Source organism: Cryptomeria japonica, chromosome 10, assembly GCF_030272615.1.
Source record: "Cryptomeria japonica chromosome 10, Sugi_1.0, whole genome shotgun sequence".
In the NCBI taxonomy this organism is placed as follows: domain Eukaryota; kingdom Viridiplantae; phylum Streptophyta; class Pinopsida; order Cupressales; family Cupressaceae; genus Cryptomeria; species Cryptomeria japonica.
The window spans coordinates 384,990,376-385,062,464 of NC_081414.1; positions in this window are offsets into that span (position 1 = coordinate 384,990,376).

Genomic DNA, 72,089 nt, shown 5'->3' on the forward strand with positions numbered 1-72,089 from the left:
CTGGTATGTTGTATAGTGAAAACAAATCTTTGATGATGGATACCATTTTGATAGTTTTTGTTGATTCTGTGTCAGATTCGCCTTCTACTTTCTGTATTTGTTCATAGACTATGCCTCTTTGGGGAGAAATAAAGGTATCCAGAGATGATTTTATTGGTTCTTGAAATAGTGGATTCTGAACATGAGCTACTGCTGCAGATATGGCCTTCTTGTGGCTTAGAAGTTTTTCCTGATATAACTTCTGGTCTTGACGTTCCCATGCCTTGCGGATTGTTTCTGCTGATTCAAAGAGTGCTTCCTGCCAGGATTCTTCTTTGTACTTCTTCTTTACTTTCCATTGAGCTTTTGTAGTTATGCTAGGCGGCCTTTTTAATAGGAAAGTGAGCTCACAACCCAATCCTGCTTTGTTTCTACTGGGTTGTGAAGGAATATCTATGGGTTTAGTGACTCATTCTTTGCATTTCCCAATAGGTCCTTTACCATCATATCCCATTTGCTGCATGATTAAGTATCCTTTTCCATATAGGTGTGTTGGTAGAACAAAGTCCAGAGCAGCTGCTCTATTATCTTCTTCCCCATCTTTGTATAACCAGCTAAGAATATCCTTGTCTTCTGATTCATGTGCTAGAGTGCCCAATTGGATGAAGGTACCATCAAATTTGGTGATGGGTTGAGTTACCAGATGCATTGATGTAGTAGGCAATCCATGAGATCTAGGTGATGTTGGCAGTTTGGCCAAACATAAGGGCTCCAAAGAGTATTCTCCAATGCCTCGATCTTTGATTTGCATTTTCTATTAGAAATCTCCAAATAAAGAGTTGGGCTTTGCTGTTTGGAGATCTGATGTTGAAGATCGTTGCTTTTCTCTATTATGAGGAACCAAACTGTCTTGGGCTGCCCCCATTGCATTGCAATGTTGAAATGGATTGTGATCAGTAGATATGGAGACTTCTTGTCCATCATAAGGAAATTTGACACACTGGTGATACGTAGAAGGTACTGCTTGCATTTCATGTATCCAGGGTCACCCTAACAAAATATTGTAGGTGAGATCTATGTCTAAGACCTAACACATAGTATCTGTTTGCACTGGTCCTACTTGAATGGGTAACATCACAGTTCCTTTAGAGGATCTTTCCTCATCATCATATGCCTTTATGGTAATCTTCTTACAAGGATCAATAGACTCTTCTGAAAAGCCTAATGCACGGATAAGCTTTAAAGTACATATATTAAGTCCAGCTCCTCCATCTATTAAGACTCGTTTTACTTGGTGTTTGCAAACAATGACTTCGATATGGAGAGAATTATTATGCGGATGGCTCAAGGAAGTATTGTCATGCTCTGAGAAGGTGAGGTTATGAGGTCCTGTCATATGGGTGACCATGGCTTGAAATCTGTCTGTATCCAGATTTTGAGGTACATTGGTTTCCAATAGTGCTTGTTCCAATATGTCTTTGTGCTTCGGTGATAGTTTCAGCAATTCTAGTATAGATATCTGAGCTGGAGTTTTGTGTAGTTGGCTAACCAAGTCATATTGGATTTTTGGTGTAGTAGTTGTAGGTGACGTATGTCCTTTTAAGACATATTTCTGAGTTCGGGTTGTTACATTGACAGATTCATGATTACGTTGATCTCGGATGGTGATGACATTTACTTGATGATCTTCAGCTGATATGTGATTTATGGTGTTGTTGTAGATATGGTTGATACGAGCTCCGCATGTATCATCCGAGGTTGAAGCTCCATCTTTGTTATAATTTGGAAGGGGATTTTTAAAGGCTCCATGATCACCATTTGTTTTGAGACCATCTACCATTAAGTCACCTCGATCAATCATATCTTGCACCACGTGTTTCAATCTCATGCAATCGTTCATCCGATGGCCCTTGTTACGATGGTAATCACAATAGTGTGAATCATTCCACCAAGGTGGTTTGATTTGGGGTTCATAGTTGCTGATTGGAGGCAAAGAAAGAATCTTGTTTGCCAAAAGTTCTCTGAATGTTGATTCTAGTGATTGTCCTAGTGGTGTGAAGATACGCTTTTGGAAATTGTTCGTGTTGTCTCGGGAACTGTTGTTAGGTCCTGGATTCATGTTTTTTCTTTGAGTATCATTGGTGTTGTTTGTGTTGAGTTTTCCTTGATCAGTGTTTGGTGCATATGTGTTTGCATTTGGATTAGTACTTTTAGGATTTTTCGTAGCCTGAGAATTTCCGAATAATGCGAGCACTGGTTGCTTAGATTTTGGATCATGCGTTTCATTGTTGCCTTCGTTTTTGTTTCGAGTCCAAAACTGAGACTTGTCCAAGTTGTTGTTGTTCTGGTTATTGTAGTTTGATGAGTTTGTTCCTTCCTTGTAGAATTTGAGTGTTCCCTTTTTGACACATGCTTCCTCTACTTGAATGCCATTTTCAGTCAATTTAGCGAAAGATGGTATGCATTGAAGTTTTAGCCTGTAACTCATTTCACCATTCAAGTTGTCGATGAAGATTTCCATTTTTTCCTTTTTGGGAATATCTCGAGGATATCGTGATACCATACGTCGCCAGCGTTGAAGGAATATCATAAATGTTTCATTGTTTTTTTGTTTGTTGTTGCAGACATCTAGCATGGTTATGGTGTGTTGGATGTTATAGGAATATTGGGTTATGAATTTGTTAACCAATTCATCAAATGATCTAACAGGTGGTGTAATTTTGGATAACCATTCCATTGTTTGCCCTCCCAGGCTTCTTGGGAATAACCTAATCAGATAGGTGTCATCATGAGAAAATTCAAGGCTCATTGTGCAAAATTATCGAACATGATCTCAGGGATCACTTTTCCCATCATATTTATCAAATTTGGGAACATCTAAGTTTGGAGGAAAAGGCACCATGTTCAATCTTCTGTCAACTGGATAAGGACAGATTTCGTTTAAAGAGTACCGCACTGTTGTCCCTTGTTGCATGTCATGTATTTGTCGTTGTAACATCTGCATTTGTTGAGTAAGAGCAGCCAAAGGTATATTGTCTTGTCGAGGGAAGAGTTCTTCCCTTGTATTAGTTCTCAGCTGAAAAGGTGTGTTAAATGGTATATTTTGCTCTAGAGTTTCTAGCTCAGGTATACGCATTTCTGGTATGCGTTGTTCTGGAATGTGTTGCTCAGGTATGTGTTGTTCAAGGTTACGAGTTTCTTCTTCTCTTTGTTGTTCTTGATATGCATATTGTCAAGATCCGGTTCTAAAGATGTTTGTGTCTAAATTTTCAGGAAGTTTAACGCCTTTACTTGTGAGCATGAGCAGATACTTTTCTTTGTCATTTTCCATAAGCCTTTCTACAAGCTTTTGGAATGAAGGGTTTTCCTGACATTTCTAAAGAAGCGCTTCAGAAATTTCAGTCTCTTCTAAGTGTGGAACTTCAAAAGGATTTGACAATCTTTGATTCATACTAGACTTTGCGTGTGTCTCGCTTTGTTGGTTTCTTTGAGAGCGAGTAACAGGCATTTTAGTAAAAACTTTCTATGACAAAGGGGACAAAATCCTCGTTGATATGTTGCTCGGGGGTGGGTGGTTCAAATCGGAGTGTGTTGAAAGTGATACACTCGTCGGGCAAGAATACCGGATTGATTTTTCCTCCATGGTTTATGATTTGATTAAAAGCATATTTTTGACAGTAGGCTCTTGTTTTTAAGGGCTCTTTGTCAAATTTGTTGGATTTGTTTTGGATATAACGTTTGACGTGATGAAGGAATACCCAATGAGATTTGAAGAGTTGACGATTGATGTATAAAAACTTGTTTCTTTTGATAAATTTGGAAAAACTAGGTTGTTGTTTCTTCAATGTGATGTTACGATAAAGGTTCTTTCTTCTCAGAATATGGGGATTAGTCATGCATGAGTGATCAATGGTTTCCTTTGATTTGTTTGGATTCAGTTGATCTTGTTTGGAAAATTTCAAATCTTATTCTATCAAAGTGAAGGTTTAGATGCCCCTTCACGACAAAGCGTGTCAAATGATATGGATAAAAGCCTCCCGATATGAAGACTTGATTTGACAACTTGAAAATTTTAAACAAGTGTTTTTGAGATGAAATTCGTAAGATGGTAAAGGATTCTATTGATGCTGATGATGAGGTTTCCGGATTATGATAAGATAGATATGTTTTATCGTGTGATCAGTTTAGGATTTTTACAACGTTTGTTTTGACACAAATTTAGCTCAAGAAATAGTTTTAACGGTTTGTTTTCGCTACTCCGTTTTGGTGAAAAATGTTGTTTGATAATGAGAGACTTTTGAAAATGTTTTCAAAAATTTTAAAATTCCTCACTGTTTTTCCCTCTGTCTATATGTTTTTTATCATGCGCTAAAACAGGGACTATATGCGCTATCGAAATTACTCCACGCTCTAAAATAATGACCACATGCGCTAGGCTACCCCCAGACATGCGCTAAAGTTTTGACTGTTCAAAAATTGCTTTCTATCTGTTTAAAAAGTCATGCGCTACCCTGAGCCTGTAAAGCGCTAACTTTTGAACCTGATGCGCTAATGTTTGGTTTCCACGCGCTAAGTTGATGCTTCCACGCGCTAGACTGTTTCTCTTATGCGCTAAATGTTTCAACACTGGTTTGATTTTGGGATAAAGCACTACTGTTTGGAACCGACGTGCTAACTTGATGGTTGGATGCGCTAATAAAAGTACCTCACGCGCTAAGAAGTTGCTCTTATGCGCTAAACTGCCCTGATTTTTCCTTTGGCTAGTTTTTTTGTAAATTTTGGATTTTTGTTGTGAATTTTTCAAGTTTGATGGATGATTTTCTGAAGAAGTAAATGCAAGCACGGCACAAAAAGTACAACCATTTTGCCTAATCTAACAAAAAGTGTATGTTCTATGAGGATGTGTTCAAATCCCCAATGTTTTAACAGGTTTGGATACGAATAATACACTTCAGAAAGACTCTTTATTCAAAGGTCATAAATAACATCATAGCCCACTAGTCTCGATACTCTGTTAGCTCAAATAGTCGTGTCACCCCGTAGAGGGCACCCATTTTTTGTTTTTTGCTAGAAATTAACTCAAAGTGAATCGCATCACAGTTGAGTAGTTATCTTGGGAGATATATGGTGAGTAATCTTAGGGGCGGATTCTTCCCCACCTTTGCACTATGATGTTATAAATGTCTGGTTACTGACTCAGTTCAAAGCTTCTTTTTCTATGGTTCGTAATCAGGCTTCCCGTTTGGCTGTCAGTGATAAACTCCCTGAGGAGGCTTCCCAACCTTTAGAACAAAGGCTTTACGTATCTTGAGGATACTAGGGGAAGGCTAATCATTGCGCGCAACCGTTGAAAAGAACTTTTGTCACTTTCCCCGTTTGATTATAGTGGGTTGGAATTCTTAGCGTCAAAGTCGTTCCCCACTTAGGTCATTCCCTTCACACCGGCCATAAACGGATTTAAGAGTTGATTTCAACTCCTCGAGAAGGCAGGCCTGCTAAAGGATGTAAAATGCTTTGAAGGAAAGAAAGCTTTCTAAGAGAAGTCTGGTTTTTTGAATCACCCAGTTAAGGGGAGAGCATATACCTTCCTCTTTCGATTCAAGGCAATCACAAATTCTTTTTAAACTTTCAATTCATTGATTTTCTAACCTCTACTGGAAGATGTTGCTCCAAGAAAAATCATGGTGTTAATTTTACTTCCTCAAAGCAATGATTATTTAATCTAAGGAAATAACCACGTCAACAAAGCAAAAGGTTCGATTTGGTCAACAAATAAATATCGATAAACAAAAGGGGAATCACTTCCCTCTTTAACTGTAATAAAACTTTTGAGGTGAGGGTTTTTCCTTTGCAAAATAAAAGTGGATCCTTTTATGCACCAAAGGATGGTGAGGTTCTTTTTAAGCTCTATTTTTGCGGAAAAGAAAATTTTGTGTTGTTCTTTTTAGAGCCCAAATTGAGAAATTTTCTCATAGGAAAGCAAGAAAAAATTTTGATTTGTTGTTCGTTTTACTTGCCCAAAATAAAAGTGAGTTCAATTTTATTTAAACAAGAAAAAAAAGAAATTTGAACTTTTGCCTAACTTAGAAAAGCTAGTAAAAATTTAAACTACTTTAGCTCTAGCCTAAATAAAATGGATCCAGAACCTGCAATCAATGGTTAGTAACCTGCAGAAGACCAGTCAATTTGTTAGCAAAAAGGCGAATTATGTGGACTTCCACAAGTCTAAATTTTAGTTTCTGTTACAAATTAGTTTTTTTCTTTTCTGTGTATGATGCACTACAGAACAAACTGTACGCGCTACAATATAACCGTGATGCGCTAAAATAAGGTTTCAAAGTGCTACACTATTTTTGGGATGCGCTACTCTGTGCGCCGAAAGCGCTGCTCTATTTTTCTCCCACGCTGAGACCTACAGGAAAAGATTAGTGGAATTCATGCGCTAATATATGGACTTCACGCGCTAGATGATGGACTCCATGCGCTGAACAGTGAACCAAATGCGCTAAGCTGTTAACCGGATGCGCTAAACAGTTAACTTAACATGCTAATTCATTTTTCCCGCATGCCTGCAAAAGTGGATATATTTTAAAATCGATTAGATATATGGGGTTGGGCCCCACGGTGGGCGCCAGAAATGTATGCGGGAAAAGCGGGTCGATAGAACTCAATATATGAAAAATAGAGCTCTATGGAGCTTTGCTCACACACCCATAGGACTTCTTGGTGCAAGCTATGGAGTCATGAAGTATAACTCAGCTTCCCAAGGTTGGTCCCATGGTTCTCTATCTTGCACGGTCCCTCAAACCAATTTTTTTGCTCTCAGATCACTGAGCAAAATGGTTTAGGGATGGCAAATGAAAGAACGAGGGATGTTTTTTGTTGATTTAATATGAGATGCATCCTAAGCTATGCATAGTTCTAGAAATGAAATAAACTAACTATAAGATGACAAGGTTAGTATGAATACTATTCTAACATGATATATTAGTCTATGATTAAGCTAAATGATAAAGAAAGTATTCTAAACATGCATATTTAGACTAATTCCTAGTTAAAGAGAGGCTAAAATGATGAGCATAAAAATGGTATGAAAGCTTGAATGTATTTGAACATAAGTATGATACTACAAACTTGGATGATCAAAATAGAGGAATGAGAGCTCTATTTATAGCAAAAATAGGGCAATGGATGGCTAGGATTGAAAGATTCAATCAAAGGTTGAGTTTGAAAGTTGGGAATCCATGTTTGCAATTGGCACCAATGAAATGGTGACAAATGTCAACATAAGGTTGGGTTGAGAGAAGGGGTTGGAGGCATTAAATGCATGAGAAGACCTCATGGTCATCTAGAGATAAGGGTTAAACTTAAGTTAGGCTTACCCATTGGATTAAGAGTTAATCCAAGGATAAACTCTTGTGCAAATGATTAAGAGATAATTATTGTCAAAGCATTAAAGGCTTGATGAGACCCTTGGATTGGATGAAGGTTAAGTTAGGCAAAAAGTCTCTAACCATGTAAGAGGGTTGAATTAACCATTAATGGTTTGGGAGACTTTGGAAAATTAAGTGGTTGAAGACTTGAAGCCTTTAATGGTTATCAAAGTCTTTAAGGGTTTGAGAAGTGACTTCCCCTTGTTTAGGGATGTGACAAAGTTTAGAAGATGGGTTAGGTTAATTTAGAAGTGATTAGAAGGGTCTAGAAGAAATTAGGAAGGGGTTTAGGAAGCAAGTGGGAGATGTAGGAAAATGCAAGTGGATGGAAGGATAATAGGATTTAATTGAAATAAAGTTAATTTAATTCAATTTGGTTGCAATTTGGGGAAATTAAATAAATTAGATTTATTCAATTTAGGATAACTATTTAATTAAATTTGAATTTAATTAAAAGCGGATAGGGGGGATTTAATTGAATAAAATGATTTATTCATTAAATGGGTATAGTGAATTTAATTAAGTAATTTACTTAATTAAATAGAGGAATGTGGATAATTTAATTAAATAGAGAAATGAACATAAAATATTCATTTAGGAATATGGTTATTTTTATACGTCTACATGTATATATATATACATAATATCAAATGATTACAAAAATTCATGAAGTAAAGTAATTTCATTTTCATGATAATTAGATATATACATTATAATTATATACATATATACATGTATATGATTGAATCGATATTTGAACTCACACACACATACACACACACACACACATACACACACACACACACATATACTATTATCAAAATACAAAAGTGAACACATAAGTACAATATTTCATCCAATTACACATATATATACACAAAGAACGTACATCTCTACGATCAATATCTATAGTTAATCTTCTTTTAACAATTTCAGAATAAATCATACTTTTAGAATAAAGAAATATCATTTAATATTAGTCATATGAAATTCATCATTCAAATTTGAACAAACACCCAATTAAAGTTATATAAATCTTCAATCTTTGCAAAATGAAAATACGCATTCTAAAGTGGTGTGTGAGATTCTCATCTATTCTAGCGAAGTCCAAGAGCTAAAACAACTCTACCTGAACCATGTTCTCACCTTCATATGCATTCACCTATTCCTACATTCACTTGCACTCAATTGCTCATTAGCGATGACGATACCAATTTTATAATAAAAATAATATTGATCATTCAATTGCATGTAAATCATTTCATTGCATTTGATCTCCTATCTTATTTCACTAACAATTCTATTTCCATTTCATTTCAATTTCATAAATGAAAAAATAAACATTATTTTCCTAATAAAATAATTATAGATAAATATGGTTCATGACATTTAATTCACATAATTTGTTAACAACTGATTATGTAAATTCACATAATCTGTTAACAATTGATTCACCCCTCCCCCCTATCAATTGTTCTCCAATTATCCTAACAATTGGTATCAGAGCTTGGTCCTCTTTTTGCAGAAGCTTAACCGCTTGAGGAAGATCTTATGGCAACTAATAGTTCAACTCATGTTTTCTAGAAGGACGGTCCTAGGCTTGATGGAACAAACTATGGAGTATGGAAGATTCAGATGGAGACTCATTTAAGATGCATTGGAAAGGAAATTTGGGAAATAACTTAGAATGGTTACACTCCTCATAATCTGGCATCTAGCATTCCTGCACCAGCGGACGTAGATAAAAACATTGACAATGACTACAAAGCTAGAGAAGCCCTCTTAAGCGCCTTATCAGATTAGCAAATCATGGGACTATCAGACAAACCATCGGCAAAAGATATATGGGACAAGTTGGAGACTCTAAATGAAGGTGATCCAACTGTTAAAATTGCAAAACTTGAATGTTATTGGGTAAGATATGAAAGCTTGAAGATGGAGAAAGATGAAAGAATTTCTACATTCATGGAAATGGTTAATGAAATTGTATTGGGAATTCAGTGTTGTGGTGGATCTCTGAGTGAGGAAGAGATTGTTTCAAAAGTGTTAAGGGTTTTTCCATCAGCATATAAGATGAAGGTAACTGCAATTAATGAGCTAAGAACCATGCCTAATTCTTATGTCAATAGAGATACTCTTGTTGGGAAAATATCTTTTTTGAGCTTGAAGAATTTGGTCCTCCTAGAGCTACAAAGATTGATACTGCATTTAAGGCATCTACATCAATAATCGGCAAGTAAGATTGGAAATTTTTTTATGCAAAGGAATTGCAAGAGATTAGGAAAGAAGATGAAGAGCTTGAGTAACTTGAAGCCCTATTTTCTAGAAGGATACCTAGAGGTCCATCCAGAAGTAAGTATGAAGGAAAATCTCCTTTCAAATGTTTTGCATGTAATAAGATAGGTCATTTTGCATCAAGATGTCTTGAAAGGAATTCAAAATTGGAAGAAAGAACAAGAAGATCTTTTAAGCCTAACCCTAAATATCAAATCAAGAATAAGTACAGGAAATACAAAAACAAATCATGCTACTATGTTGATGAGGAAGGCCTAACTGATGACTTAGAAGAAGAACTGACAGGAGATTCAACTAGTGGATCTGGCAATGGAAAAGACTGCATATTTTATGCTATGAAGGAAGATGATCCAAAACCAGTTATCAAGAATGAGGAAAAAGCCCTTGCAGCAAAAGTTGAAGACACAGATGAATGGGTAATAGATAGTGGATGTTCTCATCATATGACAGGTGATAAAGGGAAGTTTCTAACCCTGCAAGAATTTGATGGTGGTCAAGTCAGATTTGGTAATAACAAGGCATGCATGATCAAAGGAAGGGGAACTATTTCATTGGATGGTAAGCATAACACTGATAATGTCTATTATGTTGAAGGTCTAAAGCATAATCTTTTGAGTGTAGGACAGTTGATAGATAGAGGATTTCAATTACAATTCAAGGATGGAAAGTGCAAAATCAATAGCAAGTTAGGATTGGAGATTGCAACCGGTACATAGATAAAAAGATAACATCTTTCATTTTAACTCTTGTGAAAAGACATGTTTGATTGCACATATTGATGAAATTTCACTATGGCATAAAATTTTGTGACATGTAAATTTTGATTGCATTGTAAAGATCAGTTCAACTAAGGCAGTTAGAGATTTACCTAAGATTGAGAAGCCTCAGAATCTGGTATATAAAGAATGTCAAATGGGTAAGCAAATCAGAACTTTTAAGAGCATACCTGATAAATCTAATGATATTCTTGATTTGATTCATACTGACCTATGTGGTCCTACTAATACAAGAAGCTTTCAAGGAGATAGATATTTCATGTTAATCCTTGATGACTATTCTAGAATGATGTGGGTTGCTTTTCTAAGTGAGAAATCTGAAGCCTTTGAGAAATTCAAGATCTTTAAAGCTATGGTTGAGACAGCGATAGGAATGAAAATCAAGTGTCTGAGATCAAATCAAGGTGGTGAATTCATATCTAGTGAGTTCAACGGCTATTGAGAGAAAAATGACATTAGGAGATAGATATCTGCACCCCAGACACCTCAATAGAATGGCATTGTGGAAAGAAAGAATAGAACCATTTTGGATGCAGCCAGAAGCATGATGATGGAAGATAATTTGCCTCATATCTACTAGAGAGAAGTAGTAAGTACAATATTTTATACATTCAATAGAGTTCATATCAAAGGAGATACTGGTAAGACACCTTATCAATTATGGTTGGTCATTTTCCTACTCTTAAATATTTCAAAATCTTTGGAAGTAAGTATTATATCAAAAGAGATGATTCCATTGGAAAGTTTGACCCTAGATGTGATGAAGGATTATTTCTTGGTTATTCAACTAAAAGCAAAGCATATAGATGTTATAACAAAAGATTGCAGAGAATTGTGAAGAGTGCTAATGTAAAAGTGGATGAGTAGTACAAAGACCAAGCTAAATCCTATGACAATGAACCGGCAATGGAAATGATCATAACTGAACTAGTAGCACCTGTACCAGAACAAAATACTGAACTAGTTACCCCGGCATCATCAGAAAACTCATCTATAACTAAAGAACAACACAGAGAACTTGAAAATCAGAAAACACCAAGGTATGTAAGGCTAAATCATTAATCAGATCATTGGAGACAAAAACATGGGAGTTATGACAAAGAGAAGATTGGAAAATCAAGAGGTATGTTTCATTTCTCATATTGAACCGGCATCAATAATTGAAGCTTGTAAAGATGAATGTTGGATGAAAGCTATGGAAGATGAATTAGATCAAATAGAAAATAATAATACTTGGACTTTAGTTCCCCAACCTAAAAATAAGAATGTTATTGGAACTAAATAGGTTTTTAGAAACAAACTGAATGAGGATGGACAGGTTGTAAGAAACAAGGCTAGATTGGTCTACAAAGAATATTCTCAAAAGGAAGGAATTGATTATAGTGAAACTTTTGCACCGGTAGCCAGAATTGAAGTTGTTACACTATTTCTTACTTATGTGGCCTATAAGAACTACAAGGTCTATCAAATGGATGTTAAGTGTGCATTTCTGAATGGAGAACTTGAAGAGGAAGTCTTTATTAAGCAACCGGATGGATTTTTACTAATAGATGACAAAAATATGGTTTGCAAATTAAGGAAAACCCTATATGGACTAAAACAGGCTCCTAGAGCTTGGTATGCAAGGTTGGATAAGTATCTTTTGAAGCTTGATTTTATAAAAGGTAATCCTGATAGTAACCTATATTATAAGATCACTAAAGATGATATTCTAATTATTGAAGTATTTGTTGATGATATCATTTTTGGAGGTGAAGAAAAATTGTGCATGGAATTTTCTGATAATATGCAGAGTGAATTTGAAATGTCTATGACTGGAGAAATAAGATTTTTTCTAGGTTTGCAGATTACTCAAACTAACAAAGGCATATTTATCTATCAAACTAAATATCTAAGGGAATTGTTGAAGAAATTTGGTATGGAAAATTCTAAACCAATTAGTACTCCTATGGTTACAAGTGAAAATTTGTCAATTAAGGATGTATCCCCTTCAGTAAATTTTATAAGATATAAATCTATGATTGGTGGTTTTCTATATTTAACTCAGACTAGATCGGATATAATGAAAGCAGTCAATATTGTATCAAGATTTCAAAGTAATCCAAGAGAAAATCATGAAAGTGCAATAAAAAAGGATATTTCGGTATTTGCAAGGAACAACTGAATATGGTTTATGGTACCCTAAAGATGATGACTTTACTTAATGTGCATATATAGATACTGATTGGGTAGGTGATGTTGATGACCATAAGAGCACATCTGGTGGAGCATTCTTCCTTTGGAAGAAGTTGGTTTCATGGATCGGCAAGAAGCAGTCATGCGTTTCTTTATCTATTGTTGAAGCTAAATATGTTGCAGCCGCAACCAATTGTACTCAAGTTCTATGGATGAAGCAGACGTTGAAGGATATACAAGTGAGTTGAAATGATGTGGTCGTTATCCATTGTGATAACTCTGAAGCTATTGACATATCAAAGAATCTGGTATTTCACTCGAAGACTAAGCACATATCAATCAAGTATAACTTTTTGAAGGAAAAGGTGGAAGCAAAAGAAGTCAGATTGGTTTATGTGAACACTAAAGAGAAGATAGCAGACATCTTCACTAAACCTTTGTCTCGGGAATCATTTGAGTATTTGAGAGATAGATTGGGGGTTTCTACCCCTCTAGTAGAGACTTAAATGATGCATATGTGCAGCAGTCTAGTATGCATTATCAAAAGCTATCTTTTGCTTTGAATTGATGAATTTATGCTACTACTCAGGGGGAGTAGTCACCCTTGAGATTTAGAGTTTTCATATTATGTTCGATTCTTTAGCATTATTGTCAAAGGGGGAGGAATATATGTGAAAAACCATTGTTATTGATTGATTGCACTCCTTAGGGGGATTTTGGCGGTATTTGGTCTTTTATTTCATATTTGGTTCAGAGCTTCATTGCTATATCATTTCATGGGATATTGTTGGTGGTCTTCCATTGGGGGAGACTTGTTTGGCATTCTCTTGGCACTTGGATATTTTTCACATCTAGTGTTTCCATCAGTGCCAAAGGGGAAGATTGTTGGCCATATGATGGAATTGATTATGTGTTGTATCGATGTTTTGTCATTGATGTCAACACTTGTTGTTATGGTTGTTTACCGGCTTCCGGTAGATGGATTGGATTGGGAAGACTATTAGTTGATTGACACCGGTATGATCCAGTTGATGGAATGAGTTTGTATGGATGGTTCATATGCTGTATGTTTCAATTAGTTGGTATTGACTTGATGATCTGATATTGTCATATGTTCTAGTAAGCTTGCTTTATTGATCCGGTAAGGGTTTCACTGGCAAATCTTTATTGAAGATCTTTGATGTAATGCATAAGTGGTGTTGGTGCAACTTCTAGAAGGGTTTCAGGATGCTGATGGTGATTGTTTTCGTGCCTTGACTGATTGATGGCATTGTCTTGGCTTGTGTGAATCTAATTTAGGTTTGGTGCTATCTAGGTTATGGACCAGTTTGCATGAAACGTGTTGGTGGATTCTCTGATGGGCTTACATGATGTTTTATTGATTGGATGATATTTGTTTGGCCTTAGGCCAACATGTGTTATGATTTTATTTTAGGATTATGTAATGGATCGATAGGTTGTGTCCAATATGACAATCATGATGTCTAGTTTCAGGAGTGAAGCACCCTGTTTAAGACAGACACTGTCTAGTTTTGAGTATCCTTCACCCTTCATAAGACAAATGATAATTGGAAAAGGATTGATAATGTTGATTAATTGATATGACAAGTTTGATATGTCTGTTTGTTGACATGATTAGATAGTCTATTTGTTATTGCGTGATTTGTTAAGTGCAATGTTTTTGTGTGTTTCTAGTTTGTGTTTTCTCAAATATATATTTTTGCAAGGTATAGTATATTGATGAAATGCAATGACTGATTATTTTTTGGTGTTTTTATTGTTTTTCAATTTTTAGGGGTTTTGGGGTTATTTGATATTTTGTGCCTTTTTTAGGAATTTTATGAGTGTTTTTAGAAAAAAATTTAGGACATTTTTTTTTAAAATAGGATTTTTTTAGGACTTTATTTGATTTTTTTAAAAAGATTTTTTTAGGACATTATGCAATTTTTAGGTTTTTTCAAGACTTTATGCAATTTTTTGGGTTTTTTTTAGGACTTTATTTGAATTGAAATGATTTGACTAAATTAAATTTTAAGTGTTTTTTTTTTTCCATTTTTGAGATTTTGATTTTTCGGATTACAAAAAAATGTATTTGTTTTCCCCCAATGTCTAGCAAGGCGAATAATATTATGAATGGATGAATGAACTGCTAAGATGGAGATAGATAGGAGAAAGATGGAGGTAGCTTATTATGGAATCAAAGTTGAGTTGGTTTCCAAAGACTATCTCATAATGGGATAACATGTTTATCTAAGCTAAGGGATTTGACAATGTAAGGCAATGGCATGGTGCATTGAATGCTATGTGGTCCACATAAAGGGACATGTCAAGAGGTCTTTAAAACCATTTTTTATTTTTTGCATTTTCCTTTTTGTCCTTAGTTTTGATCAAGATCGAGGATGGAAAAGAGAGTATGGATGGCGACAGGATACAGATAAGACAGGCAAGATCAAAGGTGATAATGGATGATAGAAGCAAGAAATGAATAAGATGAGGGATATGAACTGAAATGAGTGGATAATTTAAAGCTAATAGGATGCATGATACTTATGAAGATCCCTAGATTTTTCAAGATCAAAGATGGAAAGAGGGAAATATGGATGTATGCAAGATAAAAGATAGTGGAGGATGAAAGATAATGGAGGATGCTATAGGTAAGACCATAGGATAAAACTTGCCCCTAAGTGTAGAGCATAAAAGGATAATAGATTACACAAGACACATGTTTTTCAGGTTTTCATCATGGTACTTTCCTAAGGAACTTTTTTGTCAGGTTTACACCAATGGATGAATTATTTCTCTACTTTTTTTTGGTCACACAAGATTCATGTTTGCCAAGCTTTCATCAAGGTGATGATTTTTTGCTTTTTTTTTTTTTTTTTAACCTTTTAGAAGATAACAAATGTATAAGTGATAGAGGAAGGACTCAAGCATCTTATGCTTTGCACGGTACCCTTAAAATATATGTTGCAATGGACCATGGCTATGAAATTATTCTCAAAGACATTAGTAGGATAATGAGATGCGTATTTTTATGGAATTAGGGTAAAGACTTATGCAAAGGACTGAATAGGAGGGATGGAAAAATAAAAAAGAGGTGTTGGACAATGGATTGGATGTTGGACAACTTTTACATGAGTGGATGGGAATGTTGGAAAGATCAACAATGGTACACACCTTGAGAGATGGTGGAGTGATGAAAGAAAAGAAAATTTTGGATTTTTAGATTTTAATGGAGGAATAGCTAATGATTTTAAGACATAAGGACATAAAATGGATAAAGAAGGTGAGGAAGGGATAGATTTGAAAACTAGGAGATGTTTGGATAGAGGAATATTAATTTTGGATGCCAATCTTGATTTTTCTTTAGGATACTTTTCTTTGAGGAGTCGCTTGGGAATCCACATGATTTTTTACTTTTCTTTCTTTTGCAATTTCTTGGAACACATTGCTTTTACAAGTGACTTAGGAACCCATATAGATTTTTATTTTTCTTTTTTCTCAAAGGGCCTTTGTGGCCTTTTGGATTTTTCTTTTTCTTTTTGGATCATATTTTTCTTTTTTTTTGCATGTCGATTAGATGTGACATGTTGATCCTTGAATGTATGTGGATTGTCAGACTTATGGATTTTATGCTTGGAAGAGGAATGTGACTCATTGATGGATAGGAATGATATGAAGTTCTTTTGGATTGGTGGAACATTCTCAAATATGTGTGCCTTTTCTGATATTGATTTATGATAGGATAAGTGTATTGTGAGCTAGTGGATGGAGGGATATACAGACCTAAGATGGACGGAAGGGACAAGGGAGAAGGTGTATATTTAGACTTAGATTTTATAGGGATACCATCTTGAGAGTAAGGTACGTAACCAGAGTCATGACAATCAGGATTTTCTTTGATATGGAAGAATTCTAATGTACCTTGTTCATGGAGGCCTAACCATTTGCCTTGATAAATCTTTTGACAAATGGGATACTTGTTTCTTTTGGAAGAAGACGTGAGTCCATTTTGAGGTGGATATGGTATGGAAGAAATGATAGGATCGCGAAGTATACTGGACCAAATGGAAATGGAAGAACCCATTTGACATGTAAGAGGTTCATGAATAATTTGTGCAGAGGTGTTGGGATCATGAGGGGGACAAGGAGGATTAATGGGATCTTTAGGGTGGAATAGGAGGAATTATAGGTTCATCTAGGGAGATGGAATCTTGTGGGGGACATGGAGGATTAAGACATGGAAATGAAGCGATCAAGGGACCTTTATGGGGATCTAGAGGGATCTTGATGGGGATCTAGAGGGATGATGAGATCTTTAGGTAGATATTAAGGTGAAGGGATACTTTGATTTTGACTTGGAAGGGGATCATTGGACTCCATTTTAAGGGTATTTTGCTCTTGATTTTGGGTGGAATCATTAAGAAGGATGGAAATGATTTCATGATATTTCTTAGGAAGTGGAGTGCCAATAGGACTTGAAGGGACGCTTTATTCTTGAGACAAGAAAGGATCACCTTGGATAGGATGGACAGGGATGGTGGAATCATCATGAGATTTTGAGAAGATGGGATCTTGGTCAACATTTGGATGGGATTGGTCATGCTTGGTATCTTGATCTTATTTTATGTTAAGACTCATTTCTTTGTGCTTAGAATCATCCTCTTGACATGGGGTATGATTTTGAATGTGTGGGGGATTTTGGGAAGGATTCAATGTTTTAACATGAGGGAGATAGAATTTGCATGGGACTCTTTGGAATGGGAGCATATGGTGGCATTGGGTCTTTCATTCCTGAAGCATGGAAGGAACTTGGATCATAAATTGGATTAGCTTGGAAATTTATTGTTGATAGCGCTTGGGAGGTTGCATCATTGGATGTATCATTTGATGGAGATGGTGTAGATTTCTCTTGTGAAACTTTAGGCTATGAATAAATTGTGAGAGATATGGAGGCTACTTATGAATCAGTTTCTTGATGGAAGGTGGGTGCATCATTGGTGTGATTAATTTGAAATGTCTAGCATCCATTGCTAGACATTGGTATATGATCATGTTTGGAAATATTCTTCTATGTATAACCTAATTTTCTCTATGAATTTTATGTTGTTTGGTGTTCTTATTTGTGATATATCTTCAACATTGGTGTATTGCAAGGTATTTGTTGATTGATCTTGTTGCATGATGGGTGACACATTGACTATGTTTAGTTGATGTCTAAAGGGTGGTATGTTTGTAACTACACTTGTGTTTGTTTGTAATACCCTTCATGGTGCATTTGAGGACATAAAAGGATGTTCACTAAAATGTGATGCAATCAAAGGCAAAGTCAGTTGTATTATATGTGATCTTGATAAGGGTTGACTTTTTTACGCAATTAATTGTGGTACTAGGGGTTGTATGGTTGCTTGAGGAACACCTAGTTGCATTGGAAGAAAAATTGGTTCAAGTTTTGGTGGTGGCCCTAGTTGAATTAAACCAAACTCTGGTTGCATGATATTACCCTCTAGTTGTGTCAGGTTGAACTCTGGTTGTGTTGGTTCGAATAAGTTTTGATTGAACAAATTTTGATCAAATGAGGTTTGATCTGAGAGTTAGTGGAATGAGGTTTGACTTAGGACTTGGTTGAAGTTTATGATTGTTGTTTGAAATTGGTTTTTCATGTCTATTTCTAAAATGAGAGTTGGTATGTTTGATTGTGAGATAAGAGCTTGTATGTCAACTTTCTTGAAGTTTGAATTTGGGTCTTTAAATTTTTTAAACAGTTTGGTCATTAGGGATCCACTTTTTTCACTATTTTCACTTTTTGTTCTAAGATCTCTATTTATCGAGCTAGTTTTACGTCTAGTGATGGAGAAATAGGGATGATATTTGTTTGGACATGATAAGTTTGGTCCAAGTTTTAGGACATTTATAAGTTGGATTGACATGATTGATTGTTTGATTGTGACAACATGGTCCCATGAGAGTTAGAAGGTTGATATGGGGATGATGTTCTTTCAATTGGAGGGTCTCCTTCTTACGACACCAGTAACGACAAGTCATCATGTTTATTTTGCACTAAGATCAAGGATGCTTGGTGATGAAATTGGGCCAATGCTTTGATTTATTTTTTAATCATTTCTTAGAATTGTTTAGATTTTGGATGAAATCAAATGCAACTAAGGATGACAAATGCAACCCTTTTTTTTTGGGGGGGGGGGGGAATTTGAAAATGGACAAATGCACTTAAGGATGTTTTGGCATTTTTGAGATTTTGAAAACCTTAGGAATGCAAATCTAGAGACGTAGCCCTAAGAGATTGAAATGATGTAAATATCTTAAAGGACCAAAGGTACAAAATGATGTACAAATGACAAAGTTGTACTCGTCACTAGACTGATGAGCTAGGGTTTTCACTTGATAATGGTGATAAAGAGAAAGTTTTTGCAAGGTCTAAACTCCTTAACAGTGACTTAGGATTTGATCTTAAGACTCGATTTTTTGGGATCTCCAAAATCTGATTTTGGGAATCTAAATGCAAGCTATGCACTAAGGAAATGCAATAAAAGACTTTGAAATTTGGAGTAAGAAATGACCTAGATTTTAGACAATGTAATAACTAACTTAAGACCTATAAAAATTATGGTTGAATGGCAATGCAATATTGAAATAAAGTTCTCAATTTTTTTGATGTTTTGATCGCAAATATTTTGTTTTTGTGTTGGACAAAGTTTTGAAATTGGTTTGTTGTGACAATCCTATTTAGGTATTTGTTTGAGACATGAGTGAGTTGTGTTTGATTGGAAAATTTGTTTTGACACTCACATAAGACATTTCAAGTATAATGGTCATTTGACTTTGAAAATTCAGAGTAAGATCTAAGGGGCCTAGATTAGCCCATTTTTTAAATTACTAGTCTTGACGATTTGAAGGTAGTTGAAAATATTCACAACCTAGGCTAGAAATAGTTGATATTTATTGAGGCCCTCATGATAGAATACCAAAAATGTTGCAAATAGATAGAGATTAAGTGGCACTTGCTCCCCCAACATGGCACTGATGCACCTTCTCTCTTACGTCGAAGGTTTGAAAAACTTGTGGATCGAGGAGTCTCTTGTTTCACAATGAAGGGTATCTTTGAGATTTGATGTACACTTCCTAAATCAAAAAATATGGTATTTGGTCCACTAAAATAATTGGTTTATAGTGGAGGAACTTTGGGGGCTTGAAATTTATACATGCGACAGTGACTCACTTAAGAACCTATCTCAGCCCTTATAAAAGGGGTTTGATATACCTCACAAGAGTGTGGGTACTTGGGAATTGTTGGTCCACCGAGTAGCTTTGGCTTTAGCCTAGGGAATTTATCTGATGGACCTAAGGAAAGTACCACTTATAATTGTCCCTTCGGGTGAGTACTTTTTCCCACCAAGGCAGACTCTTTTCTACAAAATAAAAGGTCGAGCATCATTGACACTTTTCTCTTACACCCAACAAAGGGGAGAGAACACTCAATGCAATAGTAGGTCCACCCTACACAATGCAAGTGTATAAGACAATTTCAAACACACATTTTATCATTAACTATTTGTAAAGTAAGTGTGTTCTAAACTATAAAACATACATGCAATGTTTGAAATCACAAGTCTTCATCATGCGCCCTACATCAAACTCATTAGTAGTTTTTTATAGGATCTTCATCTCATGATTTCCACAAGACCAAAGAGAACATCAGTAACATCAAAACCTTTTCATACTAACAAAATATAAAACTTGCAAATTTGAATGCTAAATCAAAATAGAAAACCACTTTTTACCAAGCAACTATGTAATTTTAGGGCTCAAATGTTCAAGATCATAGGTCAAATGTGTAGTATCAAGGCATAATTGCATAGGTATCTCTCAAAAATGCACAGTAATTACTCATAATTGTGTAGCATAAGGCCCCAACGGTGCAATAGAAAGATATCATTGCTCAAAACATGCAAATGATTGATTAAAACTTTAAATCGGACATTTAGATACTGCAATTGAATAGAAATAAATAAATACAATTGTAAATTATCTAATTTACACCCCTATTTAATATAAATGATAATTTTAGGGTTCCTTTTAACCAATTTGGAAATAAAATGAGAATTTGTTGTTAATTTGATCCCCTAATTAGGCTAGATGATGTTCATTTTATCCAATCAATGAAATGAGATGAGAAATTGGCACCAATTTGAAACCCTAATTATGCTAAATGATGTTCATTTTATCTATTTAGCAAAATTAAATGAGAAATTATTTTCAAATTGATCCCCTGATTGGGATATGTGAAAATTGTAGTCAATTGAAATACCCTAATTAGGATAGATGCAATTTGTGTTCACTCAACCCCTAATCCAACTAGATGTGAATTGTAGGGTTTCTTTTGACCAATAAAATTAGTAGATCTGATAATTTATCATAAACATTCATAATAAAAATCCTAATGACAAAAACTAGATCATCAAACCCCTACATGTAAACAAGAATCTACAAGTTAAGCCAAGTCAACAACTACACAACAAACATAGTCAACGACATAGAAAAAGGGCACAATTGTTTAGTAATCATATACAAATGTGCAATATCTAGGTCAAATGCACAAAATAGAGAATCAATTGTACATTTCTAAAGGCTACATGCATAGATTTGAGTCACTTGTGCAAATTTGTCTCCTAGATGCATAAAAGATGGAAATCTATTACCTAACATCTACATGCAAACACAATCTCACCAAATCATCAAATATTGATGTGATTCATGTTGGGTTCACCAAAATATCAACTATGAAAATGGTTAGAAACAAGCATTATATCATAAGTTACCACAAAAGTAAAATATCATGAAAACTATTCCTAATCAATCCAATAGAGCTATTAAGACAAAATGCAAAATGAAACAAATAACATTGAATTCAAACTAAAATCAAACCATTGCATTCCCTTGATGTCACTTCATAATTTTTTATTTCTCCTCAAATATGATGTAGCTCTCAAATAGGTGAGTGCACATATGCAGCAAGCAAGGACGAATTCAACAACATGATCGTGAGGGTATTCGAAGGATTGCGGTTTTGAAGATGAGAAATGAGACCTCAATTTAAAGATTTTTAAGATCTAACGAATGAACATGATTGTTTTCAATCAATAGACAAGATTGAATCTAAGGATAAGTTAAGCGAAGACAAATGAGAAAGGTGTCATTTCTAAGTGGATAGGGAAATGGAAGGTTAGTGAAGTTAAGTGGAGCAAATTGGGAAAGTGGAAGAGTGAGTGAAGTTAGAAGTGGAGCTCAAATTGGAGGTAAAATTAATAAATATTCATTAATTGATTCACTCCAAATTTAATAATTAGCTTATTAAATATTCATTTAATTGTGACAAAATCAATAGGGATAAATAAGTAATGAATTTATCTATCTAAAGAGGGACATGTTAGCATAAAGGGGGTTAAATAATTAAATGGTCATTTAATCCTAGGGAAGGAATTGATAGTCTTTTCACCCTAGCAATGAATTAGTTCAAATTGATGCCAAAGAGATAGAAATTGAGAAATCAATAAAATCATTTAATCAGATGGACAAGAAGAGCAATTTGGGTCAAAATGAGAGGAAAATGAAATAAAATGATCGAATTAAAAAGGGAGAGCCAGTCGTTGACCAATTTTTAGTGTCTACACCTTCAATTGATGAAGCAATGTCTTTAGGATAATTCTTCCATGTGTCAATTCAATAACATGATAAATCACATAAAATCCATCACGAAATCATTATTGAAATGTAAATGAAGATTACTTGATGTAGTTTGTTGCTCATTGAATTGGATCTACTCTTGAAGTGTTGCTCTTGAATTGGAATGATAGCATAACGAGGAGGTAAGAATAAGATATTTAAACCAAGAGAGGGATGCCTCATAGAGGGATTTCATAATAAAATCACCTTTAGGTTGACTTAGAATTATCATATTTTCACAGGGAGCTAGATTTTGAATAGGGTAGGATCATCTTATTATGATCCAAACATTCAGGGCATAAAGCATGAGACCATGTGGCATTTAGCGACCTAGTCCTGACACTTTTAGCCCAAATTTTTAGGAATGTGAGATAATAAGAATCTAGTGCCAAATTTAATTTTGTGCGACAATTTTTAATGTTTAGATAAGAAAAAAAAAATGTCTTGAGATTTTAAATAGGACGGGATCTATGATAAATCGAGATAATAAAAGATAAATTTCACACCTAGAAATAAGGGCCCAAATAAGAGTGTAATAATGTATTAAAGTGGAACAAGACTCATAATATTAAATTAAATAAATAAATATCCTATAATGCATAGAGGAATGGAAATACTAAAATAAGTGCTAGGAGAGTATGAAATTGGACACCCTAATTAAGGGTGTACAATTTATGACACTACAAGGAGCTATAATAAAATAATTCTAGCGACATCAGTTGTTATTAACTACTCTAGCAAAAATAACTATATTAGAAAAAATTGATTTCAAAAACTACTACAAATAATTTTAAAGTAAAGAAATTACTTTGTAACTTTACCAATCCAAACCAAATGTATTGCTTAACCAACTATTTAAACAATCCACAACACATAAAAACTTACCTCACATGCTTATATAGAAAACAACACAAATGAATATAATCATTTAGTGGTTGAAGAGTGAACCTTGCCTCCTAGCCAGCTAATAAATAAAATAGTTAGAAATTCTTTTAAAACAATGTAGAATACAATATTTTTCATATGACAATGGTAATTATCTATTGCTTAATTGTTTGTTACATATGATGGCTTATATAGATTTGGTTTATCAATAGATAATTTTTAAAATATAAGTTTTATATTTTATGGTTTAAAAGATGAGATACATTGATTGGTTAATAAAGTGTTTTGTGGTCTAAGACCACTCTTTCTTAAGATACCAGATTAGTTACTATAACAATATACTAAATTATGCTTGATTGGAAATGAAACAAAAATATTCATAGTGATATTCATAGAGAATATTCATCGCCCTCCTCCACAACTAGATAGGAGATCTATTTTATTACACACAACCGCTTTGCATTCGTAATTATAAAATGTTACTCTCTAAAACATATCATATTCTTTTAATTCATATTAATCATCTTAATTTCATAAAATCGATATGGAAAGTAAGGAGGAAAGGTTAAATTATAAGCTAAAATCAATAGTAGGTTTGGACAAACTTTTAACTCGTCAATAATCACAAAGACATTATTTTTGTTAGCATTACATTATATTTTGTCATTGATGTCAAATCATGTGGTCCAGATTAGGTTCGATTGTGGTATGTTGAGTAGCAGTGTTTGTATGAGATGTTGTTGGGTGTTTGGAGATTTCATATATGTCTTGGATTTTCAGAAGATGCATTTTGTGATTTCCCATATGTCTTGGCTTTTCAGATTATGTGTTGTTGATACTACTCAATGCTATTTTTGGTCTAAATTGATCTGAAAGTCGAGGTTCTTGGTCCAGACGTTGAAGTTGTGTAATGACTGTTATATAGCATGTGGATAATGTTTTGGGTCCGGCTTTGGTGATGTACGTAACATGTTGATGTGTTCGATGAGGAACCTTGTGATTTGATCCACTTCTCATTCCTTCCCACCATCGGAATATTTACTAGTGACCTATTTTAGATCTTTGTCTTGGCCAAATTAGAGGATTATGTTTTTTTGGAGACAGTATATGTAGGAGTATGATTTGGATGAGTTGGTATGGATTTTTGAGTTGAAGACATGTGATATTGAAAGAATCTAGTTGATGTGTAAGTGTTGTGTTGTAGATTATTATAGAAGCAATTCTAGCAGTGTAGACTTTGTTTTAGTGGTGGATTGTCTTTTATCTTTCTCTTTTTGACAATGAGCCTTTTTCTGGGCAGTGAGCCATCATTTATAAAAATCACCTTAACTGGTGTCACCTTAATCGATGTTTCTATATTGAAAATTATCATTCTTCATGGTTTTTCCCTCCTTGTGTTTTCCACGTAGATTCTAGTGTTCTGTGTCTGATCTGGTATGTGCATATGCTTTCATGCTTTATTTGTTTTGATTAAGTATGTTAATTGTTTTGGATATGTGAATGAAATTTGAAGAAAAAAATTATTTTTAACTAATTCACCCCCCCCTCTCAGTTGTCTGAATATTCAACAATTGGTATCAGAGTTGTCGTTCCTTGATATAGATCTTAACCGCTTGAGGTAGATCCTGATCCAATGGCACACAAATTATCTATTCTTATCTTTGAAGGATCTTATTATAGTTTATGGAACGTAAAGATGAGAGGTTATATGGTTTCTCTAGGTTACAACACTTGGAAGGTTGTGGAGACTAAGTATGTTCAACTGGAAAATGGTCTTACTAATCTGAAAGAGATTCAAGCCTATGAAGAAAATGAAATGGCAAGGTATGTTATATTTAGTGCATTATCAAAAACTGAATTGACAAAAGTTATCTCTTTGAATAATGCTAATGAGGTTTGGCATAAGCTAAAAGACATTTATGAAGGAAATGTTCAGTTGAAAAAGAGGCTAACAGCCAAGCAAAGGTATGAAAACCAAAGGATGGAAGAAAGAGAAGACAGAGTAAGCTACTTTGAGATGGTTGATAGCGTAGTTAATGAAATCAGAGAACTCAGAGGCACCTTTATGATGAATATGTGATTGACAAAATCTTGATGACTTTATCAGTGAGTTACAATGATAAATTCTAAGCTACTAGAGAGAAGCTATTTTGTACTCTAATTGCATTTGAAGTGAGAAAGTTTGGAAAGGACAAAGACAAATCAGAGACTCCATTCAAAGTATCTGAAGATGGTCTGGATGGTATTGAGAGCTCGGATGGGATGAAAGAAAACTTTGTGAGTAAAATGAATGGGGCACCGACAAGTACAAAGGTGTGTTACCCTTAAAATGTTTTAGATATGGAAAGATTGGTCATATAGCTACTAGAAGTCTAGAAGAGGGAACAAGACAAAATTTTAAGGAAAACAAGGGAAAGTTAAATAACAAATCCTATTATTTGAGGATGATGTTGGTATTTCAAATGATGAATCAGACTATGAGGAAGGTGATTGTTTGTTTATGGTAGAAAGGGATGTTCCTAGGTTTGATATTTCTAAGACTATTTCTAATGCATTTCATGCTAGATGAGAGGGGAATGAATGGTTGATTGATGGTGGATGCTCAAATTATATGACTAGTGATAAAAGTAAGTTCATAAAGCTTGAAAAGTATGGTGGAGATTCTGTTAGGTTCAGAGATGATAAACAACACAAATTGTTAGGATTGGTTCAACTACTTTTGATGGAAAATATAACACTGACAATGTTTATTATGTGAAGGGTTTGCATCACAATATTTTGAGTGTTGGATAGATGTGCGAAAATGGATATAATGTTGTTTTTCGGGATAATAGATGTGAGATCCAAAAGGAGTCTAGAATGGTTATTGCAGCTACAAGGAGGACAAATGGGAATATGTATCAGTTGGAAGGAGCTGCAAGACACTATTTATTAACACAACTTGATGATAGTTGGCTATGGCACCAAAGGATGCGTCATATCAACTTTGACAACTTGGTGCAAATTAATTCAAGGAGTGCAGTGAGAGATTTACCAAAACTAACTAAACTAAAGAATAACATCTGCAGGGAATGTCGAGTAGGAAAGTAGACAAAAAGCACATTCAAAGGAAAAGAGAAATCGTCTACCAAATTACTGAATTTGGTTTGCATAGATATATGTGGTCTGAATAGAACAAGGAGATTTCAAGGTGAGAGGTATTTCATGTTACTAATTGATGATTATTCTAGGATGACGGGTTGCATTTTTAAGAGAAAAGTCTGAGACATTAGATAAGTTCAAGATTTTCAAGGAAAAAGATGACAATGAGGTTGATAGGAAAATCAAGTCTTTAAGATTTGATAGAGGTGGACAATTTATTTCTGATGAGTTCAATATTTACGTGAGAAAATGGCATTAGAAGACAGTTATCTGTCCCCCGGACACCACAGCAAAAAGGTGTAGTGGAAAGAATGAATAGAACTATACAAGAGGCAGATAGAACTATGATAAAAGCAGCAAAAATATCAGAAGTTTATTGGAGAGAAGCAGTTCACACAATAGCATACACTCTTAACAGAATTGTGTACCAACAAAAATATGGGAAGACATCCTATGAACTTTGGCATGGTAGAACTCCAATGATGAAATATTTCAAAGTGTTTGGAAGCAAGTGCTATATTCGAAGAGATGAGGATAATCTTGAAAAGTTTTGTTAGGGTTTCAAGCAGATCTGAAGCAAATATGAACTAACAATTATATGTAGATTTAAATACAAAAGATAAAGAAATAAAACAGGACACAGATAACATAGAGATTTAATGTGGTTCACCCAGAATGGGTTACGTCCACCATACACAGCCATCCAATCTTTCTTATTATCCAGCAAAAATAGTACATCAACCTTACAATGCCTTAAGCATCACAGCCGCTTATAACATGCATTTTTAGGGCAACAAACAAAGTCGGCCTTTTTAGGGTTTTATTACAATGTCGGTTTTCATCAACAAAAAAATGGCAAATATCAATCTCACTGAGTGTATAGTACTTTGCTGATCAGTCACCACATATCAACAATCTCCCACTTGTAGACTGATCAGGCTCCACACCAAAACAATCTCCCACTTGGAGACTGGTACTAGACGACACCACTATACTTGCAACATCCCCTGGATAAAACACTTGGACTTGACAGGTATAAATTCCACAATTATCAATCAAGAAGACCAATAGAAACTAATGAAGAAATCAGCTTCTCCTGTGGAACTGCCTTCGTGAATATATCGGTAGGATTCTCACTTGTGTGAATCTTCTCAAGCCGTAACTGTCCCTCCTCCAAAATAGTGTGGATGAAGTGGTACCTCAGCTGCATGTGCTTTGTCCTTGAATGAAAAGCAGAGTTCTTTGCAAGATGAATGGCACTCTGGCTATCGGTATACAATGGGCGATCCTCCTATGTCTGACCCAATTCCTCTAGAAAACATTGTAACCAAATCATCTCCTTGTTGGCTTCTATAGCAGCAACATACTTAGCTTTAGTGGTTGAAAGTGCAACAACCTTTTGCGGCCTAGAAATCCAACTGACTGCAGTTCCCCCTATAGTAAAAACATACCCAGTAGTACTCCTTCGTGAATCAATATCCCCTGCTAGATCAGAGTCAACCAATCCACTCAGAGCAACATTAGATCCTTTGAAACATAATGCCTTTGTAGTAGTTCCTTTCAAATATCGAAGAATCCATTTCACAGCATTCCAATGTTCCATACCCGGATTACTCATAAACATGCTCACAACTCCCACTACAAGTGCAATATTTGGCCTTGTGCATACCATTGCATACATCAGACTACCAACAACTGATGAATACAAGATGTTAGACATTTTATTTACCTCTTCCTGTGCCTTTGGGCACATCTCCTTAGTCAATTTGAAATGACTAGCCAAAGGTGTACTAACTGCTTTTGCATCTTGCATGTTAAATATTTTCAACACCTTCTTTATATACTCGCTTTGGGACAAATTCAAGGTTCTATTTTTCCTGTCCCGTGTAATCCTCATACCGAGAATTTTCTTAGCTGCACCCAAATCCTTCATAGCAAATGACCTGGCTAATTTTTATTTAAGATCATTTATATGTTGCATGTTAGACCCAATGACAAGCATGTCATCAACATAAAGCAACAGCATAATATAACTGTCATTATCCAATCTCTTAAAATATACACAATGATCAGAATGACATCTATGATAATCGTGTTCAGCCATGAAGCTATCAAATTTTAAATACCATTGTCGAGGTCCTTGCTTTAGGCCATACAAACTTTTCTTCAACCTGCACACCAAGTTCTCCTTACCTTTGACCTCATATCCTTGTGGTTGCAACATGTAAATTTCCTCCTCCAAATCTTCATGGAGAAAAGTTGTTTTGACATCTAATTGTTCAAGATGTAAATCATCCTACAGCCACAAGACCAAGTACACTTCTAATTGAAGTCATTTTTACAACTGGAGAAAATATTTCATCATAATCTATACCCTTTTTCTATGCAAAACCTTTTACCACAAGCCTGGCCTTATATCTTTTCTAACCTCCTTCCTCCTCCTTCAGCCGATAAACCCATTTGTTAGGCAAGGCTCTTTTTTTGCAGGTAAAGGGACTAAGTCCCGAGTCTTATTTTTCATCAAGGAGTCCATCTCCTCTTTCATGCCTAGCTCCCACTATTGTTTGGCATCCACCTGCATTGCTTCTTCATATTCTTCTGGTTCACCAGAATCAGTTAATAATATAGAATACAAAGGAGAAAACCTTTCAGGGGGTCTACTTGACCTCGTAGAATGTCTAACACTTGCAGGAGTTTGTGGGACATTCTGTTGTTGCTAAGCATCAGGTACCTGTGGTATTTCATTTTCAGGAATCTCATCCAACACCACATATTCTTGCTTGTCCTGTTCATGCTTCTTTTCTTGCATCTGTTCTTTATACATAACCTTCTCATTGAATATAACATCTCTACTTCTAATTATTTTCTTATTGTCAAAATCCCATAACCGATAGCCATATTCATCTATCCCATATCCAATGAAGGTACATTTCTGAGATTTAGCATCAAGCTTGGTTTTGTTTTCTTTATCAACATGGACAAAAGCTTCACAACCAAAGGTTTTCAGAAAAAAATAATTTACCTTTTTACCAGTCCATGCCTCCTCTGGAATACCACCATCCAAAGGGGTTGAAGGTCCTCTATTTATCAAATAGACAGCAGTATGTACAGCATCTGCCCAAAAATGTAAGGGCAATCTGGCATGCAATCTCATGCTCCTCGCGCGTTCCATGATAGTCCTATTCATTCTCTCTGACACACCATTTTCCTGTGGAGTTCCTAGAACTATCTTTTTCTTTTGAATCCCATTTAAGAAGTAGTAATCTTCAAATGCTTTGCTGCAATACTCACCTCCATTATCCGATATGAGACACTTCAACTTTTTTCCCATCTCATTCTCAACCAAAGCTTTCCATTTCTTAAAAGTTTCAAAAACATCTGATTTTTGTTTTAGGAAATATACCCATTTTTCTGGTTGAGTCATCAATAAAAATAACATAATAACAAGAGCCACCAAGAGATGATACCTAAGTCGATCCCCATACATCTGAATGCACAAGCTCTAACTTCTCACTCTTCTTCTCTTTCCCAACCTTGAGAAATCTGACTCTTTTATATTTGCCATAAATACAATTTTCACAGAACTCTAAGTCAATCTTCTTTATTCCTAGCAATAGATTTTTGGAGTGAAGGATTTTCATCCCTTTCTCACTCATGTGCCCAAGCCTATGGTGCCACATTATTGAATCTGTTCTTGCAACATCTATTGTTGTTGTCCCTGCAGTAACTTTATCTGTAGCAGCTAAGGTAGAGTAAGTGTTACTAGTACATAGATATAATGTGCCTACCTTCACACCTTTAGCTACTACTAATGATCCTTTAGTGACCTTTCAGATACTGTCTGAGAAGGTAACTATGCAACCTTCACTACCTAGTTGCCCTACAGAAATTAAATTTCTTCTTAAGTTAGGAACATGTCTTACCTCCTACAGAAACCAGTCATTTCCATTCTGCAACTTGATCTTTATCTTTCCTTTTTCAACAATTTGACCAGATTTATCATCACCCAAATATACCTGTCCAAAATCACCTTGAACATAATCTAGAAAATATTTTCTATGGGGTGTAGCATGAAATGAAGCCCCAGAATCTATTACCCAGGAATCATTTATATTATCCAAACATAAGATTAAAGCATCTTGTAAAGTATTACTTGCAATATTAGCTTCCTTACTGTCATTTTCATTTTTGTCTCCTTCTTTGTTTTTCTGAGACCAACAGTCTTTCTTTAGATGACCAGGTTTTCCACAGTACCAGCAATCTTTCTTTCCTCTAGATTGAGAGTGTCCTTTCTTTGACTTCCCTCATGACTTCTCATTCCAAGGGCCTTTTCCTCTTTCCTTTAATCTTCCTCTATTCTCCACATTCAAAACACTACTTGATGATGTTGGAGTCTCACCTGTGCTTTTCCTTCACATTTCCTCACTTAGGATAACACCAACAATATCATCAAATACCAAAGTATTTTTACCAGAGACAGAGTTACGTATAGCCATAACCAAGCTATTCCAGCTTTCTGGCAAAGAACATAAAATCAAGAGAGCCCTAACCTCTTCTGCAAAAGTAATTTTTACCGAAGACAATTGACTGGTAATTGTATTAAATTCATTTAAGTGCTCTTCTACAGATCCTCCCTCACTCATTTTTCAAATTAAACAAACGCTTCATAAGAAATACCTTATTCGAAGCCGAGGGTTTCTCATACAACTTAGCCAATGTTGCCATCAAATCTATAGTCATTTTTGCTTCTGTGATATTGAATGCTACAGATGGTGCAAGGTACGATCGAATGGATCCCAGTGCCTTTCTATCTAAAATGTCCCACTCTTCATCTGACATTGTGGTCGCTTTCTTTGCCTTTCCTTCCAATGGCCACCACAAATCCTTTTGATACAGGTAATCCTCCATCTGCATTTTCCATAACTGATAATTCTGGCCGTTAAACTTTTCAACCTTGAATTTGGAATCCTCCATTGCTCCCACTCAAATCTGCTGCCAATTTATAGAAAATCTCGCTCTGATACTAATTGTTAGGGTTTCAAGTAGATCTAAAGCAAATATGAACTAACAATTATATACAAATTTAAATACAAAAGATAAAGAAATAAAACAGGACACGGATAACACAAAGATTTAACGTGGTTCACCCAGAATGGGTTATATCCACCATACATAGCCGTCCAATCTTTCTTATTATCCAGCAAAAATAGTACATCAACTTTACAATGCCTTAAGCATCCCAACCGCTTATAATATGCATTTTTAGGGTGACAAACAAAGTCAGCCTTTTTAGGGTTTTATTACAATGTCGGTAGACTCAGAAATAGTGGTAGGATATGAATATGATGACTCTAGAGAAAAGAAAAAGGAAGATGAAATTAGAAGTGAAGAAAAGAATTATCAAGATGCTCCAGCATCTACATCCAAGACTCCAAGGTATGCTTGGAAGAATCATTTAAAAGACCAAATTATTGGAGATAAGAGCAAAGGTATCATCAAAAGAAGCAAAGCGGCTCAAGAACAAGTTTTGTTGTGTTTACAACCTAAAATTGAGCCAAAAATAGTAGAAGAAGCTTATAATGTTGAGAATTGGATGAAGGCAATGAACAAAGAGTTGGATCAAATTAAGAAAAATCAAACATGGGAGTTAGTCAATAGACCAAAAGACAAGAATGTAATTGGAACTAGATGGGTATTCTATAACAAAGCTAGATGAAGATGGAAAGGTTGTAAGAAATAAGGCAAGGTTGGTTTGCAAAGGCTATACTTATATTGAAGGCATTGAATTTGATGAAACTTATGCCCTAGTTGCTCAAATGGAGGCGATCTAGATGTTCTTGGTATTTGCAGCATTTAAGGACTTCAAGGTCTATCAAATTGATGTGAAATAAACATTCTTGAATGGAGAATTGAAAGAAGAGATTTGTATTGAACAACCAAAATTTTTTAGGTTGAAAGATGATCCAAATATTATTTATAGATTAAAAAAGGCTTTGTATGGACTGAAGAAAGCCCCTAGATCTTGGTATGGAAGACTAGACAAGTATCTAACTGATCAAGGATTTCAAAAAGGTTCGGCTGACAACAATTCAAATGTCAAGACTGATTCAAGTAAAATCCTAATTGTTGTAGTATATGATATGATCTTTGGAGGAAATGAAGGTATGTCCAGAAGATTTACTAATGAGATGTAGACAGAATTTGAGATGTCCACAATTGGTGAGTTAAATTTCTTCCTCAGTTTGCAAGTTAATTAGAATGATAAAGGAATTTTCATTCCTCAGTCTAAGTTCATCAAAGAGTTTTTAAAAAAGTTTGGGTTGGAGAATTCCAAACTAGTGTGTACACCTATCACCACCAAATGTAAGTTAACCAAAGATGACAGATCTCCTACGGCAGATGCAAGTCATCACAGGTCAATGATTGGAGGACAATTATATTTGACTGCTACTAGATCGGATATCATGTATGTAGTTTTTTTGGCAGCCCGATTTCAGCAAGAACCAAAAGAATCACATGTTGTGGTAGTAAAAAGGATTTTCAAATATCTGAAAGGCATAGAAGAGTTTGGTTTGTTGTATCCTAGAAACTCATATTTTACCCTAACAGCTTAAATACAGATGCAGACTGGGTTGGAAGTGTTGATGATAGAAAAAGTAATAGTGGAGGAGCATTCTTTATTGTCTCTCAGTTGGTTGCTTGGCCAAGTAAGAAGTAGGACTCTATGTCCCTATCTACAACTAAAGCGGAATATATTAGAGCATCTTCATGTTGCACACAGATCTTATGGATGAAACAGACTTTGAAGGACATTGGTGTAAAGTTTAATGACCCTATCTCAATCATGTGTGACAATACCAGTGCAATAAATATTTCAAAGAATCCAATACAGCATTCCATAACAAAGCATATATCTATTAGGTACTATTTCTTGAGGGAATAAGTGTTGGACGATGAAGTTAGACTTGAGTATGTACCTATAAAGGAGCATATTGCAGATAATTTTACTAAGGCGTTGTGCAAAAATACTTTTGAGTATCTTTGGTAGAAGTTAGGGGTATTACTTCTTTCCAATTTGAACTAATGTACATTGGTCCAGTGAGAAGCTTGCATAATGTTATCTAAACTGATGCATGGGTGCTTCCTCTTAAGGGGCGCAAGAGTGATTTTCATAGGGGGATTTTTTGTCCGCCTTTGTCATTGTTGTCAAAGGGAGAGAGAGAGAGAGTATGTTTATATGTTGATTTGTTGATTTTGTTGATGGATGTTGCCATAAATGACAAAGGGGAAGATTGTTTGCATTACGTTATATGTTGTCAATGATGTCAAATCTTGTGGTCTAGATTAGGTCTAGATGTGGTATGTTGAGAAGCAATGTTTGTATGAGATGTTGTTGGCCATTTGGAGATTTCCTAGATGTCCTGGCTTTTCAGAAGATGCATTTGGAGATTTCCTGGATGTCTTGGCTTTTTCAGAAAATGTGTTGTTGATACTACTCAGTTCTATTTTTGGGTCCAGATTGGTTTGAAAGTCGAGGTTTCTTGTCTGTAAATTGAAGTTGTGTAACGACAGTTGTATAGCGTGTGGATAATGTTTTGGGTCCAATTTTGGTGATGTACGTAACATGTTCATGTGCTCAATGAGGAACATTGTGATTTGGTCCACTTCTCATTCCTTCCCATCACCGAAATGTTTAGTGGTGACCTATTTTAGATCTTTGTCTTGGATGACTTACAGGATTATGTTTTTTCAGAGGAGTATGCTCTAGATGAGTTGGTATGGATTTTTGTGTTGAATACATGCGAGATTGAAATAATCCAGTTGATGTGTAAGTTTTGTGTTGCAGATTATTACCGGAAGCAGTTTTGATAGTGCAGACTATGTTTCAATGGTGGATTCTCTTTTATCTTTCTATCTTTGACAGTGAGCCTTTTTCTAAGTAGTGAGCCCTCCGGCAATGAGCCGTTCTAGGCAGTGAGCCCACCTACAATGAGCATCTTGGTAGTGAGCCATCATTTATAAAAATCACCTTAACTGGTGTTTCTATATTGAGAGTTAGCATTCTCTATGGTTTTTCCCTCCTTGGGTTTTCCGCGTAAATTCTGGTGTTCTTTATGTCTAATCTATTATGTGCATATGCTTTCATGCTTTATCTGTATTGATTAATTATGTTAGTTGTTCTGGATCTGTGAATGAAAGTTTAAAGAAAAAATTTATTGTCAACTGATTCACTTCCCCCCCCCCTCCCCACCACACCCTCAGTTGCCTAGATATTCAACAAGTTTTGTATGTCACTCAAAGTTATGATCAATTTTGTATATAGGAACATTTTGGAATCTTTTAAAACTAGATTGTTTTTATAAGACTCCTTTCATACTACCATAAGGGAATTATTTATATAAGAACACTTTGGAATTTACTACTAGAAAATTATTTTTACAATTAAAAAATCTTTTCAACATTTGGGTGAATCCAAAAAAAATTAAAAAGCTACCTCAAACTAGTACTCAATGTGTTTGGTGACAAAATCTTGTATGGCAACTTGAGAAAAATACTACTCTACATATTTTTTTATTCTTGTGAGAACCATTGGATTACCTATTTATGGTACAATGACAAAATATTTAAAGTTTGGCACATGGTCAAGACTCTCATCCACACTCTCGTGTTTAGTGGAATTGGCAAATGCAAATTATGTTTATGCTCTTGCAATTTGTTCTCATAAGAGGCTATTAAAAACACTCATAGCAAGACACCACAATTAAAATCCTAATGAAATCAACTTGAGAGTTTTCTAGTGATGGTTTTTTAGTTTCTCCCTCAAAAATAATAATAAACATGTAAGTTGAAGTATATATATACTAGTTTCTATAATTGTTTGTGTATACCATTTTCTAAACTATTTATTTTTATTTTTATTTAATTACCATTATAAATTCAATACTTTTATTCATTTCATTAATTTCAGTACTTTTATTTCTCATCATTATAAATTTAGTACATATGTCAATTTTTATATAAAGAACTAGTTTGTATAATTTGTAATAAATTATTTTTGATAATTATCTATTTATGTTTTCATAAACAACTTAATTTCCAAAAGTTGTCATTATCTTTTCTTTAACTTGTGTCATATTCTTACTATATGTATTTGAAATTCTTTAGCTGACTAGCAATCATGCTTTATTATTACTATATGTATTTGAAATTCTTGTTAATTAAACGTAAAGACCACTATTTGAAAGAGGGTGATTAATTTACTTTATAAAAGTACTTATTTATCTCAAATGACATGAAAGTCCCAAAAACAAGTGAAACTATCTCAAGCAATCAAATTCATAATGATTCATTTTTAAAATATTTTGTGTTAAAAAATTCACATGTTAAGATTTATAAATTTAGTGATTTATTTTCATTATAAATTCAATATATAATAATGTCACTCTTACACAATGAACTAGTTTATTTAATTTATAATCATTTATTCTTAACAATTATTATCTATTTGTGTTACTATGACATCGTAAATTGTATCCCTGTACAATGTCATCCTCACCTAGGCCTCACTTTTGCATTCTAACATTTTGTGCCCTGGCCCAATTTTGATTTAGCTCACACAAACCCAAAAATTGCATCTTCAAGACCTTTCTTAAATTTTGTCCAAATTTTAGTCTTGATTGGCAGGACCAAGACGCTCTAGGTGCCTTGGTCCTTGGTCCTTGGATCGAGATGTCCTGGGTGCCCTGGTCCTCTCAAAAGGGGCCCAAATTTGTACCTCGCAATAGTCATATTTTGAAGGTAGGAAAAATTTCTTCATGTCAGCCCATTTCAAAATGTCAAACACATTTGGTGTGGTTATATATAAAATAAATCCTAACCCCCTTGTTTTAGGATCTCTCACATATCACTCAATTACAATTTCACAAGATCAATTCCAAAATTCAAATGAGCAAGCAATCGAGCATCATCAAGGAGGTGAAGGAGAGGTGAAGTTTAGATTTCAAGAATTCATGATGGCATCCATGATCAAAACATTATGAAGAAATTCTACATGACATCATTGACCTTTGCATGAAGACTTCAAAGCAAGATTCATTAAGGTGTCAAGATCTAGTTCAAGCATTTCAATTCAGATCTAGCCTTGCCCTCAAAAGGTAAGCTTTCCAATTCAATCAATTCCTTTACAAGTTCAATTTCAATTACATTTCAACGGTTAATTCCAAACCCGAGGTTTGAACTAGGCAAACCCCTATCAAGAACATCATTTCCCTTCTTTTTGTTTGTAGGTGACAGATCCAGAAGCTATGAACAAAAATTCTGATAAAGAATATGACAACAATCATACTAGCTTTTGTAGGAGAAAAAAGTGGAGAACCAAATCACCCTAGACACCTCAGTCCCACAAATTTCTGGCAAACTTCTAAGAGAAGATTTTGAGAGACATTTTGATCCTGAAAGTTTCCTATTTGTTCGCATCTAATAACTAGAGGACCGAGTCATCCCAAGCAGCTCGGTCCTATACTTTTGGGTTGAATTTTATGACACAAGTGCCTCTCTATTCCTTCTCAAATCTAGCTCTATTTTTTCATACTGCATCTAAAACTTAATGTTCATATTATTTTATGTCAATTTTCTATCATCAACCCTAGATCTAGCATTTAAATTCAATAATATATATTCAACCTCAAATTCCAAAAAAAGGGGAGGTGAATATGATTCACATTCAATCCATTTCATGCTTGAAGCGGAGATTAGATCAATCAAAATTATTTCACCCCTCAATATAATGTTAGATGTGAATTTAAGTGGATTTCCTAGTTTACATAGCTTCACTTGTGAAACCACTCCATTTTCCACCAATACATTTTGGTGAACCCAACATGGCTCTTTTTTTACTTCTAATTTTCGTTTTCAAATCTGATTTCTATACATTTAATCAATTCACATTTACAATTACATATTTAGAGGTTCAATGCACAAAAACCTTAGATATTTTGTAAAAAGTTGACTTGTGGGTTGCATAATTAACGGCTTGTTTTCTCAAATCTTATTTACTTTGCATGTTATTTTCGTATTCAAAAGCATCTATTTTCTTAATTCATTGGTTAATCAATCATTTTCATTTTTTAATATATTATACCCAATTTTTCCTTTTTTGTGCTTGTGTTTTACCACCCTTTTACCTACATCCAACACCTCGGTGAGAAGAAGTTATAGATTTATGGCATCTCAAAGTTTCAATACTGGGGGGTGTGAGATTGTGTTGAATAAACTATTCCATGGGAACTTGGGTGAATCCTCAATCCCTACACGAGACATACCTAGAATTATGGAGAAAAAATTCCCCTCGCACTTCTCATAATGAGGATGTCTCATTAACTAGAGTTACTATTAACCAATTGGGGAAGCCTGACAATGACTTGGATAAGCTTCAACAATGGATGGGTCAAGAACACTCGAATACTGAGGCAATCCCCTTGATTTAAGGATTGAGGAAAATGGTTCAAAGTGATGAGATTGGTGTAGAAGTGTTGCATGACATTGCTCATAGTGTTGATACCAATTTTATGCCAGTATAAAGTTATGTTGAAGTTCTAGGTTACTCTAATCCTACAAATCAAGTTGTTCATTCCTATTGTGTGCAAAAATAAGTGTGATTATCTATTAAAACAAAGACACACATTCAATGGAACATTATATCAAGAAATCATAAAAATACATAAAATCATCAAACCGCCTCTTGATGTCGTCCCATTGTCCTCTATCTTCAAGGACCTTATGGATCTATGGATTGGCTCTCAGCAGCATGGTCAACAAGATCACTACTTGAATAACGAGTAGCTACATGATCCTAAAAGTTAAATGCAAAAATATGATACTAGATTGATATGAAGGCTATGCTAAAATTCTTGATAACTCAATTAAGTTACTAATATGCTATTTGAGAGTACAAAATAACAGAGTAAACCTAGGATGAAAGATTAAGGGGGGTTCATGAATAAAATTTGATGCTATTTATAACCTTTCCAAGGCAAGAGGTGAGGTGGCAAGAATCAATGGTTGAGATCTGATCATGAGAAATGGATGGTGGAAGAATGAGGAAGTTGGAGAGAATTAGGAAGATATGACACTTGTCATCCTAGAGAGGATAAGTAGCATATAAGGATCTTAAGAAGGCCACATGTGTCCCTTAAGAGGGCAAGTGGCATAGAGGAAGTAGACATGTGGAAAGAATTTCATGTGTCCTCAAGAGAGGATAACCAACCCATAGGAGGTTATTATAGAATTAGCTAGAGGAGAGGAGGTTAGGTTAACCTATGGTTAGACAGAGGTTGAGTTGGAGGGAGGTTAGAAGATGGTTAAGAGTAGGAGAAATGTGATTTAATTTAAATTTAAAAATTTAAATTAAATGAGAGACACGTGTGAGATTAATTTGAATTAAAAATTCAAATTAAAAGGGGAGAATAATTAAATGGAACAAATTAATTAAACTTGTCCATTTAAATGAGAAATGAGGAAAATGATTTAGAAAGGAATGAATTTAAGAAAATGAACCATATAAATAAATTATTCAATTTATTTATACATAGAAGACTTAAGATTTCATTAATTAAATACCTTGTATTTAATTCATTCTTCAAACCACATTTTTAGTCTATACATTTTGCCCCTCTTTGAAGCGATGTTGGAACAATGTCGGTTCAAAGAAAAAATTGCTTGATGCCCCAGATGTTCTAGATACTGATAAAAATTTCAATCGTTGCCTTGGACTTCGACAATCGTGTGGTACTATGTGTATGCCCCCTCGAGAGATGAATCAGAAAAACTTTCAATTTTTAGGGTTTTTCAATGATTTTTGAAAATTTTATTATTTCTTTTGAAATTTCTTTTTTTTTTTGGAATTTTTAAATATTTTTAATTTTTTAGGATTTTATGAACAATTCATCTCCCGATAGATATAATAATTTGTGATGATGATTAATTAAATCAAGCAAGTGGAAAAAGTGCATCCCACTTAAATATCCCCTTTTCACCTCTTTATAAGATAAAAAGTGAAAAAAAATCACCATTTGGTTCCATTTGCACATAGTGAGTTGAAAACTTGAGCTTTGAGAGAGAAAATGGTGATCCCATATCACACTCACCGATTCAAGTGAGTCAGGCAATTCCAATGACCTCTAGCATATGGACCTTCGATACGTACCTCGAGAAGCCTCTTTTGTTTAAAAAAAAATTATTTTTCGCACGTTTATATGTATTTTAGTGCGAATTTTGACGTTTTAGCGCAAAGGGCTAGTTTTTTAGCGTTTAGGGTAGATGATTTAGCATTTTCAATTTAGGGCTCTAGATTAGCGCATTGAGTGATTCTTTTAATGCTTAGAGTCAATAGCTTAGTGTTTTGATTGATTTAGCACACTATGTATGTTTACTAGCACATAGATTCCATATTTTAGCGCATAAATGAGTTTTAGCGCTTTGATAATATATTATAGCATTTTGATAGTGGATTTTAGTGCATTAAGATTTTTAGTGCTATGATGCAATATTCTAGCATTTTGATAGCTCAATTTAGCGCTTTGAGTTTTTTTGGCACTTAGATGGCATTTTTCAATGCTTTGATGGGGTAGTTTTGTGCATCAGTCCCCAAGGGATGAAAATTAGATTTTGATGCCTCCTTTTTTATTTATTTTTTATTAGTTTTGATTACCATGATGTTAAACTGGATAGGATAGATGGTGATTGACCTCATGATGAATGAGAGTCAATGATAAGCGCTCAATGAGATTGATCAAAATCTTACATGAGTTGGTTAATTTGATAGATAGATTGATAAACCAAATGTTGATACTGTGATTTGATTTGATAATAGGAGGATTTAGGTGTTCTACAGTCTCGGGAGAGATAACCGAAGACATGGTAGTTGATACCTCGTCTAGTGCAAGTGGATCTAGATATTATTGCTAGTTGCAGATTGTCATCATTAATTGATATGCCCCATTATACGATTAATAGGGGTTTTGTTGACGGCTTTGGCGGAGAGGTGGCATAGTGAGCATAACACCTTCCATTTACCTACTCGTGAGATGACTATCACATTGGAGGACATCTATAAGATCTTTCTGATTCTCGTGGTTGGTGACATAGTGATGTATGACATGACCGAGTAGGGTGGGATGGATGCACTCCAATGGATCTTCTATGATGACCATATTTGTGGTTACGATATGTCCTAGCAGGAAATGGTTGATCTATATGAGCTCTTACCATCTGTTCTTGTTGGATTCATTGGTGGATTTCTATGTCCCGACCATAGGTCGAAGGGACTGTCTGTTGGTTAGGGTCAAGTGTTGGAGAGGATGATCACATAGGGGACATGATATTCCTAGGGTTCATGCATGCTCTCTCATCTATATCATGATCTTCATCAAGTAGTATACCTTGATTCTACCAGTTTATCAATAGGTGTCACATCACTACATATTTGGGCCTGGGAGCATCTGGTTGTTACTAGACCATTGGCAGACAGGGATCGACCAGTCAGGAGACCCTATGATTTTGGATGTATAGGTGTTGTTGTCCAGTGAAAGCTAGGAAAACTAGAGTATTGGAAACGAGTTTTGGATGACCTGGACTCAGTGATTTGAAGACCCTATTTGGATTGTGAACGGTGGCTAGAGGATGCAATCGAGATGCCATATGTGTTCACCACACAGTATCTGATTGGATCTACCCTCTTTGTGATTAAACAATTCTTCAAACTCAGGTATTCAGACAGTTCGACCGAGTGCAGGGGATGCCACATGGGGTCACCTTATATGCACGTAGATGTCAGGATGTTGGAGATAGGGGACCCACTATCTCAAATGAGATAGCTTGCGCATAGTACTTGTCACTCAGGGCACATGATTGGGATTACTTGCCAGGTGCTCTAGATGGGGGTTTTACTCTAGCACACCAATTTTTGAAATTATTTTGTCCAAAGGAGACAGGGCCTACCTTTGATGATGATGATGATGATGAGGATTATCCACCGTGAAGATTACCCAAACTAAGGAGTGGTGGAGATAGGGGTGGAGGTGGTGGAGGTGGAGGAGGTGATGGCGGATATGGTGACGGAAGAGATGGCAAAGGAGGCAGAGGTGGAGATGATAGAGGAGCTAGTAGTTTGAGGCCCCCTAAAGAGCTACCTGGTGACTTGGAGGTACCAGTGGTGAGGAGGAGGAGATTTGGGATACTTCCTCCATGGGGTCGAGATACTAGAGGAGTTGTTAGACAAAATATAGGGATAGCAGGCACAATTGGTCAGGCCTCAACACAGGTACAGATAGGGCCACAAAAAATACATATTAGGGTTCCTTCCCACCAGTAGGATGCATAGATAGATGCTCTACAGTCTATGGTACAGGGCTTCCAGTGATAGTTCACACGGGTACAAGGTCAGTTGACACAGGCCTAGGCACAGATTGCCTCTTTGACAGTGGAGAGAGATGCGACTATTGATAGAGCTGAGAGACTACAGAGAGTGGCCAAGGGGACTAGCACAGGTGAGACTATTAGGGCCATTCAACACTATGCCTGGGAGATAGAGTACTATCTGCAATTATATTACATTGTTGTTCCCGCATAGTAGTGAGCTCTGAGTTTTGCACAGGCCACCAGTACTAGATCAAGACGGAGTCGGTCATGAATGGAGAGGGGCTATGACAGGGCCATTGCGTAGAGATCCTCCTACTAGGAATCCAAGTGCAGGACCCTCAAGTGGTACCATAGCAGGCATAGGTACAATGAGACTTTCAATGTCTAGGGAGAGCACAACTGAGCGTCCCACTTCATACATTGACACTATGACATCATACATCTGATTTTTGTTGTATAGCCATTTCATGAGACATGTGATGATTCATGCCCTTTATTTTGTGATGTATCTCCCATATTTTGTGATATCATTGTACATTGGACATTGATTATCTCTTGATTCTATGAGATGCAATAGATACTATTGATCTACATGATGCATGGTATGATGGATATGTTAGCTATATGATTGTACACTTTCTATTACATGTTCTATTTGATATATGTGATGGATGTATGCATTTATTTATATGATGGATGTTCCTATTATGATGTGCCATTATGTGTTAGTTGATTATGAGATGCAACACACAATGAATTTATATATATATAATAAATTTATACAATAACTTTATACTATGAATGAATATGCAATAATGATTGTGTACCATGTTATGATTTAAATTTATGTATGAATTTCTTTATGTATGATGCCAAATGAAATGAAATGAATGAGCTGTGATGCAATGAATGCTAATACATGTATGTTTAATGATGTACTAATGATATGAAATACCATATGTTACAAAATGTGATGGTTTATAAATGATATATACAATACATAGATCAACCTAATGAATGATATATGTACAATTATAATAACGTGAAATGTCATGTAATGAAAAAAAAAATTAATGCAATTATATACCCTTATACTATTTCATGTAAAAATGAATCTAATGATATGATGGATGAAAATGATGATTAATGCAAGAAAGCACCTATCATGGATAATTACGATGATGTAATGCATGCTAATACTAATGTTAATGTGATGAGATGCATGTATATTTTTTATTAATTTCCAATGCACTCAATCCCTTAATAAGAGAGATAATACCATTTTAGAAGCCTCAAGCTTTGGAAAAGTCTATGCAAGATGTAATATGAATGCAATCTACTCTAATTATGAAAACACTAATTAACGCAATGCAACCATCGAATCAGTCTTTTGATCATGCTTTTTATCATCATTTGGCCCTTTCAAACATGGTAAGTTAGTACAAACATCAATGGTATAATTGAATCATGATTACCTAAATTCTACTTACCTAAAGTTTGATATTGCAAGTTAACACAAGCATTGAGGTATGATTAAACCTAGATGACTTGAGTATTACTTGTGTGCAATAGACAAACATTAATCATTTTCCTATGCAAATCTGAAATGTCATCAATGATTTGTGGTTGATCATGTCCTGTGACAAATTTGCACAGTACTAATGATTAACTAATATATGGTAGAAAAAGAAAAGATCATGCTCCTTCCTTTCTCCTCTAGTTCAAGACATCCTTGAGTTACTCGGGATGCATGATAACAAAAATCAAAACACAATAGTTGAACATTCTTGCTAAAGTGTTTTAACCATGATTCAAAAGATATCATCCATTCATGCTTGTTTATTTGATATAGAGTTTGATTTTGAGATTTGTGCTCAATGTTATTTGTTGAATTTTGTGATTTATGTTGTTTGATGATTATCTTACCATTGTTTGTTTATTGTGTTTAAGCTCAATGCGGATTACCATCAACTAGGTTAAGGATTTTGCCCCCAGTCCAGAAACAATCATTTATTATGGATATATACGATGATCCAAACCATGGTGACAATTTATACATGATGCATGATTATGCATAAAAGGCTTTATTATGGATATGTATAATGACAAAGAATGGATGCAAGTGGAATGATGCATGACCTAATAGATGGAAGATTTGGCAGACAAATAGCACCTATTTCTAGGTTTTCACTATTTGCTTTTATTGCACTTTTTTCCTTTTTTTTAATTTTTTTCACTTTTTGGGGATTTTTCTGTTTTTTCACTTTTGGGGGATTTTTCTTATTTTTCACTTTTTTTTATTTTTTTTATTTTTCACTTTTGTTTTTTGGATTTTTCTGATTTTTCACACATAAAACTTAAGATGCAAACTGTTGATAGGCTTCAAGTGGATCCCCTTCAGGTGTTGATAATTGGTAAGCACTGAATCCATATGCAGCTATGATGACAAAAGGGCCCAACCAGTTTGGGTCAAACTTTTCTTTCTTTTCACGATCATGTTGGTTACATGGATTCTCTTTTAGCATTAAATCTCCAACTTGAAATGCCCTAGACCTGACCTTGTGATTGTAGCTTCGTGACATTCTTTTCTGGTATTCTCTCAAGTGATCAAAGGCATTTTGATGATGTTCTTACAATAATTCTAGCTCTTGTAGCCTAGATACTCGTTGTTCTTCATCTAGAATAAGACCCTTGAGTGATACACGTAGGGAAGGTATTTCCACTTCGACAGGAAATATTGCTTCATATCCGTTAATAAGAGAGTATGGTGTGGCACCTGTGGGTGTGCAGATACCGGTACGATATACCCACAGAGCAGGATTCAACTAATATGTCAATCTCTACCAACATCATTGACTATATTTTTTAGGATTTTCAAAATTGTTTTATTGGAAACTTCTGCTTGACCATTTCCTTGTAGATAATATGGTGTTGTACATCTTTATTTTTGAAGGGTTTCCCATTATCAATGATGATAGTAATAGGAATGTCATAGGGACATGATATAATTCAAGATAAAAGCAGCAATCTATTTCCTTGTGACATTTGTGAGAGGTATCGCTTCAATCCATTTTGTGAAATACTCAATACTTGTGAGGATGAATTTGTGGCCATTAGATGAACACGGATGATTTTTTCCCACTACATCAAGACCCCATTGATAGAAAGGCCAAGAAGGTGATAGAGTATGAAGCTCTTGCGCTAGTGCATGTATGAGATTGTCATGGATTGACATTGCTTGCACTTCTTAGCGGATTGAAAAGAATATTTTTCCATAGTTGGCCAATAATAGCCCAATCGTATGAGTTTCTTTGAGAGAGAAAGACCACTTGAATGAGTGCCACATATACCGTTATGAACTTCTCTTATCTCAGATTCTTCCCTCTCAAGACATCTGAGGAGAGTACCGTCCAAACCTCATCTACAAAGTGTATCTATGATGATAGTGTAGTGAGCCGATTGTCGAATAAAGTTTCATTTTTTATTCCTTGATAGGTCAGGAGGAAGAGTGTTATCTTTAAAGTATGTATTGATTTGGCCATAGCGGGAGAAATCGGATCTGACTAGGTGACATATGATTTGGGTATCAAGACAATCATAATAAGGGTAAGATAGTTCTTCCACCTAAAATTCGTAACGATCTTGATTTTCCTACATCTAGAGTAAGGAAGCAATTGTGACCATGTCATTTGTTGCTTTATTATCATTCCTTGGAATTTGCTCAAAAGTGATTTCCACAAAATACTTTTTGAAGTCATCAACCATCTTTTTGTAGGCATTAGTTTTTCATCTCTTGTTTGGTAATCATCATTGACTTGATTTATTACCAACTGAGAATCTTCATAAACATGTAACTATGTGATGTTCCATTCTATAGACATCTCGATTCTTATGACCAATGCCTCGTTTCTGATATATTATTGGTGCAAGGAAATCTCAATCTGTATGACTTTGAAATGGTGTTACCTTGAGGTGTGACAAATAGTATGCCTTCTCCTAATCCATATTGTGTATAAGAGTCGTCAAAATACAACTTCCAAGTTTATCGAGTAACTGTGAGGACATTCGCATATGTGAATTTGATGTGCAATGGATGGTCATCATGAAGTGGTGTTTCAGCTAACTGATCTGCAATCACTTGACCTTTGATAGATTTTCTATCAACATACTCAATATCAAACTCACTCAAGATCATGACCCACTTTTCTAGTCTTCCTGTTAATGTTTCTTTGCTGAGAAGGTACTTTAATGGATCTATTTTGGCTATCAACTTGACTGAGTGAGTTAGCATGTAGTATCATACCTTTTGGGATGCAAATAATAAGCTAAGCATGCTTTCTCAATAGGTGAGTAGTTGATCTCATATCAAACTAAGGTCCCACTAATGTTATAGATGGCTCATTATTTTCCTTCATGATCTTGTTGTGCTAGAAGATCTCCAGGTGACACATTTGTGGCCAATATGTAAAGTAACAATGGCTTGCCTTCTATTGGTGACATTAGCATAGGTGGATTCATCAAATATTCATTTTTTTCATTGAAGGCTTCTTCACATTTGTCATCCCATCTTAATGGAAATTTATTTATGCAATAGATGAGTAAAGGGATGATACCTATCAACTAATTGAGTAAAGAACCTTCTGATGGATTGAAGTCTTCCTTGAAGAGACCGTAGTTGACTGATATTTTTAGGTGATTCCATTTCCATGATTGCCTTTAATTTTTCCGGATCAACTTCTATCCCTCGAGCTGAAACAATATATCCCAAAAGTTTACCAAATGTGATGCCAAAAGCGCATTTCTTTGGATTTAACCTTAATTTGTACTTTTCTAGCCTTTGAAAAATCTTGTCTAGGATCTCAAGGTGTGCTTCTCTAGTATATGATTTAGCTAATAGGTCATCTACGTAATCTTCCATGTATGTATGCATCATGTCATAGAAAATAGTTGTCATTACTCTTTGGTATGTAGCACCTGCATTCTTTAGTCCAAAAGGCATTACATTCTAGTACAAATTCCCCCAAGGGCATGTGAAAGTCATCTTCTCCTGATCTTCAGGTGCTATTTTGATTTGATTATACCCTAAGAAACCATCTATTAGAGAAAACATGGCATGTCCAACTATTAAGTCCACATTTGCTAAGGGAACTTCATCCTTTGGACATGCTTTATTAAGATATTTGAAGTTTGCACATACCTTGATACTTTTGTCTGGCTTGGAAATAGGAACTATATTTGATACACACTTTGGATATGTTGTAGGCCTGATAAACCCTACATCTAGTAGTTTCTTCAATTCTTATTTAACAAGTAAGGCTATGTGAGGATGCATTTTTCTCATCTTCTATTTTACTGGTTTAGCTCTTGGAGAAACATTTAAATTATGCATTATGAGATCTAGATCTATCCCGGGCATTTTTGCATATGACCAGACAAAGTTTATTTCTCTTCTTGAAAAAATCAATGTAGTTATGCTTTTCTTGCTCTGATAATGATGTTGTTGGATGCAAAATCTTGGGATTATCTAATGTACCAATGTTGATTGTTTCCATTGGCTCAATCAATATAAAAGATATTTCCTGATAATATTCGAGAAGGGTGTCAAATATCCCATCCTCTAGTGCCTCGAAGAGGTTTTTACCATCGGATATGTTGGAACCCTAAATTTTGCAATTTTTAGAATTCCAGATTCCAAGACAAGGAACAAGGAAAATTATAAATATATATATATATATATATATATATATATATATATGTATATATATATATATATATATATATATATATGTATATATATATATATATATATATATATATATATATACATATATATATATATATTGAATAGGTACAAGTAATATGTTTTATATTTGTTGCACAATATGAAACCATAACATAAACACAATAATGGGCATAAAAAATGGACTGTGAAGCACCAAAGGGGGTATTTACATCATTTAAAGACCATTTATCCATTATATACCCATAAAATAGCCTTAAAATACCCCTAATATGCCTAAACAACTTGTAAAGTGACAATTAATTACATAAACTAAGGCAATTTCGGGATTTGGAATTATTTTTATTTAAAAGGGGGGTGTCTTTTCACCCAAAGGGGTATGAAAACCATTCAACCACATATATATGTGTGATGTAAAATGTAAAGAAAAGGAGAATAGAGAGACAAGAGGTGGAGGCAATTTTGTACTTTTAAACTTTTTATCAAAAATTACCAGTTGCATTTTCTTTCTCATATGTCTTGAGAGTTAACATATTTTTAGAAGGTAGTTGCTTGTGATATTATCTAAAGGAGATAAGGTTATTTGTGTTCTTCCAGTGAAATTTTGTGTTTCATATTGTAGATTTGGATCAAAAAAGATTTACTTGTGAATTGTAATTGTTCCCTGTATTTCTTCCTTGGATGGTCTCTTAAAGTTAGGGTTAAATTCATTCAAGTGGTTTACAATATAGACATTGAAGTAGAGCTCATAAGAAACAGTAACTGACAGACTCGCTGAGAGGGGGTGGGTTTAAAAACTATCTCATAAGTTTACACAATAAGTACTGAAGAAATATAAGACTCTGTAGCCCAAATAAGAGGAAAGGCACTGATCATTTGTAAACAAACCCTTTAACCATCCCAATTACCCTTTACTTTAAGCATTAGGATTAGTAGAGTAGGTATAGTGAGGTAATTTAGCCAAAGTGTAACATATATACCTTTGTAAGATACATAGATCAATACACACATCTGAAATCAATCTGTTTGAGAAACTTATGCCATTCTGAGACTAGGAGATATCAGATTAAGACACTAAATCTGCTATAAAAAGCATTAGTTGAAGGAACAACTAGTGAGTAGGTAGACCTGCCTAGGTCCTGCAGAGCCTAAAGTGAGAGAGTTAGTAACCAAATAGGTTCACTCTATAAGTTGGCCAAGTCAATAGGAGGGTTTGATCATAGGAGTTGGCATTTCCTTAGAACCTATCCAATCTATTGATTTGAGACCCAACAGATTGGCGACTCTATTGGGGAAGAATTATTAAGACTCTGTTGTGGGAGAGAACTCAGAAGAAAGAAATAACTTATGTCCTCTATGAAAGAGGTGGCGACTCTATAAAAAGGAAAATTAAATGAAAAAGATCAATAGCATTCAGTATGTTTCAATATCCATATTTTTATGGAGAAGCATCTTCAGAAAAATATGCACAATAGAAACCACAGCCACAAAGAGGCAAGAATATTCCAAGAAGTTTTAAGCCATTAGATTTCAGTAACATCCCTGAGTATCCATATGCATTTCCTTATGAGTTGAAGATCTGTATGCCGAGGTTCCATGGAGATGAAAGGGAATCACCAATTGGGCATCTAAAATCATTTTATTGGTTTATTGAGACCTTCAGAATCTACTCAGAAGAAATGATCATGAAATGGTTTGTGCTAACGTTGGAGGATGTTGCAAAGCAGTCATTCAGCTTGTTACCCCCACAAGTATCTCATCATGGGAAGAACTTGAGTGGTGGTTCATGGAAGAATTCTACGGTGTAATCGAGCACAACGTTTCAGCCGCTAGCCCTTCAATTGGTTCTCCATACCAACATCAGATTCAATCGGATTATGATTGTGGCAATGCAATCTACAACATAAGAAGAAAGGAAGGTGAATCTATAGAAAAACTGATTGGCAGAATAATGGTGACTTATTTCCAAATGCTTGATAATATACAACTTAATTCAGCTATACTGGAGGAATTGATCGTGAGAGAATTTGGGTCTGACAATTTGGAATCAGCATATTCAACTCTTGAAGAATTGAATAAAAAACTACATGATTTGCATGAGACGAGTAACATCAATATAAGAGATGCAAATGAAGATGAATATATAGAAGAATCAGTTATCCATTTGGAAGTCCCATCTGATGAAGAAGCAATTGATAATGTTTGTGAGTACAAGTCTGAACCTGAAGAAATTGTTGCTAACATTGATGAAGAATATTGTACCAGTCATGAGGAAAGTGAATCCATACTTGAGTACCTTGATGATACAATTGATAAAGAAGAGGTATGCGAATTTGAAAATGGCTTTCAAATATTTTCAAACCCCTTATGTGATGAAGTGATAGAGGAAAATCATATTCCCTATTGCCATGTTATGTGTGAAAAGGATTTTCATGTATTCTCAAATCCTTTATATGATGAAGAAGAAAAAATTGCAAACAGTATGGACAATACAAACATGTGTGAAGACAACATGGGTAATAATATGACTAAGTCACATGATAAAAGGACCACAAAAATAACAGAATTACAAAAGGAAGGTACATCACATAGAGATAAAATAAAAGGTGAAAAGAAGTACCAGTTAGATAATATGCAACATTCCAATAAAATAGAGATGAAGAATATGCGGATGCCACAAGAAGCAAACTTTTGTAAAAGTATAAATACCATTTCCTATGGAATAGGGGATAATGGTAATCCAAGTGAAATAAAGAATCCCTATAAAATAAGGATGGATGATGCATCTTATGACAGGAATTGCCAATCAAGTGATATCAATAATTTCAAAGTTTTTATACTACTTCATGATGAGAATCAGATGTTTGATAGAGGAAAGAATTAGTGTTCAGTTTTTGGGGCTTGGGGCCACTACATGTAGTTTTGACATAATCTACATAAGGGAGATGATTTGACACATCCAGTCTACTTTACCAGAGATAGATGGATTCTTGCTATGCCCGCATGGGGCATGCATCCCCAGACAGAACCACTGTTGGAACCCTAAATTTTGCAATTTTTAGAATTCCATATTCCAAGACAAGGAACAAGAAAAATTATAAATATATATATACATATATATCTATTGAATAGGTACAAGTAATATGTTTTATATTTGTTGCACAATATGAAACCATAACATAAACACAATAATGGGCATAAAAAATGGATTGTGAAGAACCAAAGGGGGTATTTACATCATTTAAAGACCATTTATCCATTATATACCCATAAAATAGCCTAAAAATACCCCTAATATGCCTAAACAACTTGTAAAGTGACAATTAATTACATAAACTAAGGCAATTTCAGGATTTGGAATTATTTTTATTTAAAAGGGGGGTGTATTTTCACCCAAAGGGGTATGAAAACCATTCAACCACATATATATGTGTGATGTAAAATGTAAAGAAAAGGAGAATAGAGAGACAAGAGGTGGAGGCAATTTTGTACTTTTAAACTTTTTATCAAAAATTACCAGTTGCATTTTCTTTCTAATATGTCTTGAGAGTTAACATATTTTCAGAAGGTAGTTGCTTGTGATATTATCTAAAGGAGATAAGGTTATTTGTGTTCTTCCAGTGAAATTTTGTGTTTCATATTGTAGATTTGGATCAAAAAAGATTTACTTGTGAATTGTAATTGTTCCCTGTATTTCTTCCTTGGATGGTCTCTTAAAGTTAGGGTTAAATTCATTCAAGTGGTTTACAATATAGACATTGAAGTAGAGCTCATAAGAAACAGTAACTGATAGACTCGCCGAGAGGGGGTGGGTTTAAAAACTATCTCATAAGTTTACACAATAAGTCCTGAAGAAATATAAGACTCTATAGCCCAAATAAGAGGAAAGGCACTGATCATGTAAACAAACCCTTTAACCATCCCAATTACCCTTTACTTTTAAGCATTAGGATTAGTAGAGTAGGTATAGTGAGGTAATTTAGCCAAAGTGTAACATATATACCTTTTTAAGATACATAGATCAATACACACATCTGAAATCAATGTGTTTGAGAAACTTATGCCATTCTGAGATTAGGAGATATCAGATTAAGACACTAAATCTTCTATAAAAAGCATTAGTTGAAGGAACAACTAGTGAGTAGGTATACCCGCCTAGGTCCTGCAGAGCCTAAAGTGAGAGAGTTAGTAACCAAATAGGTTCACTCTCTAAGTTGGCCAAGTCAATCGGAGGGTTTGATCATAGGAGTTGGCATTTCCTTAGAAGCTATCCAATCTATTGATTTGAGACCCAACAGGATACATCCTTTCTTTTTACTTTTTGTTGATCTAATGTTTTCATTAAATGGTTTTTAGCATTAGACTTGATATTTTTTTTATTTCTACTTTTGTGACTGAGAGATTTGGCACCCCCTCGACTAGAAGATTCATTAACAAAATCAATAGTGGAAGTTGTTTTAGGTTTTACTGCATTGAGATATAGGGCAATGGCATGATCATTAGGAAAGGTATCTAACTCAATGGGTCCATTGTTTTCCCAATCAATAAGTTTCAGATGTACTAAAGGTAAAAGGTCATTGGATTGTTGTGTGTCAAAGGCTTTAAGGGTCATAATTGAGATGTCAAAGTCTTCAATGATTATTTCTAGGTCTAGGATATTACTCTTCTCAGAATGACCTCTCGCAAGTAGTTTTTGATCATCCTTGATGGAGTTAGAATCGATAGATTGTGACTCTAATTCAAGTGGTCTGTACTCTGGTGTTTGTCCTTCATACTAGTGAACTACATCAACGTCAATATCTTTTGCATAACATGAGCCTTTAGAGGATCGTTCAGAATGATATGAATCTCACTCCCACTCATTGGAATTTTTTTTACTAGAAGCTTGCAATCTGAGGATTTGTTCATAGAGGTTATGAGTAGCTTCTTCTCTCTTTATAGCAAGTTCTTCCAATCTTCTTTCATCTGCCTCTTCTTGTTGCTTCTTGTTGTTGTTGTTTGTGGATTGCTTCTTCTTCTCTCTTAATAGAAAGTTCTTCTTGTTTTCATTCATTTTCCTCTCCGTATTGCCTACAAGTTGCTTCTTCTTATTGTTGATCCAAATTTCTTTGTCCAAACCCCAATCTTGATTTGTCTTTAGCATGTTGAGAAGGAGGTTTTATGGGTTCTAAGATACCTTCTTTTCTTTTGCCTACGAGACCATTGCCACCATATCCCATTTTCCACATGATATCATATCCTTTTCCATATTGTTCTATTTGTATGTTGACATTATTAACCTCTGGTTGAACTTCATCTTCAACCTTGTATAACCATTGTAAAACATCTTTATCCTCAATTTCCTCAGCTATAGTCACTGCTTTCACAAATGATCCATCAATTATTTTAAGTGGTTTTGAGACTTTTTGTTGTTTTGACATTAATGGCTTTCCATATAATATTGGAGAGAGTGATAAATCTGGTAATGAATAATCTCCTACCCCTTTGTCTTTCAGTTGCACCTTTTTCTCAAAACTTGCCAATATTGAGGCAAATGCCTTCTCTTTGAGTGGTGCACTAGAACAAGATGCTTATTTGTTGTGTAGAAAAATGACCTCTTGCATTGGTTTCAAATTACTACAATATTGGAAAGGATTTTAGTTTTCTAAAATTGTGATTTCTTGTCCATTGTAGGGAAACTTCAAGCACTGGTGATAAGTTGAAGGAATAGCTTGCATGTCATGGATCCATGGTATTCCCAAAAGTATATTATAAGATAGATTTTTTGGAATTTGCATGAAGATTGTATTAATGAAATGTTATGTTATCATTGATGTCAATTAACCAATAATGATGTTGTTATAATGTTGTTTTGTAACCGGTAGGAAGAGCTAGTGAAGGGTACTACAACCGGTAGGTGAGTTTGTGGAGTGAATCGGTGTTGCTATATATTGGAGAGATCGACCAGTAAAACCTACTTATTGATATGATACACCCTAATCGATTAAGTTTGGTGAATTGGTTGTATTGGTTGTATTGGTTTATGATCTGATGATGAGCGGTAATGTTTATGACACGTATGCATGTTGTATGAGAAGAGTTTCAAATGGTTTTTGGTGCATTGAGATAATAGTTTTTATATTGGGAATGAGCAAGTATATTGCATGTAATGCAAACCACGTGATGAGTTATAGAGTTCGATGAAGCGGTGATCAAGGAGAGGTCAAGACTATCTTGAATGATGTGCAGAGATTGTTATGTAATCCAATGGTCATACTTGAACCGACTTGTTTGTAATCTCTATGAGAGAATTAGGTTTGTGTTGTGTTACCGACCTATTGATTTGTTTATAAGGTCAATGAGTTATTTTGTTTCAGAGTTGGCAAATTTGTAGTTGAGAGTGAGAGTGTGGTTGTCTAACTAGATGATGTATCTGCAATTTGTGTAAAAGAAAATAGGAGCATGAAAAGGATCTAAACAAGCAAGTGTAGTGCTATTCAAATAGATCAGCAAATCCATGTTGTTTTCTAACAATTACAGTAGTAAAATCCCCTAATCGGGTAAGCTCTAACAAGCTTAGTTTTATTTAAATCCCTTAACCAAGTGGTCCATTAGCTTGGATTTCAAATCCTCTGTCGAGGTTACTCCTCACAGGGTATTGCTTCTAATAGGGCATTATAGTCAATCCCTTATTCGGGTGGTCCCTAACAGGATTTGTTCTTAACATGACTTTTCTAAAGCTTTAACAGGCTTGGCTCATAATAGGGCAAACTTCATAAGAGTTCAAAATACTTGTGGGTATGCATCCCCACCATGGTTTTTCCCATTTGGGTTGCCATGTCAAAAATATTGTGTCAAGTGGTGAATGTTTTTGTGGTTATGTTTACTATGGTTGAAATGCTTAACTGCTAAATCCACTTTGATATGTTATGTTAACCGAAAGCAATCTGAAATGAAGTTTTACTTATGTCAGTAAAGTATTTGGATGATTGTGAGTTTCAAGTTTTTTTACAGTTAATCTGTTATAACGGTCAACCGGTTTAACTTGATAGTGATATTGCATTTGTAGTTCAGTGGTTTAACTTGTCAGTTTTGAGTTTGCTTTGAGAGGTTGATTTTGACATTGGTGAAAGTTTATATCATTTTTCTATCTACTGATTCACCCCCCCCCCTCTCAGTAGTTGACCGGATCCTTATTCTTTCATCATACCATCAATTGGTATTAGAGCTTCTCAGGTCCTCTAAGGTCTAAGCCTAACAGCTTGAGGTAAAGATCTTGTAGAACATGATGAAGAAGGAAGGTCTGAAGTTTAATAGGGAGAACTATAGGATATGGAGTGATGGAATGAAACTTTATATTAAGAGTCTAGGAAGCCAATACTGGGAACATGTTGGTACTCAATATGTTGCACCTAGTGGGATTATGGCTAATGATCAGAAGGAAGAGCAACAAGAAAATAATCAAGCATTGGAGGCTATTATCGGTTCTTTATCTGATGTAGAATATGTAGATGTCCATGGTCTGGAGACTTCTTATGAGGTATGGAAGAAACTTGAAGATATTTATAGCGGTGATGAGCATGTGAAGATTTTAAAAGAAGAGAGTCTAAGAGGAAAATTTGATGACATGCGGATGGCTGAAGGTGAGAATATATACAAAAGTATGGTCAGAGGATAAAAGAGATAGTTGGTGAGATCAAGAGTGTTGGTGGTAAAGTGGAAGATACCATAGTGGTTAGTAAGGTATTGAGAACCCTTCTACCAGTCTACACTATCTGAGTTGCAGCCATTTAGGAGCTAAAGTCAATTGACAAAACTAAGGTAACCCTTGACTCCACCATTGGTAAGCTTATTTCTTTTGAATTAAATGGTTATGATGGTAGCATTCAGAAATATGAATCTACATTTAGAGCTTCAGTTTCTAACCCATCTATGAGGAAAAGTAGAGATGTCAGTCACAGTTATGAATCTAGATACCTCACAGCATACATGTGACCTGTTCATTCTTCTCCTCCAATGTTGATGTGATTTAGGTAACATTCTGCCTCTTCATCACAAACAACCACTCAAACACCTTGCCCATCTCATCACACAAGTCAGACACTAACTCGTGTACTCCTCCATAGCAGTGTTTCACATACATCTCTTCTTTCGGTAGTCATTCCATACCAGTTGACATCAATGACAACACAATACCAACAATTTCCCCCTTTGGAATTGATGTCAACTCATGTAGTACCCGGCATACTACATATTCTTTCTCCCCCTTACTATGATCCATGGATTCACACACATGTAGTATGTGGTATACTACAGAATCCTTCTCCCCCTTTGACAACAATGGCAAAGGGCACTGTCAAGATATTATTTCTCTTTGTATGTACCGGTCACTAACAAAATACTTTCTCCCCCTTTTTCTTCATTGGATGCAACTCCTCCTTTGATACCACTTATTATCTTGTCACTAATTGTTACATCTTCTCAAGTCACAGCACTTGAGATGGAGATCTTAACCATCAACTAATATCAATTGAGTATGTAGATCCAAAGTCATTTGAACTCAATTTGCAGAAAGATTGATACCAATTGTTGATGTGTCAATGAATACTACTCACCTGTTGGTCAACCTGCAACACCTCTTCAATTTCCATCTCCTGCAGTTTGGGCAGTTAGTATCCTTACGAGTTCAAGTATGCCTTCTCTTTATCATGAGCACTTGAACTCCCCCTGAGTCATACATCTCAGGTCCTCAACTTTGGTCAAATACAATAACGGGACTCCAATCTTCACCACATATCAGTTTAGTTGTGCATATGAGATCATCTGATGATCTTTCAACTCCATTATTTCACCATAGCCTATGACATGATCTTGGATCTACACAATGCCAAACAATGTTGTCATCATGCCAAGAATAAAAACCGGTTAGCCCAAAAATATGCATGCCTGCATGATTAACCACAAGGCCAACATATGTCATTCGGGTCTTTTCCAATACCACCTGAGACATAACTTCACATTCCATGTTACCAGGGCTAATGCAATGATCTCCAACCTCATTGTCTTACATAACCTACAAGTACCTGTTAGCATTCATGCCAGTAACATCCTGTACATACCGGTTAACACCTGATGCCAATTGTTAACCTCCACTTCTTGACACATGCAGTAGTGATCCAGCATTGATCTGTAGGTGTGTTTTTAAGGCATCCTCTACACACACTTATCACTTTCTTTTCATCCTTCATACTGGCAACAACATGTACTTCCATGTTGTCTTCTTTGTTGAGGGGGTGAATGATAAATTCAATGTGTTATTCCCCCTAAGATCCTGCATCTCCTTTAGGCCTTAGGAGATATCACCTGTGCATTTGATGCACAGTGCCGGTCCATGGTCTTCTTCCTCCATGCTAGCCTTGTCTCATTCTTCTTCCCATTTTCAGGCTTGGGAACAGGTCTTTCCTTCTTCTGTTGATGAGTCCTCCATTTCCCAATTCTCCATCATGGCCAAAAGTAGTGCTATAGTAGCACACAACATCCATCCCAACTTCATGTTTGGGAAATCTTTTTACATACCGGTTTGACCATCTTCTTCTGGTCATCTTGTTGTGTCTAGCAACTGGAACCAGTGGACCTCTTGCTCCTACAGGGACATTTCTCCTTTGGTTCCATGCAGGTCTCTGACTTTCATATGCTTTGTATTCACTTTTTTGAAAAGCATAGCCATTGTATCGGCCTCCATGTGACTGCAGGTTCCTTTTCCTGCACTCAAACTCTCTATGGCCAGAACTATTGTAGTTATGACAAACAACATTTTCATAATCGGGAGGGGGGACATGCATGTATCTACTCCTGGATACGTTTTTCTCATATGCATGTTGTCTATGAGATCCTATATTATTCTTTCTAGATCTCTTTCTACATGCCTCTATCCTACGGCCATGAGCATTTCATGCAAAGCAGTAACCAATAAATGATGGCATTTTATTTACAAATCTATTATGTCATGTATGCAAAGATCTTAGCGGTTTAACATATCCATTTCTTCTTCTTTGAGAATGGATCCTTAGTTGTCCATTCTGTCTAGCTCTTCCATCTGGTTTCTTCTTCTCCCACACTTTCCTTGCCTTGTGGGTGGTAGCATTTCTTTGTCCTCTACCAGTAGGAGGTCTCTTTGTTGCTTCCTCATTTTCCTACTTCCGGTGAAGTTGTCTTCTCCCAAATTTCCTTTACCTTTGGGATTTGTAGTGTTCCTTCTTCTTGCAGCACCAGTCTTCTTTCTTATCTGCAAGTCCTCACCAGTTGTATTTAGATCAACCTTCTTCCCAGAAGCATTTCTCACAGTGAAGGTTTGTCCTTTGTTTTCTCCATTTGAGGGGACAAACAGAATGTCATTGTGGGGGACATTCTTGCTGGTGGAGCATTCATAGGCACCACTTCCTAATCCTTTAGTGTCATTGGCATGCTTCTGCTTCTTCAACATTTTGTCCAAGGCATCATTGTTGCCATCAAACCAGATTCTTACCTTGAGCTCATCCTGACACTTCTCAAGGTCATTTCGGAGAACCTCCATTTCTCCATGCAGCCATTGATATTCTTCATTTTTAACTTCTAGCCTAGATGGTAGATCTTCACACCAGCATTCCTTGGTGCCTTCTTCTTGAGTCTTCAACTCTAAGATGCATTTCTCAAATTCCTCAAGGCATTTGATTAACCAGTTCTACTCCACTATAGCAGCATTCTTGAATAGCTTGTATTCCTTTCTTACTCTATTGAGTTCTTCGAGGGCATTTATAAGCTCTCCTTCAAGGTCAACTTCTGCTTCATCCTCTTCTTCTTCACCTAAACTTCCAAATAGATCTTGTCGACTAGATCTATCTACCTTGTCTCCTTCCTCTTCTATGTCACTATCAAACACATCATACTGGTGGGATTTGTCTGCATTATCCCTTTTTGATGTGTGACCCTCAATGTTTGTCTCATGGGCCATGAAAAGATGAGTCTCCTCATCAACATTGCAACTGCAGCAATCTGAACTGCCTCTGTCATTTGTACACGAATCTGCTATAAATTTCTTCTCGCTCTCACAAGTTGATTCAATGGTGCAGGGTTCATTTCCATATAGCTTCTTCAATCTATCCCATAGACTCTTTGCCAATTTGCATCTATCCACCTATGAGGGAACGTCACCAGTAAGCCCACTGACTATGGCCTTCATGACTTCTTCATTACATATGTTTCTTCTTTCATCTTCAGATCCAAAGGGAGGAGTGACATACCTAGGAAGATCATTAACAACTGCCATCCAGACATCATACCCTAGGGAGGATAGGAATACTTTCATTCTGCAACTCCAAATAGCATAGTTTGAACCATCAAACATTGGAGCAGGAATTGACACTAAACAAACCATTGTGTCCTTAGGCCAGAATCTACCTAAGCTAGAGAAATCTCATCTAGTTTGGAACCTAGTCTCTGATACCAATTGTTAGACACAGTGCACCACTGAGAGGGGGAGGGGGTGAATCAGTGGTTCTCAAATCTTTTCCCTTTCAAAATCCTATGTGAGCATACCGGTTATTAGATCTAACTATGGACAGACTTATCGGTTAGTGAGGAGACTAACTCAAAGGCAAACACTCACAAGGGGACATCACATAACACCAGCATATACGAGGAAAACCCAAGATGGGAAAAACCTCGGTGAGCAATGATGCTGGAGTCTACTGTTCCAATCTAGCCTCACAATGAAAACATAGTTACAATTTTTAGGGCACCAACCCCTACCTGATTTATGGGCTACAACCCAAAGGAGCTACAACCCCTACACCAAGCTACAGCTCAATGTTCACCATGAAAACATCAATTATAAAAGTAGTTATCTTGTTACAAGTGAATCTTGCAACCATTATATATATCTTACTTTGTCAGTGAGATACCTTCTCTGCTTCATCGACTCACTTCTTTGCTTCTCTTCACCTTCTGCTTCTTTGTTGGTAAGCCCTACCAGTACACCTCTCCCATTATTCTTCTCTACTAGATCTCCACCTTACTCTCTGCTCTTCACCGGTATAACACTTTGTCGATTCTCTGTCTGCCTTCTCTGCAGCCTCCTTCACTTCTGCTTTGTCGGTATGAACACTACCAATTCTTCTCACCTACCGGTTGAATGCTTCAACCAGGTTCTCCCTCACTCTCACTCACTTCTTAGATGCTCATTAAGAACTTGGCTTATTTGCTCCTATATGCAGAGGTATCACTTAGTCACTTAGCAACAACACAATCTTCTTTCATTCAGTTGCCCATCTATCTCTTAGGCTCACATATTTATAACCCAGACTTCCCACCAAAAACCAATTCAAACTTGGCACCTTAGGGTTTTCTCCATTGATCATGAGGCACACCAAATCCAATCAAATCTGATCGGATCACAACTCAGAGATGTCTATCTATACATATCCGCCATTTACGTGTCTTCTAGAATATACCTTCCTACTTCAGCATCTGCAATCAATCTGTTGGCATACTTCTTGGTCAATCACCATTAATGGTATGATGGGTTGCTTCAACTACTCTGATCTTCTCGATCCTCTCTTGTTCATTTAATCTCAAGCTATGCACTTCTACAATTTCACCTCAAGCTTTGCAGTCTCCTTTATAGTCGACCAACTCTACACCTACCACATCAGTGTACATTCCATCTTCGTCTGATGCAGGTTTTCCACCTTGACTCTATGTGGCATCCATGTTGACAATCTGCCAGCTTGGCTCCTTCATGTCAATCTAGATAGGATTGCCAACCAACTACTCTATTGGTTCCTCCTTCCTATTGGTATACTAACCCTGTCAGTACCTCACACTCTATCGGTTCACTCATCATGTCTGCACTCTGCTAAACTGTCGATGGAACATTTAAACCAGTCTTCAGACATGAATAGCCTAAGCATGCACATTCCTATCAAGTGGGAAGTCTTTTGTATCTGCACCTTATCCATATTATCGATGGGCTTACATACCGATTACCACTCTTGATGACACCATGTCATCAACCTTCACAAGACTCCATCTTCAATCAAGTCATTCTACTTTGACTACATCTACTTAGCCTTGTCTTCTCCCTGAACAATTATGTTCATTCCTCTACTGGTTTGTCAATGTGACAAACACTTCACACTTCCTTTGTATTGGCATCTCAACATACCTTCTCTATCGGTCCAGTGCATAACCTCGATCTCATGCACTTAAGGCATTCCTTCAATTCATCGGTGAATCCAATGTGAGCCTTCTAACACTTGCCTTTACCTCTTCCTCCTTATCTCACTGAACTATGATGCACATAATGCATAATAGGAGATAAGCTCCACTTACCGATGGAGTGACACCTTGTCTTATGCATACTGCAGTGCACTTCATGTGACTTCCCTATTTGTGCAGCATCTCTTCAAACAAGCACATGTGATCTAGTGTGGTAACACTCATTGTTATTCATTTCTTCTCATGATGACTACATCTTCATTCGGTGGGAGTCCTATTGTTTTGCAACCTCACAACATACCTGTGACATGTTCATTCTTCTCCTCCAGTGTTGATGTGATTTAGATAACATTTTGCCTCTTCATCACAAAAAACCACTCAAACACCTTGCCCATCTCATCTAACAAGTGAGGCACTAACTCGTGTACTCCTCCATAGTAGTGTTTCACATACATCTCTTCTTCGGGTAGTCATCCCATACCGGTTGACATCAATGACAACACATTGCCAACAATAAGGACTAAAAGTATTCAAGGTGATAGATATTTTATGATCTTCACTGATGATTGCTCAAGAATGATGTGGGTCACAATATTTAAGGATAAAATAGAAGCATTTAGTAAGTTCAAGGCATTCAGGGTCTTAGCTGAAAAGGAGAGTGGTAAGAAGATAAAGTGTCTGAGGAATGATCAAGGTGGTGAATTTACTTATGAGGAATTCACTAGATATTGTGAAGAAAATGGTATCAAATGACATCTTTCTGCACCAAGGATACCACAGCATAATGGTATTGTAGAGAGGAACAATCGGTTAGTTGTTGAAGCTGCTAGAGTGATGTTGATACAAGGAGGTGTAGCAAAAAAATTCTGGAGAGAAGCTGTCAGCACAACTATCTACACTATGAACAGGATATTGGTAAAAAGAGATAAGGATAAGACTCCTTATAAATACTGGTATGGTAGATCACCTAATGTTAGTTATTTCAAGATATTTGGTAGTAAATGTTTTATTAAGAGAGGTGACTATGTTAGTAAGTTTGAGGCTAAGAGTGATGAAGGTATATTTCTTGGTTACTCCACCAAGAGTAAGGCCTACAAATGTTATATAAACCGAACATAGAGAATCATTGAGAGTGTTGATGTTCGAGTGGATGAGTATCCTGAAGTCTCAAGGTAAACTAGTGTGGAGAAAAAGGATGAAAATCCTTGCATTTTGTTTTTGGAACCAGAACCGGTGAAACCTGAAATTGGTAAAGAGAATGTTGTTGTACCAGTTCAACTGGAACAAGTAAATTTAGAAGAAGATGATGATAATGAAGAAGAAGAACTTGAATATAATGATCATGTTATTCTAAGGTATGTGAGAGTCAATCACAATCCTGACCAGATTATTGGAGATAAGGATGTTGGAGTGTTAACCAGAAGAAGAATTAGAGAAAACTCTTGCATGATCTCCACTATTGAGCCTAGAACTACTAAGGAAGCATTTGGAGATGATCATTGGATCAAATATATGGAGGAGGAGCTTGATCAAATTGAGAAGAATAACATGGACCCTAGTACCCAGACCGATGAATAAAAATGTGATAGGTACTAAGTGGGTATTCAGGAACAAACTAAATGAAGATGGTGTAGTAGTCTGAAACAAAGCTAGATTGGTTTGCAAAGGTTATGCATAGGAAGAAGGAGAAGAATATGGTGAGACTTTTGTACCAGTTTCTAGACTAGAAGGTGTCAGGACTTTACTTGCATTTGCAGCATATAAGGGATTCAAAGTATATCAGATGGATGTGAAGTCGGCATTTTTGAATGGAATATTGGAAGAAGAAGTATACATTGACCAGCCAAATGGTTATGCTTTGACTAATGAAAAAGACATAGTATGCAAATTTCACAAGGCACTATATGGGTTAAAGCAAGCACCGAGAGCATGGTATGAAAGGCTTCATTCACACCTGATGAAGATGGGTTTTCAGAGAACCAGTGAAGACAACAACATATATCTCAAATCTGAAGGAGATAAGATAGTGGTTAGTGAAGTGTTTGTAGATGATATCATATTTGGAGGCAATGATGACATGAGCAATGACTTTGCAAATGAAACAAAAAATGAGTTTGAAATGTCTCTAGTGGGAGAGATAAAAAAATTCATAGGCTTGCAAATACAGCAAATGAAGAGTGGTATTTTCATCACACAATCTAAGTATGTGAAAGAGGTATTAAAGACATTTGGTATGAGTGATTGTAAACCAGTTGGGACACCAATGGTTACAGGTTGTAAATTGTCTAAGGAAGATGAAGCCACATATGTTGATGAAAAGGAGTATAGGTCAATGGTTGGGAAATTGCACTATGTTGTTCACAGCAGACCGGATATAGCTCATGCAGTTGGTCTAGTTGCTAGATTTCAGAAGAATCCTAAGGAAACACATTTGATAGCAACCAAGCGGATATTCAGATATTTGAAAGGTACTATTGACTATCGATTATGGTATCCATATGTAGGTAACTTTTATTTGAAGGTGTATACAGATGCAGACTAGGCAGGTAATGTTGATGATAGGACAAGCACAACCAGTGGAGACTTCTTTCTTGGAGGAAGACTTGTTTCATGGAGCAGCAAGAAGAATGGTTGTATATCATAGTCTACTATTGAAGCTGAGTATGTTGCAGCTTATATGAATTATACCCAGGCTATATGGATGAGACACATTTTGGAAGGTTTCAAGATGAAGTTTAAAAAACCTGTAAACATCTTATGTGACAATACCAGTGCCATAAATATTTCCAAGAACCCTGTTTTGCATGCACGAACGAAGCATATTGAATTAAAGTATCATTTATTGAGGGAAAAAGTGTAGAGTAAAGATGTGATATTGGAGCATGTTTATACCAAGGAGCAGCTTGCAGATATCTTTACTAAACCTATACCTAAGACTACTCTTGAGTATCTTAGAAGTTAGCTAGGGGTTGTACCCCTCCATGAGGTCAATTGAGCATGATGTAGAGTACATCAGTCTCTGAGCTACTTGCATAATTTTATAGCAGGATTGGTGTAGAAGTGGAGTTATTCCACAGGGGGAGCATCAAGTTGCAGGTTGATGATGCTTAGCAGTGAAGTTTGACATTGCATGTTTTACTTTCACTTTGGCATTATTGTCAAAGGGGGAGAAGAACTATGTGATTATGGGGAAGAAGAATTGTATGATTGACAGAGAGAAGGTCTATAGCCAGATACCAGCTGAAGACAAGGAGAGTACATGGTAAAATGTAAACCAGGATTCCTATTCATAATCATAGCAATCAATGGTATTTATACTTGTATTGCCATCAATGCCCAAGGGGGAGATTGTTGGCATTTGCATGAAGATTGTATTAATGAAATGTTATGTTGTCGTTGATATCAATTAACCAGTAATGATGTTGTTATAATGTTGTTTTGTAACCGGTAGGAAGAGCTAGTGAAGGGTACTGCAATCGGTAGGTGAGTTTGTGGAGTGAACTAGTATTGCTCTATATTGGAGAGATCAACCAGTAAACCCTACCTGTTGATATGATAAACCCTAACCAATTAAGTTTGGTGAATTGGTTGTATTTGTTTATGATCTGATGATGAGTGGTAATTTTTATGAAACGTATGCATGTTGTATGAGAAGAGTTTCAAATGGTTTTTGGTGCGTTGAGATAATGGTTTTTATCTTGGGAATGAGCAAGTATATTACATGTAATGCAAACTGCATGATGAGTTACAAAGTTCAATGAAGCAGTGATCAAGGAGCGGCTGAGGCTATCTTGAATGATGTGCAGAGACTGTTATGTAATCCAACAGTCATACTTGAATTGACTTGTTTGTAATCTCTATGAGAGAATTAGGTTTGTATTGTGTTACCGACCTATTGATTTGTTTATAAGGTCGATGACTTGTTTTGTTTCAGAGTTGGCAAATTTGTAGTTGAGAGTGGGAGTGTGGTTGTCGAACCGGATGATGTATCTGCAATTTTTTTAAAAGCAAATAGGAGCATGAAAAGGATCTGAACAAGCAAGTGTAGTGCTATTCAAATAGATCAGCGAACCCATGTTGTTTTCTAACAATTACAGCAGTAAAATCCCCTAACCGAGTAAGCTCTAAAAAGATTAGTGCTATTTAATTCCCTTAGCCAAGTGGTCCATTAGCTTGGATTTCAAATCATCTACCGAGGTTACTCCTCATAGGGTATTGCTTCTAATAGGGCATTATAGTCAATCCCTTAACTGGGTGGTCCCTAACAAAATCTTTTCTTAACAGGACTTTTGTAAAGCTTTAACAGGCTTGGCTCCTAACAGGGCAAACTTCAAAAGAGTTCAAAATACTTGTGGGTATTCATCCCCATCATGGTTTTCCCATTTGGGTTTCCACGTCAAAAATATTGTGTCAAGTGGTGATTTTTTTGTGGTTATGTTTACTATGGTTGAATTTCTTAACTGCTAAATCCACTTTGATATGTTATGTTAACCAATAGCAATCTAAAATGAAGTTTTACTTATGTTAGTAAATTATTTGCATGATTGTGAGTTTCAAGTTGTTTTACTTTTAATATGTTATAATAGTCAACCAGTTTAACTTGACAGTGATATTGCATTTGTAGTTCAGTGGTTTAACTTGGCAGTTTTGAGTTTGCTTTGAGAGGTTGATTTTGAGATTCGTGAAAGTTTATATCAGTTTTCTATCTATTGATTCACTCCCCTCTTAGTGGTCGACCGGATCCTTATTCTTTCATCATATCATCAAGATTCGGGTTTAAAACTTGACACATTGTATCCTTTTGTACAGGTCCTACTCTAATCAACAACACTACTATTCCTTTGGACGAACACTCTTCTTCATCATAAGCTTTTATGGTGATCTTTTTGCAAGGATCAACTGCATCTTCAGAATAGCCTAAGGCGTGAACAAGACTCAATGAGCAAATATTTAGGCCAGCTCTTCCATCTATTTGGACATGCTTAACATGCGTTTTATTGATGAGAACTTTGATATGTAGAGGAGCGTTATGTGGATGTTGTAAAAACATGTAATCATCTTCAGTGAAGGATTGTCAATGAGGAATTGTTAGGTGTCCCACCATGGTTTGGAATTGAGCAACACCCAGATCTTTGGGGATTGTGGTATCTACTAGAGCTCTTTCTAAAATCTCTTTATGTGTGGGTGAAAGTTTTTAAAGCTCTAGTATTGATATTTGTGTGGGGATATTATGAAATTGGTCCACTAATATTATATTTTTTGGAAGTGGAGGGTGTATTGGTTGTAGGACTTGGAAAAATGACCTTGTCTTTACTTCTTGTGATGGCATGCACAGGTTTTGGTTGTTGATTTTCTTTGACTACAATAGCATTAACCACATTATCATAGGTGTGAGTATAATTCACTTTCTCTTTGCCTTTGTTATCCGGTGATGTTGAGGCTTCACCTTTCTCTTAATTTGATAATGGAGTTTTGAATGCAATATGTGATTCATTTATTTTATGCTCATCCACAGTTATAACCTTGTTGTTTATAAAGTCTTGAATGACATGTTTCAATCATTGACAATCATTTGTTTGATGTCATTTACTCCGATGATAATCACAATAATGATTGTCATTCCACCATGCAGGTTTAACCTTTGTCTTGAAATCTTATTTTTTATAATGTAATCAATTTATTTGTGAGAAGTGTTTTTTATTCCGATTCGTGTGGTTCACCGATAGGAGTGAATTTTCTGTGAAAATTAGTGAAAGGTGATTTAGGTTTGTTATTATTTAGATTAACCGTTGTTGTGTGACTTGACAGATTGAATATAGGTTGCTTTGGTTTTAAATTGTTAGCATCCACTATTTCATCATTGACAATGATTCTATTCCTATTCCAAAACTTGGGTTTGTTAGTGTTGTTATTATTGTTGTTGGAAGAACTAGCCCCTTCTTTATAAAGTTTTAGCACTCCTTTCTTGACCAAAGATTCCTCAATCTTGATTCCATTTTCAATCATCTTGTCAAAACTTGGTGGACATTGTAATTTGAGTCTATGTTGGCATTACACACTCCAATGAGAATTATAGCTGATTGAATGTATTGTCATTGATGGCAACCTTGCAATCTTATGGCATCGGCATCAGTAGACTCTACACCAGCAGATAGTTCACCAGCAGCGACAAGGATGTTTATCGGCACCCTAGCCGACATGATTTTGATTATTGTATTTTGTATTTAATTGTAATATCTTTTTGTAAGCCGACATGGCATGTTGTAATAAGACTCATATATAAGTATGAGATCTTGTAGATCATTTTGGTGAGACACAACATAGAGGATAGATATGATGGATATGTAGAGTGAATATTATGGCAGACTTTGTAGAACGGTTTATGGTTATTGTATGAGCTTAAACCGATACTGAACCTGGAATAGCAGATGTTTTTTGTAGCAGTACATTATATTGGATTTTCATAATCCATTTTGTAAGTCAGTGAGACTTCCTTTTGTAATTGAGTAGTGAGCTCTAGGAGGTTGGCCTTCCTGCATGTGTAGACACCTCTTATAAGTACTATGCATTCATTGGCCAATGAGTGAATATTTTTGGGTCACAAATCCCACCAAGGTTTTTCCCACACCGGGTTTCCTCATTAAACATTCTATGTTATGGTGTGCTTTCTATGTTGTCTTTACTATTCATATTTACTGCATTAATTCTTGTTTACCAGTTTATTGTTTTGGAATGAAAAATACTTAATAAGGTCAGAAATTATGTTAACCGGTTAGATATTGATTCACCCCCCCCCCCCCCTCTCAGTATCTTTGGGAATCCTAACAGTCTATAACTCATTTCCTCATTTAGATTGTCAATGAAAATGTCCATCTTTTCATTAGCAAGCACATGACTAGGATATCTTGCAAACAATCATCTCCACCTTTGTAAAAATGTCATGAATGGTTCTCCATTTTTTTGTTTCATGTTGCACAGGTCCAACATGGTTATCTCATGTTGGATGTTTTATGAGTATTGAGATACAAACTTATCCACCAATTCATCAAACGTTCCAATGCCAGGTGGAAGTTTAGAGAACCACTCCATGGCTTGTCCACCTAAAATATTTGGGAATAACCTCATTAGATAAGTGTCTTCATGTGCAAACTCCATGCTCATTATGCAAAATTCCCTCACATGGTCTTACAAATCTATTCTACTGTTATATTTATCATACTTAGGGATTTCACAATTTGGAGGGAATGGTATCATGTTTAGATTCTTATCAAACGGATAAGGGCAAATATCTTGTAGGGAGTACCTCTTTGTAGTTCCTCTTTGCATATCTTGAATTTGTGTTTGAAGTGCTTGTATTTGTTGAGTGAGAGACAAAAGGGAATTATCCACATTATTTTTTGGTTCGTTGTCTTGGTTGTTCTGAATTCTTTCATTATGAGTTTGAGTATCACTGGTATCATTTCAGGTCTCACTTCTTCTCTCACTTTGTTTCAATCACGTAACATAAAAGTCATGAGGCAACTTGACACCTTGATTTGCCAACATGAGGAAATATTTCTCTTTATCCATTTCCAAAACTTTTTCCATGAATTTACCAAATTTTGGATCTTGTTGTGCTTTTTTAATTATTTCCTTAGTTCTTTCCTCATCATCATCATCTTGATTGTGAGATCTATATTGGTGAAAGAAAGGATTTTCATCAGCCACTGTGGGTTTTTGCTTTTTGCTTCTATTGTTTTAGTTTCCTCTGATTTCTGGTCAAAACTGGCATACAAGTGATTAGGATTTTAAGTTGTGATCTTTCTTACACGTGCAAATTTGATACGATATGAGTAGACCAAGTCCAATAGGAAAGATCCTCTGAATGAGATTGGGTTGATTTGATTTAGAAGCCCTTGTTTCATGATAAAGGATGATAAATCCTTATAAATAAATAGTGTTGAGAAATCAAAGATAAAAATTTGATAACTATGCACTTAGGGTGTTTGATCTCAGCTTTGTTGAAAGAATTTCACTTGCAAAACTAGGGTTTTCCTTCTTTATGACCAATCTGATGATGATAAAAATGAATTGTGCTCTAAAAAGGGTATCTGAATCTATGTTTAACTTCTTGTGAAATGTTGTGGTTTATTCTTTATGAGGTACAAATAAACAGATGCACTAGAACAAAACCTCAATGTGCTAGATTGTTTAAGCGATGCACTAATCTGAAACACAAATGCGCTACATTGTCCTATCAATGCGCTAGTCTATCTTGTGAATACACTAAATTGGGTTTTATCTACAATATGATACTATATTTTTTTGATGCGCTAATTTGGGGTCTAGGTGTGCTACTCTATGATCTGAGTATGCTATTCTATGACAGCAGAGTGCTAACCTGTGACACCAATGCGCTAAAATATGGTCTATATACACTAATGTTTAGTCTCAATGCATTAATATGTGTTATCAATGCGTTGAAATGTGGTCTGAATATGTTAGTTTTTAGTTTTGATGTGTTGTTTTATATCAGTGACGTGTTAAATTGTTTTGTATAGTTCGGTGTGAAACAGTTTGAAGTTTAGTTTTTGACTGAATTTGAGTGTGTTTCAATGGATGATATTTTTTATTAATGATTGGAAAACACAAAAGACAATGTTCAAGAAGTTGTTGTTTTTTTTCCTAAATTCTAAACATCAAGTGTATGTTCGAGGCTAAAATAAAACCCAAGATTTCCACGCATTTTACACATAGACGACACTTCAAGCAATTCTAGCCTAAGAAATGGATACAATGCAATAACTCACCCCTCAACCTAGAATCTTCATGACGTAACTATAAGCACCCTAAGAGGGGATACCCACATTTGTTGTTGTCGAGAGGTGGCAGATAGGGGCCTCCAAGACTGGAAGGATAACCCAATCACCCTCTCTTTGGATGGTTACAAGTAGCCTATGCAACGCCAAGGATTTATGCCTCTCCTCCAAGGAGTCAAATAGTGAGTATCTTGGGGGGAAAACCTGCTATCCTCTTGCACTAAAATTTTTGTACCAAGGCTTATAAAGGTGGCTTCTACTCTAATAGTAATAGTAAGGGCATTTGTTCGGCGCATCGAGGTGTAAACTCAATTAAGAGATCTCCCAACCTTGAGAACTAAGGTTTGATATACCCGAAGGTACGAAGGAGAGCTATTCCCAAGCACTATATTTGACCTTGATTTTCATCAAAATCAATTTTATTTTATAGTGGGTTAGATGAACTTGGCTTTAGTCATCCCCACTTGGGTCATTCCCCTCTCACCCAGCCTTATGGGCTACTTAGAAGGGTGGGCCCGCTAAAGTTATTTCACTACTTGAAATGAAATATTCGATGAGTTATGTTTTATGATCACCCAAAGAAGGAGAGAGCATACTCACCTATAATCTCAGACACATAAGACATGATGTTTATCGACCCCTTAATTATACTATATGCCTAAATTAAATTAAAAAATGCAATACTCCAGCGACTACAATCAATATTAGTAGTCTCAATTAGAGGTCTTTGACTACGTAATGTTTTTTAATATTAGTCTCTGGCAACGTAAAAGTACCTCTGCAAAATAGACAAATATAAATTAATCTCTGGAAATCAAAATTTTGTAAGCAAAAATGAAAGCGCTAAAACAACTCATCTATGCATTAGTCTGTGCTACAAATGCGCTAAAACATGGCATATATGCGCTATTCTACATTAGTTATGCACTATTCTAAATTACCAATGCGCTATTTTGTGTATGGTATGTGCTATTATGAATTACCTATGCACTATTTTGCGTATGTTATGCGCTATTCTAAGAAAGAAATGCGCTAAAAAAAGTAAAATAGAATATGGGACATAATCAAATCCTATTGAAGCATTGTTGTCTAGTATGGATGCGTTGTTTTAGGTGACAAATACGCTGGAATAGGGGATGACTGCACTAATCAACAATCAATATGCGCCAAAATTTGTCATGAAAACGCTAGACTAGGTCTTCGGATGCACCTATCAAGAAAAACCTGCGAGAAAGATATCAAAAAAAAAAATTGAGGCAATGGCCCCACAATGGGCACTAGAAATAATGTGTGCAAAAATAAGTGTGATTATCTATTAAAACATAGACACACATTCAATGGAATAGTATATCAAGAAATAATAAAAATATGTAAAATCGATAGTCAAAATGTGCCAAAATTTGTCACGAAAACATTAGACTGGGTCTTTGGATGCACCTGTCAAGAAAAACCTACGAGAAAGATCATTTTTTGGGGGGGGACAATAGCCCCATAGTGGGCACTAGAAATAATGTGTACAAAAATAAGTTTGATAATCTATTAAATCAAAGACACGCATTCAATGGAATAGTATATCAAAAAATCATAAAAATACGTAAAATCATCAAACCACCTCTTGATGTTGTCCCATTGCCCTCTATCCTCAAGGACCTTGTGGATCTATGGATTGGCTCAAAGTAGCATGATCGACAAGATGACAACTTGAAGAATGAATAGCTACATGATCCTAAAATCTAAATGCAACAACATGATACTAGATTGATATGAAAGCTATGCTAAAATGCTGGATAACTCAATTAAGTTGCTAATATGCTATTTGAGAGTACAAAATAACAGAGTAAGCCTAGGATGTAAGATTAAGGGAGAGGTTCATGAATAAATTTTTATGCTATTTATAAGATTTCCAAGGCAAGAGGTGAGGTGGCAAGAATCAACAGTTGAGATCGGATCTACAAAAATGGATGGTGGAAGAATGAAGAAATTGGAGAGAATTAGGAAGATATGACACTTATCATCCTACAGAGGACAAGTGGTATAGAAGGATCTTAAGAAGACCACACATTTTCCTTAAGAGGGAAAGTGGTATGGAGTAAGTATACATGTGGAAAGAATGATATGTGTCCTCAAGAGAGGATAACCAACCCATAGGAGGTTAGGATAGAATTAGTTAGAGGAGAGGAGGATAGGTTAACCTATGGCTAGACAGAGGTTGAGTTGGAGGGAGGTTAGAAGATGGTTAGAAGTAGGAGACATGTGATTTAATTTAAATTTAAAAATTCAAATTAAATGAGAGACATTTGAGATTAATTTGAATTAAAAATTTAAATTAAAAGGGGAGAATAATTAAATGGAACAAATTAATTAAACTTGTCCATTTAATTGAGAAATGAGGAAAATGATTTAGAAAAGGAATGAATTTAATAAAATTAACCATATAAATAAATTATTCAATTTATTTATAGGTAGAAGACTTAAG